Source organism: Camellia sinensis, chromosome 10 (assembly GCF_055761805.1).
Source record: "Camellia sinensis isolate YWXY chromosome 10, ASM5576180v1, whole genome shotgun sequence".
In the NCBI taxonomy this organism is placed as follows: Eukaryota; Viridiplantae; Streptophyta; class Magnoliopsida; order Ericales; family Theaceae; genus Camellia; species Camellia sinensis.
The window spans coordinates 70,954,960-71,027,048 of NC_138970.1; the positions used below are offsets into that span (position 1 = coordinate 70,954,960).

Below are 72,089 nucleotides of genomic sequence, written 5' to 3' on the forward strand. Positions count from 1 at the left end.
ATAAAATTGGCCCTCTCGACGGAGGGTCCAAATAAATAATACAAACCAACTAATTAACTAACTAGCAAGCTAATTAATTATTACACAACCGAATTGAATAACTAGCTACAACTAATTATTACAAAACTTAATTAATCGACAAATTAACTAATTAAATTGCAAAACCAAATGCTAACTAACAAGTAAGCAATTAAACAATGTTGTCTCGGCAAGTTGAAGCAGGTGAACATGCATGCTTGGATTCGGTTTCTTGCCTCGAAACGCTCTCCGATTGCTCTTTAGAGGCTCTGTCTGCAGGGTGTCCTCAAGGAATTCCTGCTGAACCTTGCCAAAAACATGCTGGGGAGTGCATCAGTGGCCTGCCGGCCATGGAGAGCCACTGCCGACCAAAAATGAAGGGGTGCCGGCCAACAACAAGGCACTGCCGGCCATCTGCAAGGCACTGCCGGCCACTGATGTGCTGGGACACCAAGCTGCAGTAGAGCACAAAACAGAGAAAAGAGAGGGTCTCCTAAGGGTATGTACGCACTATGCCATCCCATATCATCTCGAAACATCAAGGGAGAGGCATAATCGGATCCAAGACCATCAACCACGCATCTCGATGCATGATGGCCAAAGATCCAACTTGTGCAAATCAATATGAAATGAATGTACAAATAAACACATAAAGCCTAAAACTCTATCATGAATCATCAAGAGCGTCGACGACCGAGAATTGAGAAACGCTTCATCACTTGAAATATGAAACGCCCCTCATTCCTCATGCTCGGATTAACACTTTAATCCAAACGACAATGCAATGCAAGGATGGCATACACAATGCTAACCTGAACATGCAATCATGCAATATGACTTAAGCATGCAAAATGTGGTGTAATAAACATGCAACAACATGTAATGGAACTAGCATGCGACAACATGCAAAGATGGAGCAAGCATAAAACACTATGCAAGACAAGCATGCAACACCATGCAAGGGTGGACTTAAACCAAAATGGGCAGACCTCAACTATGCCCAAATCAGTGGCCAAAAGTGATGAATTGATAGTATGAAAAACATGAAAAGGCAAGGCAAACATGCATGCCAATTGGCTCAAGGATTAAGGCACAAAGATGCAACTCTTAAGCACACTTAAAGAGTGACAAGCATGGATATGTGACAACAAGGTAAGCTCTGAAATCTCATTTAAATTGATGCCAAATCAACTAAACAATGCAAGCATAGCATGTTAGAAAGCTCAAAGCTCGAAACTAGCAAGGGGACTTAAGCCATGGCCAAACAAAGCGAGCCCCAAAGGGCCAAGGGAACCTAAAACAGTCCCAAGGTAGGTCCAAACAAGACCAAAAACAAGCTCGAGGCTAGCCAACACAAGCTAGAGCACAAGGCCAAAAACATGGAGCATGCAAGGCTACAAAAGAGGCAATGCACTACGCCTATTAAAACCAAACATGGCATGACTTGGATAACATAAAACAGAGTTACACCGTGGTATAACAAGACCAAAAATGCACTGATATGATGAGCCAAAGGCTTAGGCTTAATGGCATGCACAAAAGTTCATTCTCAGAGGCATAAAGAGCCAAGCCTCTAAGGCATTAAAAGCATGTCAAATGCAAGTGTATGACTACATTTCATGGACTAAAATAACATTTAAAATGATGGCAAAGCATGCAAACATCACATGTATGGCATGGTAGGGGCCTCAAAACCCAAGGCTAGCCTAAGCATTTGTACTATAGCTATATAAAGAATGAGTGATATGGCTATGGAAGCCCAAAACAGTCTAAGAATAGCCAAAAATAAGAATAAAATCATGCTGGAGCAAAGCCAAAATATGCTAGGATGATGAGTCAAAGCATCATGCACATAAAGTTAGTAAGCAAGATTTGTTCTACAAGTATATGAAGCATGCAAAATATGACCAAACCAGCTATGGACAGAGTCATGACATGGAAAAACATCACCAAAAATATACTGAAATGGACTCAACATAAGCTAGCCAAACATGCTGCTTTGATGAGCCACAAATGGGATTACACTATACATACAAGATGCATGTAAAAAGTGACCAAACCAGCCATGGATAGACTTAAGACAGGTCCTAAAAGTCACAAAAAAGTGTCTGAGCTAGGCCTTAAAAGCATAGAGATGCAAGCTCCTTTGGAAGGCCAATAATACAAGCAAACAAAAACAAAAAGAGAGGGGGTCAAGCCCTTTGATTTGAGGCTTAAAAACCACATGCCTACCACTAAAAATTCATTGGATTTCAGTGGTTACAAGGCCAAACCAAGGCTAGCTCGGAGGCCTTAAGGCATGGCTCAAAACAAGGCCAAACAAGGCATACAAGAGGGTTGAAGACCCTTAACAGCAAAAAGACCTTAAACAAACTTCAAAAGCACTTAAATACAAGACTTTTTTTTAGTTGAAAGCAAGGCCTAAAACAATATGCAAGGATGGCCAGAATGAGGTACAAAAAAGTGCTAAAAGGGGAAAAATACTCACCTTTGAAGATCAACTTCGAAACCAGCAACTTCAGGGGGTAAAATCTCACATTCAAAGCTCAAGTAACCCTCCCAAGAACCTCAGTCCAATGGTGGTGGTGTATCTCTAAGTGTTATAGTGTAAAAGTGGAAGGAAAATGGATTTCAAGGCACAAATCAACAACAATATATAGAGAGAGAGATATTTCTTCTCAAAAATGCTGAACCTCTGCTAAGGAGAGATGCTCTCTCCTTATATAGAAGGAAAACAATGCAAAGCTTCTTCAAGAAGCTTGGCAAGAGCTTTATCCCACCATATACGTGTATGGAGGGGAGATAAAAGGATTCCAGGTGGCTCAAAAGATCTTGAGTGAAACCTGCTGAGACAGGAATTCTGCCGGCCATTAGTGGCTCATTGATGGCCGGCAGGCTCAATCAATGGCCGGCAGCAACAAAGTGGGGGCTGGCAGGTCCAAAAGGTGGCCGGCAGTGCACCAAGAAACACACTCTGAAAGGACCAAGCCATGGTCCAAGAATGGGGCAGAAAGGATACAGGGTCTGGAAAGCTCGAACCTGTGACATTCCGCCGCAAAAGTCGAATACCTGATGAGCAATCGAACTTGTGGCTGGATGTACCTGCAAGCACAACCGAGTTTGAGGATGGTCAAAAATGGGGTGTCTACAGGGTGTCGATCCCACGGATGAAATATCCATAAAACGGCAATTTGAAGTGTTTGTGTATTGATTGTGAAATTGTAGAACCATTGAGTTACAGTTGGCCTATTAAAAAATAACGAAATTTGCCCCTGTATTGAAATGAATTAAAGAAAAATGAAATGAAATATAAACATGGCATTCTATGACTATGTAATAATGTGAATGTTTTATACCTAACATTGTATATACACATTACACTTATATCATCGTTAAATCTCATATATAGTGTTAGATTATTCCTATTAGACTGTGGCTTAGCTTATTTGGAAAAAATCATTTTCAGGTATTGATGACATGCCTCTGCCAAGACAATAGCTTAGAGGGACTTTTGGGAGCAAGAGCTTCTCTATTTTGATTGTATATTTTATAAAGCCAACGGCTTAATTTGTATGAGCTAGTCTCTTTTGTTGTAACCAAGTCAAGGCTTGGAAAGGTGTAAGCCAATAGGGCATATGTTTATATTAAACTCTTTTCTATCATTAACTTATGTAATGAAAGGGTTATTTACTTTGATTTATGTAGTTATTAACATATGATTTGGGTTGTGTTGATTGTTTTATTTTGGGGGCATGACAATTTCAGTCCATCCCTTCCTTTTCCTTAACCAAGCTATCAACCATGGACGATTGTAAATAAATCTTCTCACACTCGATGCTCTAGAGGCAAGCTCTTTCACATGATTCAACTTGGAAATATCACTTAACACTAAGTTCAAACAATGTGCTGCACAAGGAGACCAATCAATTATTCTTGCAAGTTTAACTAACAAGTCCTCTAGTACCAACATAATTTGCCCCATTATCTATCACCATGTGCGCTATATTGCTCACTCCCACCCACTTAATAATTTCTTCAAACAATTTAAAAAGAAGAGTGTAACAGCGCCCTCGTTGGAGCTCGTGCTACAGTTCGGACTCGATTTGTGTCACGGTTCTTAATCTGAACCAAAGAGTCCAAATCTGGCAAATCGTTTGAGAAAACAGATTTTGTTGAAAAAGTAGTGCCAAACATGGACTGCTTTGCCAGATACAGAGTCGCCACCTAAATATTTTTAAATGGGAGAATTTAGGAAACCCTGACTCGGTGCCGAAGGCCACGTGTCCGTCATCACCGGAGTTGTCTCGGCTCGGGAGCTTGGGTACGATCGGGGAAGGTCAGCTATGAGCACCCCCTTTCGCCCGGTCCGAAGACCGGCCTCTACTAACCGTGATATCCAATTTTGAAAACGTTACGTGTTCTTATTCCAATTATTAGCCTAGAATTACTATGTTATGCGCGCAGCAAACAAGTATAGACTAGATTGCCTAATTTGGAAATAAACATTGCATATCCGTTCGGTTTGAAAATGCTTTGGAATTTGCTACTCGCAAGTAGGCTAAAACACGGATTTCAACGAGTTTTTCCAACTCAAACAACTCAACCTTCACCCACAGGCATTCAAAACAGTTTAACACATAAGCATCTAGCCACATGTTAAGCATGCTGTCATGGTAACATTCACACTCATGCGATATGCTAAAGCGGAAATACTTACATAGTACTCCGTGCCAAAACAAAGAACTTGTTAGCAAACATGCATGATCCAAGTCCATGTGAAGTGCCTAATGCATCGCATACAAAATGTCGCTAAGATAGGCTCGGCTAATCCTAGACATGTCATGTGAAAATGCACAATTATCACATATTCAATTTGGAATTGAAGTACTGATGCAGTTAGCATGATGTTCCGAGCCTAATGCATGTCAACAAATGCATGAATGCACGCATGCATAGCATAAGGTATGCTAAAATAAATGTGCCCTAATCTACCATCATAAGCAGGTAAATAAAAGGGAGGAAAGAAGTGGGGATTGGAAGACATTCACACCACCCACACACGCTTATTACAGATTTTCCCTCGCTCGGAGGGACCAAATAAATATTACAAATTAATTAACTACGCAAGCTAATTAAATATTACAAATTAATTAATTAACAAATTAACTAATTAATTAAAGCAGGAAAACGCCTCGGGAAGCGTGCCACCATGCGCAAGCCGCCTCTGTTTTCCTCCCTTTCCTCCTCTGGAGGTTGTCAAAACCTCAGGACTACATCCTTGGACAGAGGGGATCACCACCGGCTAGATGAAACTTCCACCGGCAGTGTAGTATGGCCATCGGCACAAAATAGGGTCTGTCGGCAGAGAAAATTGTGCCGGTCGGCACATTACACTGCCGGTCGGCAGAGTATTCCTGCAGAACCTGCAACTCACAGCAACAGAGGGCAAAACAAGGCATGACAGCACAATTCAAGGCATGTATGCACCAAACATGTCTCTTATCATTGTAATGACTCAAAGGGACATGTGCCTCGGTTCTCGGGCCACCAATCACGCATTTCCATGCATGATGGCCCAAGGAACCAAGCATGCAACTTTGGTTTCAAATGCATGCAAACCAATCAAACAAATTAGGCCCAATTCCTATCACCAATTCAAGGAACAAGGCATGCATGCAAGATGCAATGCAACCTAGGCATACAAGCTAGGAATGCAACATGACATGGCAAGGCACTTATGCAAGCACACAAGCATGCATATGGCAATACAAATGAGTGCAAAGATGGACTTAAACATGAATTAGGCAACTCTAAAATAGGCCTAAAACAGTAGCCAAAAGTGCTAAAGAGTGAGAGCTAAATGGCATGCACACACACATGCACATAAGGACCAACACTTAAGCATGAATCAAACAACATTCAAGCACACTTGAAAGGAGGGATCATGGACTAATTAGCATGCAACATGAGCCCTAAAATCATGTTATAAAATGATGCCAAATCAAGTTATAAATCAAGCCAAAACATGCAAAGAGTAGTCCAAGTGTTCAAGGCAAATCAATAATGCATTGAACTACACTTATCATGACCAAACATGGCATGCATTAAACAACTAAAAACAGATTTTTAGCATGTTAAAACAAGGCCAAAGGACTCCTTAGATGGCATCTAAGTGGCCCAAATACAAAGGCATACACCATGGCCAAAACATGGAGCATTGCAACACATGCTTTCAAAGTATTAAAGAGACATGCAAGGCAATCCAACAAGCATGGAAATGGGACTAAAATAGCATGTAGGATGATTCCAAATCATCAAAACAATGCAAAGATGGCATGCTACACATGCACATACTCAAGGCCAACAAGCCCAAATACAAAAGAGCTATATAATGCATGCTAAAATCAACCCAAATACTTATGGACAGACCTAGAATATGGCAAAATAAGCACATAATCTTCACAAGACTAAGCCTAAAACATGCTCCAACAAAGGCTAACAACCTAAGGCACATTAAGGCATAAACAAGGCATTACATGGCAACTATGCTAAACATGCATGGAGTTCCAAAACCAACTTGAAATCATGTTATACCATGGATATATAAGCATGAAAAACAAACCAAACATGCTCAACACACACTCAAGCATAGGCTTCCTTAAGAGGCCAAAATATGCCCTTTTCAAGGACAACAAGGAGAGGGGATGGCCCTCTCCTTCTTGGGACTTCAAAGGGTCATCTTCACCACTGAAATCCCCCAAGATTTCAGTGGTGAAGAGACCTCAACACCAAAATCCCGGAGCTAACACAAAATGGCTCAAAATGAGGCCTTTTGAGGCCTAAGGGTGGTCAACACCCCTCAAACAACAAAACACTCTTAATAAACAATAAAGAGGGATTAAAAATAGAACTTTTTTATGTTATATAATAATCACAAAAACAGCTCTAAGACTAGTAGAAAATCAATGCAAAAAAGGGGGAAAAAAGGACTAGTTTCTCACCCTTGATGCCTTCTTCAACAAAGATGCTCCAATGGCCTCCTTGAGCTTGAATCCAAGACCAAAACTTCAAAACACACTCTTTAGAACCTCAGCTCCTAGAGGAAGGTGAAACACTAGGTGTTTGTGTGCAATAGTGAGACACAAAACACCTAGTGTGCAAAATGAGAGGGAAAGAGAGATAGGTGAGTGTATCTAACCCTAACCCTAGAAAACCAGAGCTCTCCTCTGTATTTTCCTCTCTCTAAAATGTCTAAAGCCTCCCCCTTGCCTTAGAGAGAGTTCCTCTCTATATGCCTCTTGTAAAGCTTACAAGACAAGCTTTGCAAGAGGGAGATCCCTCCATACACGTGTATGGAGGGGAGCAAAATCAATACAGCTGTCCTAAAATATCTACAAAAGCAGATGAACAGCAATCGGCCGGCAAAAAATGCCATCTTGGCCAAACAAAGTGCCGACCGGCACAAAAAAGTGCTGACCGGCAACAAATAGTGCCGACCGGCAAACTAAATTGCCGGTGGCAGCAAAAACCAGCCGGTGGCATCTAGCCACTGCCGGTGATGGGTGGGGATGGTCTACAAGCCCCACCCTGCCTCTCAAAGGCAAGATGCAAGTGTTTGGTGCAAAACCAGACACTAAACGGTCGAGTTCGGGGATCCTGAGGCGGGGCGCGCGAGCCGAGACCTCCGGGAACTCCAAACGAACACAAACATGGATAATCACCGAGTGTTCAAACGGCGACGTCCAAGTCTTGAGGATGGTCAAAAATGGGGTGTCTACAGTTGCCCCTCTTTGACAGAACTCGGAAGTCATAACAATGACGGGAGTGAATGTCAAAGCCCAGAGACGACCCATTTTTGACAAGGCCGAAGACTTAGACAAACATGCAAGACAAACAAGGTATGCGCCCGGAGGCAGGGGCAAAATGCAAGACAATGCACAGAGCCGAGCATAACTTATGATCATGCAAAGAAAGCTGTAATGAAGCAAACATGCGACAATTTTAAGCTAGCATACCAAACTACACTACAATGCAGAAAGGATGTAAGAGAATTATGGAATTCTCAATACGTCTCACTCGGGAGATACAATACCTGTGCGGCTCGTCTGGTTGCACCAGCTTCAAATGAACCGTACATACAATATCGTGCCTGAAAAGAAAACAAACTTAACAGGTACAATATGGTTAGCAACATGCATGACAATGCAAAATGGATGCAAGACGATATGCAATATATACAAAACAATGTATAAACAATGCAAATGAAGATGCAATGTATTTGAAACAATGCAAGCTATATGCAAAGCATTTGAATCGTGATCCAATCACGAACGGTTCGAAACCACACCTATGTCAAATAGATTGATGGAGGTAACAAGTCTGTCTACCATAGAACGGTCAACTGAACTATGAGTATTGTAGACAGACGCAAGAACAAGTATTGGGTGGAATTGACATAAGTGGGGAAACAACCCGCTGGAGAAAGGACTACGATCCTAATGCCGGATAAAAAAAATTACACTACAATGTAATGGATGAATATGACACGCAGGCCAAACCAAATCTTGCTTAGGAAAGGCATGCATGCATACAAGCCATGTGTAACACAGAAAAGGTGCCCCAACCCTCAACCAACATATCAACGTGGGATCGGCGCGATACACATACAGAACTGTGTTTTAACATGAAAAGTAAGAGCACATACCGGACCAAGCTCAACCTGGAAAGGCGCAAGCCAAAGGCGGAAGGTGATGCAATGAATGCATGCAATCTACAATGCAATATTTACAAATATGCAATGGAATGGATACAATGGATATGGCATACAAGCCAAACCAAATCTTGCCTAGGAAAGGCATGTATACATACGAGCCATGTGTAACACAGAAAAGGTGCCGCAACCCTCAACCAACATATCAACGTGGAATCGGCGCGATACACATACAGAACTGTGTTTTAACATGAAATGTAAGGACACATACCGGACCAAGCTCAACCTGGAAAGGCGCAAGCCAAAGGCGGAAGGTGATGCAATGAATGCATGCAATCTACAATGTAAGTGCATGACAATGCACTATGATGCAATGACTATGATTGCAACTTTCCCTATCTTACCAACAGGGTGATATACTAGGTTGGTTCAGTATCCAGAACTGAGGCGTAGACATGCCGCCTCAACCTATGGGGCTTCCATACAGATTTCAAGCCGAGGGTAAACCTCTGGGTATTTAAACCAGACTTTAGTCTCGGAACTCCCGAACCTTTGCGTTCTAGGCATAAGCCGTTCGAACTCTAGTTTCCACCGTCCCAGTTGGTCTTCTAGGAACTCATCGCAAGCACAGGCAGGTGGCTTTACCAGACCACCGAAAAGTCGTTCGGGCACGACAAACACCGAAGGAATTGCACCTTCAGAGGATTTAAGGTCTCCTAGACCGGGATGCAAAATGTATGCATGACAATGCATGTTTTTTGTTTGTTTTTTTTGAAATGCAAATGATGCAAGTGATGCATGTTGCATGAAATGCGCGACAACACGCGGCTTTCGAAGTGCACGACAATGCGAACACTAAAGGTCTTACACCTTCCAAGGATTTAAGGTCTCCTAGACCGTACGTGTTTAAGGTCTCGCCAGACCATGCGTGTTTAAGGTCTCGCCAGACCGTGCGTGTTTAAGGTCTCGCCAGACCACGGTGGTATTTACAAGACGCGTGACAATGCGCTGAAGGTTTCGCACCTCCAAAGGATTTAAGGTCTCCTAGACCGTGCGTGTTTAAGGTCTCGCCAGACCGTGCGTGTTTAAGGTCTCGCCAGACCACTAGGGGTATTGCACGACGGCATGATGCGCAAAATAGCGCAATGCGTTAGGCAACGCGAGTGCACAGGACAGTGCGATGGAATGCATGCAAAATGCAATGAGATGCGCAAAACAGCGCGAAATTGAAATGCACAAAACAGTGCAATGCGCAGAACAGCGCGAACAATACAATGCACAAAACAGTGCGATGCGCAGAACAGCGCGAAAATACAATGCACAAAACAGTGCGATGCGCAGAACAGCGCGAACAATTCAATGCACAAAACAGTGCGATGCGCAGAACAGCGCAAAATTTGAAATGCACAAAACAGTGCAATGCGCAGAACAGCGCGAACAATTCAATGCACAAAACAGTGCGATGCGCAGAACAGCGCGAACAATACAATGCACAAAACAGTGCGATGCGCAGAACAGCGCGAACAAAATACAATGCACTAACAAGTGCAAGTAAGGTGCGCAAGATAGCGCGAACAAATGCAATGCACTAACAAGTGCAATTGAGGTGCGCAAGATAGCGCGAACAAATGCAATGCACAAAATAGTGCGATGCGCAAAATAGCGCGAAGAAAATGTGATGCACAAAACAGTGCGATGCCAAGTGTGACGTGCATGCCACACGGAGTGTAAATGGGCTTAAATGCGCGACAACGCAAGTATTCCGAAATGCATGACAATGCATGGAATGGAAATGCAATGATGATGCATGGGAGATGTGCACGACAATGCAAAGGGGTGCGTGTTGTAACGCATGTAACACGTGCATAACAACGCAAATGTGTGACGCACGACAGCGCGATGTAATGCACCGAAGTAGTGTGATGAATTTGTGCAACACACATGGGGTAACTTTTGAATTCAAAAGGATACAAAAAGGATACACCTTGCATGAATTCGAGTGCCACGCACTGGAGACACGGTCTGCGGTCAAAACGGAGGCCGGTTGAATGTCGGAGATGCACTTTCTTGCACTTTCTTCAGCTATGAAGACCAAAAACAACTCAAATGGCCTAAACAAGGCTGTGGGAACCCCACCGGCCGAAAGATGAGGCCACCGGCTGGCCACGAGTTCATTGATGTCCCCGATTTACCCCCGGTATGTATTACTGCATTTTGTACAGTCATTTCATTTCAGTCTGTTTGATATTCCACAGAATATTGATGCATCTGATACTTTTGCAGGCCTCTTCTGAGTACACCCGTCAGTCGTTGGCGATGAATGCCTCGATGATGGGGATGCTTCAGCGGACATTTGACCTCCTAGCCGTCTACAGCATACCGGTATGTCCTTCTGACACTGGCCTCAAACCATTCATACTCTGCTTTACATAATCTGACGCACGGCACAACACCCGATGTACTGATCTCACGGCATCAGACATACTGCATACACTGCATTCTGCACTAAACTCTGTACTGACAAACTGCTCACGGCATTCATACACTATACTCACACACTGCATTCTGCACTGATAAACTGCTCACGGCATACTGATGTATTTCCCTTTCGTGTACTTTTCAGCCTCCTTTTCAGATTCCCATGGCGGGAGGTGCTCCAGCTAGACCTGCTGTCCCTGCTCGGGGGAGAGATGAGGAGGGCAGGATATTTCCCCGTACCAGGGGAGGGCGTACTCACGTCGGGAGTAGCTCACGAGCTCCAGTCCCGGATGATGACGACGACGAGGAGTCAGAGGCGGAGGCAGGGTCATCGGAGGAGGAGACCGGAGGCGATTCTAGCTCGGGCTCTGATGACGACGCTGATGATGCCCCTGGACCTTCGTCCAGGAAGAGGACCAGGACGGACTGATAGCCCTTCGGAGTGCTTGACACAGATGCAGATTTTTGCTATCTTTTCTTTCTTTCTTTGTACTTTTCTTTTTGTTTGGTAGATAGATTACCTTGTACTGCCGCAGGCAGATTTTTGTTTCCAAAACTTGTACACTTGAAAAGATAATGAAATGAAACGGACTTTTTATCTGAAAAAGTGTTTACATTTACACATCTCATGCATTGCATCGCATCTCATCATGTTACACCTCAATGTAAACGGAACTGATTGGTTGTCTGAAAATTGAACACTTGCACTGTAATAATCAGATAACTTGAACAGCCAACAACAAAATTCACCCAAGCAACCCACTGCCTGATTCTTGAACACACAGCCCTTACTCTGTTGGGGATTGATCTGCATACAGCCCAAAACACAGCATTCGGTTCATTCTACACACAGCAAACTCTGAACAAACGGTCCAATCTGACAAGACGGAGCTCAAAGACGGAACCGGTTGGAGTCGAAATACGCTCGAATGTAGAGAATGGCACGGCATCCTGAGCATAAATGATTTTTGAAATCAAATGAGGGTTTTTCAAACCGGGATATCGAGCCTACCACTGAACACAGCGGGGAGGACTTAAACAAAGAGGTACACGACCTAAACACAACGAGACACGCTCGGGAGAGACTCAAAACAAAAGACGAGACCGTCAAATGAAAGAGACACGACACACAGACGCGTAAACGAAGATGGGGGACCTCGGACCACGAGGAGCCAGTTCAATCTGGGTATTGTTTCCCACCCTTTCTCATTTGTGATCCTCACATCATTTAACTCTCAAGCTCGGATTTTCTCTCAAAACCCTTTTCCTCTCTTTTCTCTCAACTCACACCTCTCTATTCTTCATTCTCTCATTTTTCATCCCTCCCCGGGGTGATTGATGGATAAATAGCAAGGTGTGGGTTCACGCCCGATGCCGTTAGCTCACAGCTATTCTTCCGGCAGGCAGAGTGCTCTTCTGGCAAGTACGTTGATGACGGGGGAAAGAGAGCGCCTGACTCAACTGTGCCCCTAGTTCATCATTTTAACCATTTTTTCGTTTTTGTTTTCTACTAAAACGGTTTTGATCAAAACGAGAGTCGGATTAACGTACTTGTTCGATTTTTGATTTGAAAAGCATGCAAGTCAGGCTGCAAGTACTGAAAATTTTCCTTTTGGGGTCCAAGACAATGGTCCAGTTTTTGGAAAATGAGATAGTTTTCGAGAAAATAGTCAACCTCAGTAAAAATTTTCAAAAACTATTTTTCAAACAGCTGATGCTCAACAAGCATGAAACTTACCCTTCGAGATGCGCAACCTCGGATCGGAGGCAATGGAGAATTGCCCCTGGTTTGAAGGAGGGTGGGAGGCAACGGAAAGTTGCCCCTAGTTTGAATGGCGGCTCGCGGCGGGTGGTGGCAACGGAAAGTTGCCCCTTGTTTGGGATGGTGCCGCAGTAATCCGCAGACAGTCTTCATTGGCGGTGGTTGATCTCTTAGACACAGCGATGACGAAGACGGTCACAACAAATATATGGACACAGTCACCTTGGAAGGTGTTGGCAACTGGACCTTGGGATGAAATCGAAACCATTGCATGGACTGAGACGCTATGAAAGCGTTGGGGGCTGGACTTCATGATGAAGTTGCCTACGTATCCCAAACATCGGAATCAAGCCTTACGTAGTTCCGGTTAAGGTCCACTCGGGTATTTTAACCTTCACTTTTTTAGGCTCTCATTTTTGCCAAGGCGCCCAATGCGGGTTTTCGACCTTGCGAGCTTCTTTTCATTTTCTATTTCTTCTTCTCTTTCTTTTTCTTTTTTTTTCTTTTCTTCTTTCCTTTTTTCTCTTTTTTTCTTTTCTTCTTTCCTTTTTTCTCTTTTTTTCTTTTTGTATTTTTCTCTTGCTCTAACTTTTGCCTGGACCGCCCTTCCGGGTTTTCAGCCCAGCGAGCCTCTCAAAGGGTAAAAGTGTAGCAAGTCCATGCCAAATGGTTTTTTGAAATTGAAGCCTCTCTGTGTCTAGGAGAACGGCTGTTGCACTGATTTGCGGAGAATCCATCAGGGTTACTCTACGAGCTTCTCCCGGCGAGATCTACTCCTTCTGATTCGGCCTTGATGCTTCTTGATAGAAGGCTACCTCAAAACTGGCCACACGGGCCTTTCATGGCGTTTGTCCGTTGAGCTTTCTGAACATTCTGAAAGGGTTCAAACTCGGAAAACAAATAGGTTGAATCTTGAGGCTGAGAGCGATCCTAGGCTGCGCAATCTCAAGAGCGATTCCACACAGGTCTTCGCAGGGCCGCGTAAAATATTTGTTTTTGAAAGTTTTTAAGGAAGCGAGAAGTCGCTCGTGCCGAAGATAGTGTGGAACCAATCTGGATCAGGCCAGGGTCCTTCTCAGTACTCATGCCGACAAGCATGGCTTTATTCATAAAAAGACTTAGCACGCCTCTCTTTCTCTCAAAATGATCAAAATTTTACAAAACCCGAGGAATTCCTTCCTCTTCGTTTTCATCACCGCAGTGTTCAAAAAGTTTGTTTTGTTGAAAAACTTAGGTTAATGCAATGAGTTTGGGCACACAGGAGAGCAGGCGAGATGTACTGTCAACCCACTCAAATTTTCTGGTCCTTATGCTGAAAGCAAGCATGAAGGTTGAGATAGCAACAGTTGTTTCAATCGGCTCTGTTGGTGCAACTGGCCCCTCGGCAGAAACAGACTCAAGACAAAAACAGATAGTAATTACAAAACAAGACGGTGTTCGGGACAACAACCCCAGAGTCACTGGGTATTATATACAACGGGGACTGACTCGATACAACAAGACAGACCTTTAAGCAAAAAAAAAGACTAACTCAAGACAAAGAGACAGACTCAAAAACAAAAGACTGACTCGACATCTAAGCCAAGATTTACAAAACTCGGTTTCACCGATGCTCAAAAATGCGTGCCAGACGCTTTATCCAAAATGTACCAAATGTTGCCCGCAGGCGGTTCACTTTACATACTCGCAGTATCTGAGCCCTCGAAATCCAACAACTGAGTGGTGACGGGCTTGCCTGAGGTGGGTGGTAGGATAACCTTGTTATCAATCAAATCCTGCACTTCATGACGAAGGCGGGAACATCCATCGGTACTGTGACCGGACTGTTGATGGTACGCGCAGTACAAGGTAGCATCATGAGTGGCGGGGAGATTCTTCGGGAGTGGCCGGTGCTCCAAAGGCTTAAGATGCCCGTTCTTTGCCAATATTAACAATGCCCTAGACAAAGGCATGTGGAGGTCGTGAAAGACCCTGCGCCCTCGGGGCAGGTACTTTGTATTTTGAGGATTCTTGCCAGATGCGCTGGCGAAAGGATCAGCCGGCGCTGCCTTGGCTTTTTGAACCTTCCCCGGTGCAGGGTTGGGAGCTACTGGAATTGTCTGGGCATGACGGGGCCCATCCCGGTTTTCTGTCTGGCTTGAACTGCCTTTGATTGGAGCGGGGAAAGCATCATCTACAGCTTTGGTCACTATTGCAGACGTTTGTTGCTTGTTCATCCCTCTGGCCTTCAAAGCCTCGACTGCCCACAGCAGTTGCTCAATAGGGTCGGCGTCTACCTTTGCCTTGTCCTTTCCTTTGGCCTCAGCCTGATCGAGGGTCTGGGTTGGTGCTGACATGTCGTAGCTATAGCCGGAAGCCACCTCTGGCTGGCTGAGCTCTATCACAATCCGCCCCAGTAGCGGGGGCTCCTGTGGTACAAAATTCCCGGCGTACGGCGCCGCTGGCGGTGAAGCCGACATTCCATAGGCGAGGTCTGCCACAGACCTTTGGAGATCGCCTATCATCCCCATCAATTCGAAGGTGGTGGGCTCACGAGCCTGGTATAACTGGGGAGCCCAAACCGGGTGCACAACGGGCATCCTGGGCGGGTGTGACATACTGATGCTGGCCTCACTCTGCGGAGTGGTTCCCTGCTCCGGTGCGGCTGTCATAACCACAATTTCTTCTGAACTTTGTGTCGCCATAAATCTTGCCTCAGCAAAGGGGAGACACTGGCTGTTCTGTATCAACTCTGCAACTCTCTGAACTGAAAGAAAAACAGACAGCATTTCAGCCCAAACTGATCAATCACGGGTGTAGCCAAACAACTGTACCCTACTGCTGATCACTGTTCCCAAAAATCACTGTTCCCAAAATACTGAAGCTGATACCCGCGGATAACTGATTCTCACAACTGATACTGATACTGGTGTCCCCAGGTTAGATACTCTGACTTGCAAACTGACACGTGCATTCCTGTGGAGCAGCACTCTAAAAGCACATAGCAAGTAAAGAGAACAAAACACCCCTATGTTGGGGTAAAGTTTCCCTGTCCTATTTTGTCAGGAGCTAGGGTTTCACTACGTACACAGCGGTTTCAAACAACCTATAATCGGGTAAGCAACCTGTCCTAGCTTGGAATGGTCACTATGGGTCCGAATATGCACTAGGTCGAATGGTCAAAAAGGGTGCCCCGGTAAACCGGGGTTTGTGTTCCCATACTGTCAGAGCCCATAGCCGGTCAGCCTTATGGACATGCCTTGACAAGACAAGCCTCCGGCAAACCGTTCAGGAATGGCAGATGGCAAACACTGTGTTCCTAGGCGCACCAATGCACATGCAATGCAAAGAAACACATAAATGATGTCAAAACAGGATATCACGAGTTCGAGTCAAACTCTCTAAAAATCCCCAGCGGAGTCGCCAGAAACTGTAACAGCGCCCTCGTTGGAGCTCGTGCTACAGTTCGGACTCGATTTGTGTCACGGTTCTTAATCTGAACCAAAGAGTCCAAATCTGGCAAATCGTTTGAGAAAACAGATTTTGTTGAAAAAGTAGTGCCAAACATGGACTGCTTTGCCAGATACAGAGTCGCCACCTAAATATTTTTAAATGGGAGAATTTAGGAAACCCTGACTCGGTGCCGAAGGCCACGTGTCCGTCATCACCGGAGTTGTCTCGGCTCGAGAGCTTGGGTACGATCGGGGAAGGTCAGCTATGAGCACCCCCTTTCGCCCGGTCCGAAGACCGGCCTCTACTAACCGTGATATCCAATTTTGAAAATGTTACGTGTTCTTATTCCAATTATTAGCCTAGAATTACTATGTTATGCGCGCAGCAAACAAGTATAGACTAGATTGCCTAATTTGGAAATAAACATTGCATATCCGTTCGGTTTGAAAATGCTTTGGAATTTGCTACTCGCAAGTAGGCTAAAACACGGATTTCAACGAGTTTTTCCAACTCAAACAACCCAACCTTCACCCACAGGCATTCAAAACAGTTTAACACATAAGCATCTAGCCACATGTTAAGCATGCTGTCATGGTAACATTCACACTCATGCGATATGCTAAAGCGGAAATACTTACATAGTACTCCGTGCCAAAACAAAGAACTTGTTAGCAAACATGCATGATCCAAGTCCATGTGAAGTGCCTAATGCATCGCATACAAAATGTCGCTAAGATAGGCTCGGCTAATCCTAGACATGTCATGTGAAAATGCACAATTATCACATATTCAATTTGGAATTGAAGTACTGATGCAGTTAGCATGATGTTCCGAGCCTAATGCATGTCAACAAATGCATGAATGCACGCATGCATAGCATAAGGTATGCTAAAATAAATGTGCCCTAATCTACCATCATAAGCAGGTAAATAAAAGGGAGGAAAGAAGTGGGGATTGGAAGACATTCACACCACCCACACACGCTTATTACAGATTTGCCCTCGCTCGGAGGGACCAAATAAATATTACAAATTAATTAACTACGCAAGCTAATTAAATATTACAAATTAATTAATTAACAATTTAACTAATTAATTAAAGCAGGAAAACGCCTCAGGAAGCGTGCCACCATGCGCAAGCCGCCTCTGTTTTCCTCCATTTCCTCCTCTGGAGGTTGTCAAAACCTCAGGACTACATCCTTGGACAGAGGGGATCACCACCGGCTAGATGAAACTTCCACCGGCAGTGTAGTATGGCCATCGGCACAAAATAGGGTCTGTCGGCAGAGAAAATTGTGCCGGTCGGCACATTACACTGCCGGTCGGCAGAGTATTCCTGCAGAACCTGCAACTCACAGCAACAGAGGGCAAAACAAGGCATGACAGCACAATTCAAGGCATGTATGCACCAAACATGTCTCTTATCATTGTAATGACTCAAAGGGACATGTGCCTCGGTTCTCGGGCCACCAATCACGCATTTCCATGCATGATGGCCCAAGGAACCAAGCATGCAACTTTGGTTTCAAATGCATGCAAACCAATCAAACAAATTAGGCCCAATTCCTATCACCAATTCAAGGAACAAGGCATGCATGCAAGATGCAATGCAACCTAGGCATACAAGCTAGGAATGCAACATGACATGGCAAGGCACTTATGCAAGCACACAAGCATGCATATGGCAATACAAATGAGTGCAAAGATGGACTTAAACATGAATTAGGCAACTCTAAAATAGGCCTAAAACAGTAGCCAAAAGTGCTAAAGAGTGAGAGCTAAATGGCATGCACACACACATGCACATAAGGACCAACACTTAAGCATGAATCAAACAACATTCAAGCACACTTGAAAGGAGGGATCATGGACTAATTAGCATGCAACATGAGCCCTAAAATCATGTTATAAAATGATGCCAAATCAAGTTATAAATCAAGCCAAAACATGCAAAGAGTAGTCCAAGTGTTCAAGGCAAATCAATAATGCATTGAACTACACTTATCATGACCAAACATGGCATGCATTAAACAACTAAAAACAGATTTTTAGCATGTTAAAACAAGGCCAAAGGACTCCTTAGATGGCATCTAAGTGGCCCAAATACAAAGGCATACACCATGGCCAAAACATGGAGCATTGCAACACATGCTTTCAAAGCATTAAAGAGACATGCAAGGCAATCCAACAAGCATGGAAATGGGACTGAAATAGCATGTAGGATGATTCCAAATCATCAAAACAATGCAAAGATGGCATGCTACACATGCACATACTCAAGGCCAACAAGCCCAAATACAAAAGAGCTATATAATGCATGCTAAAATCAACCCAAATACTTATGGACAGACCTAGAACATGGCAAAATAAGCACATAATCTTCACAAGACTAAGCCTAAAACATGCTCCAACAAAGGCTAACAACCTAAGGCACATTAAGGCATAAACAAGGCATTACATGGCAACTATGCTAAACATGCATGGAATTCCAAAACCAACTTGAAATCATGTTATACCATGGATATATAAGCATGAAAAACAAACCAAACATGCTCAACACACACTCAAGCATAGGCTTCCTTAAGAGGCCAAAATATGCCCTTTTCAAGGACAACAAGGAGAGGGGATGGCCCTCTCCTTCTTGGGACTTCAAAGGGTCATCTTCACCACTGAAATCCCCCAAGATTTCAGTGGTGAAGAGACCTCAACACCAAAATCCCGGAGCTAACACAAAATGGCTCAAAATGAGGCCTTTTGAGGCCTAAGGGTGGTCAACACCCCTCAAACAACAAAACACTCTTAATAAACAATAAAGAGGGCTTAAAAATAGAACTTTTTTATGTTATACAATAATCACAAAAACAGCTCTAAGACTAGTAGAAAATCAATGCAAAAAAGGGGGAAAAAAGGACTAGTTTCTCACCCTTGATGCCTTCTTCAACAAAGATGCTCCAATGGCCTCCTTGAGCTTGAATCCAAGACCAAAACTTCAAAACACACTCTTTAGAACCTCAGCTCCTAGAGGAAGGTGAAACACTAGGTGTTTGTGTGCAATAGTGAGACACAAAACACCTAGTGTGCAAAATGAGAGGGAAAGAGAGATAGGTGAGTGTATCTAACCCTAACCCTAGAAAACCAGAGCTCTCCTCTGTATTTTCCTCTCACTAAAATGTCTAAAGCCTCCCCCTTGCCTTAGAGAGAGTTCCTCTCTATATTCCTCTTGTAAAGCTTACAAGACAAGCTTTGCAAGAGGGAGATCCCTCCATACACGTGTATGGAGGGGAGCAAAATCAATACAGCTGTCCTAAAATATCTACAAAAGCAGATGAACAGCAATCGGCCGGCAAAAAATGCCATCTTGGCCAAACAAAGTGCCGACCGGCACAAAAAAGTGCTGACCGGCAACAAATAGTGCCGACCGGCAAACTAAATTGCCGGTGGCAGCAAAAACCAGCCGGTGGCATCTAGCCACTGCCGGTGATAGGTGGGGATGGTCTACAAGCCCCACCCTGCCTCTCAAAGGCAAGATTCAAGTGTTTGGTGCAAAACCAGACACTAAACGGTCGAGTTCGGGGATCTTGAGGCGGGGCGCGCGAGCCGAGACCTCCGGGAACTCCAAACGAACACAAACATGGATAATCACCGAGTGTTCAAACGGTGACGTCCAAGTCTTGAGGACGGTCAAAAATGGGGTGTCTACAAAGAGTAGCATCTTTTACAACATTAGAGGCATCAATAGATTTAACAAAAGTGATTCCTCTAGGGCAATAGACAGGAAAATTAGTGAGAGTTCTATGTCTACCATTAGTCGAACCATCACCCATAATTGTACACCCAGTATCAGCCCAAATATTCTTTATAGAGTCAATAAACAATTGAAACTCTTTCTTTGAATCATTCAATAAAGGAACTCGAATTTCATGGTAGGTAGGAACTTTATATCCTAGACCAATGGCGATTGCAACAACAAACATGGGCTGAAAGTATATGGAATTGACAACATTCATTGGAACACATGTATCATACAAAAATTTTTCCAAAATCATATGTGCCCTATGTTGAGTTTCTTTAGTTGCAAGGGCACTTTTGATAGTTGGTTGAGAGCCCGTAGTGGTCTTTGGTGCAAAAAAATTATCAATTTTTTGCAAGTTCCTTTCCTTTTCCTCTTTGCGTCATTGTTGCTTTACTTTTATTCCTACTACTACCACCTTCGTTAATTAAGATGCTGTTATTGTGTAGTGGAATTATTTCTTCAACTTCAACATCATCCTCAAATTTGAAAACAGCCCGACCAAAGGGATTAGATTCCTCATTTCGTTTATTTTTCTCAGTAATTGCTTTCAAAGCCTCTTCCGTTTGATAGCTAACATCACCTGAAACTTTCTTACATGGCCCAACCTCACCAGACTTTCCTCCAAGATGTTGCTTCATTTTATTAATCTCTTTACCTTTGATAGTTTTCCCACAATACAAACATGTTAAGGTTTTTTTTCCATTAGGAGCTCGCCCCTCAGTTACATGGTCCCATGCTGGATCATATTTACCTCTTGTTGATGATGGGGTATTAGAGTGTGCTATTGAATTATGGCCAGATGAATCCATTTCACCTAAACCAACACTATATAATACATGTAGTAATATTTGAAATCATAAATTTATTATAAAAAATAGCATGAAATTAGAATTTTATTATCATGTATCTAACAGCTATGAAAACAAAAAACAAAAACTTGGAATTGTATAATTAGATGAAAGATTATATATATATATATATATATATATTATTCTTTCAATTTCTCAGCAACCAAACAGAGTAACAATTAGGATGATAAAGGTCACTAGCTCTGATGAATAATATTCGAAATACAATAATTAAGTCAAGAATCACATAAACCAATTACAGAAGTCATTTCCAATATTATTCAATTGTTTGTGAATTTCTGTTCTAACATTTTGTTTTGGCCCATTATAGAGACTCATTTGAGAAGCCTAACCAGAATAAACTAGGCAGAACCAAATCTGTTGAAGAATTCAAGCATAATTTTTAAATTTTTTTTTTTTAAATTTTTTTTGTTTCAACTACAATTGAGCCCACGGTGGTGGCCTTATCATCACAAGGAACAAATCAACAACCACTGTCCAGACAGAGAGATAAATTTATATCAAACAAGCTCAACAAGCATTTACAGATAGATAAATTTATATTAAACAAGCTCAACAAGCATTTAAATCAAATAAGATAGTTACCTAGAAAATAAAATTTCATCATAAACAAACAAACAAGAAGAGAAAGCTCTACTCACACCAAAAATTAATGGACTCTCTTCGATAGAAAAAAGAAAAGAAAAGAAAAAGCAAAGAGGAAGAGAGGGTGAAAGAAACAGAGACCATATTCGCCACCGCAGTAGAAGAGGAAGAGAAGGAGGAGAGAAAGAGAAGCATCACAGGTCATCGAATCGAAGTGCTCACCGGATTTGTGTCCTTCGTTCACTAGAAATCTACAGAGAGAAAGGCCAAAACCAGCGACACCATTTTGAGTTGAAAGAGAGATGAGCCGAATCTGTTGTAGCCCAAGAAATTGGGATTTTTTCAGTGCTATATACAAGTGCAACAAACCCGGCCAGTTCCCCATAACCCATTCGGGTCGCCGGTTTTGCCGGTTCACCCATGCGGGCCATCCGATTCTCTCAATTAACAACGGTTTTGAGGTAACTCTAGGTTTACAGGGTTTGCCGGACCGAAACCAGGCTCGGTTCCGGTTCGACCAGTTTGGCCGGCCTATCCGGTCTGGGTTTGTTAACATTGGTTGGGACACGGTCATATGATATGTGTTCATTCATGTAACGCCCTCAAAATATGATATAATAATTCATTCACAAGATCTATAGACATAATAGAAATGTTATATTTTCATTCATCAGAGTTAATATTACAAAAGATATCACATGCATTACACTTTCATAAATGTTCATCTTGAAACTATAGCATGTAACTCTAATTGAGAACAACAAAATAAATACCCTAAGGGCTTATATCATTCCAAGACTTCGCTTGGTTACAACAAAAGAAGAGTCTAGTCTCTATACAAGTAAAGCCCTCGGCTTGAATAAACATTCAACACAAAACGAAATCACAAAATCGGAGCCTTCAGCCCCTAAGCCTCCCAAGCTATGTCCTTGAAGGTGGCATGTCACCTGTACTTGAAAATGATTTCCCTAGTAGGGTGAGCCAAAGCCCAGTAGAGATATGCTAAACAATATATGAGAATTAACTAAGCTATCAATATCTGATAAATGTTCAATACTAGTAACCAACTTACACCTTTTTCATGACCAATCAATATCGACATCCGTATTTCAGTCCATTTCTATTCATTTAACCAAATCAATTCATTGACATAGTTCATTGTTATCTAAAAAATTCAAAACGAGACTATAACTCATTTATCAACACGTCAATAACAAACATTATTCAACGCTTCCATTTTCTTGCCATTTTATGGAATCACATCCGAGGGAACCGGTACCCATATATGTGTAATTTAGGGACTTTCACCTTGGACACTCCGACCAACTTAATTATCAACGGAGTCCATCCCCTATCTCCTCCCAAACAATGGAGTACACCCCCTATCTCCTCCTAAACAACGATACATATACAATGTATTTAAAAAGCATGTCATATACAAGTACTACCAAAATTCACATATTTAACAATTTAATCAATTCGTCATATTCAATGACAATATTCATATGACTAGTTCAAATTTACCTAGTCCTCAGGCAGTTTCTACAACAATCACAGCTATCCTCCACCGATAATCCAAAATAGATATTTTCTAAATAGATAAACAATTCTATCAACAGATAAATTATCAACTATTTCATAGGTGTGTGATTTATCAAACCAAACTACACCATTCAATCACATATTCTCCCAATTTCATAATTCCCAAACTAATTTCATTATTTACACAAATAGTTATTTCAACTCAACTTAGGGCAATGTTCCTCCTATTTCAAAACATCAACCCATAGGTCCAAATCTCACCATTTCAACAATGAAGAACCTCATACACAAACCCCCCAGGTTACTTTCTAAATCAACATGAAAACCTCTCTTTAGTTTAAAGCCCAAACCCTAACTTTTACCCAAATCTTCCCAAATCCCACCATTTATACAAAATGACAAACATCAAGGTTAAAACCCATATCAAAGAGTAGAATATCCCTACCTCAAGTGTAGAACCTCAAAGGAGAAAAAGGGAGAAACTTTGAAGATGGCGAAACTCCACCTTTTTCGGATTAAATGGAAACCCACGCAAAACTCTATCTTTTTAACAAAGGAAGCAGGGTAGAAAGACCCTAGATCATGTAGTATTTGTAGAGAGATAGAGAGAGTTTTAGAAAGAGGAGTTGCCGGATTAGGGTTTTGGGATGAAAAGAAATCAAAAAGCGAAGTAAAATCACTCTGCTGCGAACTGATATATGCAGTCCTCGCTCGAGCGAATGAGTCTTCGCTCTAGCGACAAGATATAATAGTGACCTCGCTTGAGCGTAGAAAGCGTTGCTCGAGCATAGAATGGAAAGCTTCAGGTCTACCATAAATGCAAACGCACGCTCAAGTGCAAGAAGCCTCGCTTGAGCGTAGGAACAACTAACACAAAGCTCGCTTGAGGGGAAGAAATCTCGCTTGAGCGAAGAACTTCTCCCTCCCCAGAAAAGCTGCGTGTGGCAGGAAACCTGAGAACTGTCAATTCTCGCTCGTGAGCAAGAATCCTCACTCGAGCGAAGAAGCAGATTACATAAGGCTCGCTCGAGCGCAAGAAGCCTCGCTCAAGCGAAGAAGCCAAAATCTGGGCAACAACATTCTAGACCAACTAACAACCAACCTGTTCGAAACACACCCAACATAATCCAAAACTCAAATACAAAGAGTCAAAAGAGAATAACAAGACAAGGATACGATATTCAACCACGGAACCCAAGTCTGGGACACAAAGAAGGTCGGGGCAAAACCAAGATCGCTATAACCTCCTTCTCTCAAATAATTTTGTCCTTGAAATTTTAGTGCAAGTTTCAAGACCATGATTATCCAACTCTCAAAATGATTACCATTCAACTCTCATCACCATGACCCACTCACTGGTCATTCCATCTCTTCACAAGAGAACAAATCCACTACATATACATAGCCCAACACATTTTACCAATATGAAAATTTTGAAAATTTAACTAATTTCAATACATCTTTCACATCTCCAAAACATATTCAATGTTCATAATAACTTGTACTTTCAAAATTAGATAACATATACAATGTCTAAGTTAAGCTTGCATTTCTGAAACATTTTTAACATTCACAATGCTTCATAATCCAAAACATATACAATGTTTTTATAGTCCATCAATAAAAACTAAAATTTCAACATATAATCAAACATTAACAAATAGGTCTGGATACTTCTCTCAGACCTCCAATTCACGCTCCCAAGTTGCTTCCTCAACCCTGTGATGTTTCCATAGTACTTTGACCAAGGAAATTGTCTTGCCTCGCAAGACTTGGTCCCACCTATCGAAGACTCGCATCGGTCTCTCCTCATACGAGGCATCTTCATTTACCTCTAAGTCGGTCCAATCCAACACATGTGATGGATTCGGCTCATATTTCCGAAGCATACTAATATGAAACACGTCATGCACTACAGAAAGTTGCGGAGGCAACGCCAAACGGTATGCAACCTCCCAAATATGCTCAAGGTTCTGAAAAGGGCCAATAATCCGAGGGGATAACTTCCCACTCTTCCCAAACATCATCAAACCCTGCCTAGGTGATATTTTAAAAAAGACATGATCACCCACCTCAAATGATAAAGGTCTCCTCCTACGGTCGGCATAACTCTTTTGGCGACTTTGGGCTGTAACCAACCTTTTACGGATAAGTGCCATTTTTCCTGTCGTTTCCCGAACCAACTTTGGACCTAACAAAGGTGCATCACCCATCTCGGTGTAACACACTGGGTATTTACACGGTCGGCCATACAAGGACTCAAACGGTGCCATGCCAATACTCGATTGGAAACTGTTATTGTAGGCAAACTCCACTAAGGGTAGGTGTCTCTCGCATGAACCTTTAAAATCAAGGACACAGCCTCTAAGCATATCCTCAAGGATTTGAATGGTACGCTCGGACCGTCTGTTGGTCTAAGGATGGTAAGCAGTACTAAAAGTCAATCTAGTGCCCAAGGCACTCTGCAAACTTTGCCACAACTGAGTAGTGAAACGTGGGTCTCTATCTGAGACAATCGTCACTGGGACCCCGTGCAACCTCACTATGTCCCGAATATACAGGTCAACAAGGTAATCTACCGAATCTCTTACGCGCATAGGGATAAAATGCGCTGACTTGGTCAGTCAATCAACTACCACCCAAATGGCTTCACTACCCCGTTGAGTCCTCAGAAGGCCCATAACAAAATCCATCGTGACATGCTCCCACTTCCACTCAGTTATAGGTAAGGGTTGCAATAAACTCGCTGGCCTCTGATGTTTGGCCTTCACTTGCTAGCAAGTAAGGTACTTCGATACAAACACTGCCACATCCTTCTTCATAATCCTCTACGAAAACTGGCAATTCAAATCATGATACATCTTCGTGCCTCCCGGATGCACCGCAAGGCGTGAATGGTGGAACTCTCGGAGTACTTCCTCTCTGCAAGACTCCAGTACAAACAAGCGATCACACGGTATCTCACACTAAAGTCGGGATACACAGTCAAACCCTTCTCTACCTTCCCACTGGAGATCTTCTCCCGGAGGAATTCTACTTCAAAGTCGCCCTTCTGTGCTTCTAACACTCGGTTCACAAGTGTAGGTTGTGCAACCACAGAGAACAAGGCTACAGACTCAACAGACTCACCCAGATGCAAGTCAAATTCCCCAAGTGCACCCAACATCTCCCACTCTCGAATAGCTATACAAGCCACACTACTGATGGAGTTCCTACTTAGGGTATCTGCTACAACATTGGCCTTGCCCGGATGATAATGTAACTCGAAGTCATAATCCTCTATGAACTCCATCCAACCTTTTCTGCCTCAAATTTTAGTCCTGTGTAAACAGATACTTCAGACTCTTATTATCAGAAAGCATCTCAAGCCTCTCACCATACAGTTAGTGTCCCTAAATTTTCAAGGCAAAAATCACAGCTGCTAACTCTAAATCATGAGTAGGGTAGTTTCGCTCATGTGTTTTCATCTGCCATGAGCCATAGGCTGCTATTTTCCCCTCTCGCATTAGCACACAACCCAAACCCTCTCGTGAGGCATCACAATACATAGAATAGCCCAAACCCCTCTCCAGAATAATCAAGACTAGAGCGGAGGTAAGTTTAACTTTAAGCTCTTGGAACGACTTTTCACAAGTCTCACTCCACACAAATTTGACCCCTTTCCACTTCAATCTAGTCAAAGGCGAAGCTAGTCTGGAGAAATCTTTCACAAACCGACGGTAATACCCGGCCAATCCCAGAAAACTACGGATCTCTAAGGCATTCTTAGGTTGTGCCCAATCTTGCACTGTCTCAATTTTGGATGAATCTACAGTCACTCCTTCCCCAGATACCACATGGCCTAAAAACTTAACCTCTTTTAGCCAGAACTCACACTTCTCAAACTTAGCATATAGTTTATGGGATCTAAGAAACTTAAGCACCACTCACAAGTGTTCCTCGCGCTCCTCCTCAAAGGGTGAGTAAATCAAAATGTCATCCACAAAGTCGACCACAAAATGATCTAAGAACTCCTGGAAGATCCGGTTCATCAAGTCCATAAACACAGCTGGGGCATTGGTTAGCCCAAAGGCATTACCATAAACTTATAATGGCCATACCGCATACAGAATGCTGTCTTCGGGAGATCCTCCTCCCTTACCCTCAACTGGTGGTAACCCGATCTCAAGTCTATCTTAGAGAAATAGCGAGACCCTTTCAACTGATCAAATAGGTCATCTATACGAGGCATATGATACTTGTTCTTAACCGTAATCCGGTTCAACTTTCGGTAATCGATACAAAGTCTCAAGGCTCTATCTTTCTTTTTAAAGCCCTTATCTAGTAATTCTTGGAGTTGAATCTTCAACTCGCTTAACTCAGCTGGTGCAAAATGATATGGTGCCATGGATATCGGTGCCGTGCCAGGCACTAGATCAATAGAGAACTCGATCTCTCGGTGGGGTGGTAAACTAATAAGATCCTCAAGAAAGACGTCCGAGTACTCACAAACCACTCTTGGTAACACAACCCGGTCCTTATCACACTCACTACTCATAAAGCTAGCGAGAAGACAACTAAGCTCACTCCGCCCACGTGGATCATACACTAGTGATAAGACTCTACCAACCTGATCTCTCAAGAAATGAAAACAATCACCACTCAAAGTACATACAGTAACCCTCTGACGGTAGCAATCTATAACAACCTGATATGACGATAGCTAGTCCATACCCAAAATAACATCAAAATCAGTCATATCCATCAATATAAAAGAAATCAAAAGCCGGCAATCGGCGACCTCTATATCACTGTCCCGATATCCCTGTTTCAGAACCATCTTACCCCCAACAGGTGACACAACACAAATAGGAGATGCTAACTGCGCCAACTCCAACCCCAAAATAGATGCAAATGCAGAAGAAATAAATAAATGGGATGCACCCGTATCAATCAACATATTAGCAACCGAGTTGCAAAACAAAAAGTTACCTCTCATAAGAGATGGAGCCGGTACAAGATTTGGCTCTGTAACAGCATACACGTGTTCTGTAGGTCTCTGATCAACTTGCTCACCTCTCGGAGCATAAGACTGCTGCATTGACTGAGCTGAAGAGGCTCCCTCATTGATCCTTGAGGCTTGTACTGACTAAGTTGGCTGGTGACTCTGTGTCTACCTCGAACCAGACGCACTAGGTGTGCCACCCAACTGTGGGCAAAACCTCTTCAAGTGCCCCACTTGCCCACACTGATAACAAGTGAGCAGCTGGCCTCTGCCCTGATTCTGGCCTTAGGAACGAGCTGAAGATGAAGCCGCTCGCTGCCCTCCTCCCCTTTGTGGCCAAGCTGGAGACTTGTGGCCAAGGTTTTGAAACCTGGACTGGACTGGCCCGTTCAACCAATGATTGGGTGAGGTTCCGGTCCAGTTGGCCCTCTTAAACCGGTCAAATATAAAAACCGGTGTATTTATATAGAACCAGTGAAATCGGTGGTTTAACCGGTGAATCGGTCGAACCGGTACCGAGTTAATTGAACCGGGGCGGTTTGCTTATATATATATATAAAATCAGATCTATTTTTCTTTTTCGTTGCTTATCTTCAGAGCAGCCATCTAGGGCTTCTTCACACAGGTCTCTTCCCTCTGTCAGAGCATCCGATCTATCTCTCTCTATTTTTTTTTCGCCATTAACGAATCAAATCAAGTTCTCAACTCAACTTACACACTGATTCACCACCACTGCTGCCAAAAATCTCAGCTACCAGCAGCCTCCAGGTATTATTTTGATGAATCTTTGATGATCTCCTTCTTTGTTTTTCAAAAAAATTGGGTTTACTTTCAATGGCTCTGTTTTCAATTTTCCTTTTTCTCTATTTTTTTTTACAAAATGAAAACTATATAGAGATTCTCACAAAACAATTTTAGAATGAAAAATATATAGAGATTTTTTATTCTTCTATTTTTTGTTTTTTTCTTTAGAAATTCCCCCCCTTTATAGATAGATATATAGAAAACATATTTTGAATTGAAATGATGCACTAATTTCCCAATGTCAAACGACTACTGCTTCAATACTAGTTTTGTTTATGGCAATACCTGTTCACCTTTGGATTTGAATGTCAAAAAGAAATAAAATAAAATATATACTGTATTTGGCTTGTCCAAAATTAGTAAGCTATTTTTGTTAGTGAAGGAGGAAAATTTTACCTAGATCCCAATATGAAGTAGAGCCTGGAGGATCATCATTGGATTCTCACAGAAAATTACAAAGAAAAAAAAAATTCCTCTACTGAGTTGGCTTTATTTGATCTCCTTGTTTAGCATTATATGAAAAAAATCATCTATTGTCACTTGATATGCTAAATTAATTGTTGCTGTAGATAGAATGCAAAATTATTTGTCCTGTTACTGCTGTTGTTGCTATAGATAGAATAGAATGAAAAATTTTGTCACATGATATACTAAATTAATTGTTTGATTTCCTTTTTCTTGCTTTGGATACCCATGAATAATTGTGATTATTTTCCTTTTCTTATGACGTATTTTACTGCATGCATCTAATAGTTAGAAGAAAATTAACTTTCAAATTTTGAACTACACTTAATTTAATTATTGTATTGAATCTGTCTTTTTTTTTTCTTTTCTTTTTTTATTTTAATTGAGTCTTTGCCCAGAATAGGAGTACTTTTTTATTATGATTGTTGTATTGTATTGTAATGAATCCTACTTTCTAGAATATTAATTTGAATAGGAGTACTTTTTTTCTTTTTTCTTTTTTTCATTTGTTCTTATTCTACCTTATAGTTATGAGAGATGTTATCTGGCCATAATTCAACAGCTAATTCCACTCAAGCCACAAGGGAAAAATCTGATATTTCATGGGCACATGTTATCGAGGGACGAGATGCCAATGGGAAGAAGACTTACTCATGTATGTATTGTGGGAAAACTATTAAAGGTGGAGGGATTAATAGAATGAAGCAACATATTGCAAAGAAGTCAGGTGAGGTTGGGCTATGTAAAGAAGTTCCCCCAGATATTCAATATCAAATGCATGAGTCTTTGAAAGCATTTGATGAAAAGAAGAAGCAAAGTGAAGAAAATTATGATCAATTAAATCCTTATGGTCCAAGTGGCTTTCAATTTGAGGGTGATGATGTTTATGTTAATGTTGATGATGAGGCAGATGAGGGTGTAGGAACAATTCCTCGGAACAATAAGGGCATTTCAATCAATGAAGAAGCTGGAAGTGGGAATAAGAGTAGAGCACCAATGACATAGAAAGGGAAGGGGAAGAGACATGAACCAACAAAAATCGGTGATTATTTTGCACCGATGACCACTCTGGGTTCTCAACCAACTATCAAAAGTGCCCTCCAAACTAAAGAAGCCACACATAGAGCACATATGATTGTTGGCAAATTCTTTTATGATACTTGTATTCCAATCAATGTTGTGAACTCCATTTATTTTCAGTCCATGTTTGATGTCGCAATTGCCATTGGTCCAGGATATAAGGTCCCTACGTACCATCAACTTCGAGTTCCTTTATTGAGAGACTAAAAAAAAGAGCATCAATTGTATATTGACACTTTGAAGAGTTCGTGGGCTGCTTGTGGATGTACTATTATGGGTGATGGTTGGACTGATGGTAGACAAAGAAATCTAATAAATTTTCTTGTCTATAGCCCTATGGAAATTGCTTTTGTGAAATCAATTGATGCCTCTGATGCTGTCAAAGATGCTATTCTTCTTTCTAAATTGTTTCTAGAGGTTATTGAGTGGGTAAGCGTGTCGAATGTTGTTTATATGGTGACAGATAATGGAGCAAATTATAAAGTTGCTAGAGGACTTGTAAATGCTACTTACAAATCTATAAATTGGTCTCCACGTGCAGCTCATTGCTTGAACTTAATCTTAAGTGAAATTTCCAAGATGAATCATGTGCATGAGCTTGCTATTAAGGCATCAACGGTGACAAGGTGCATATACAACCGTTCATAGTTGTTAGCTCGATTGAGAAAGAAGAAGAGTTGGATTGAAATTGTACGCCCAGGAGCAACGTGCTTTGCCACTACTCTCCTTGCATTGTATAGTATTCATAAGCATATTCATGATTTGCAAGCTTTGGTAACAAGTAAGGAGTTTGCAAGTTCAAGATTTGCCAAAGAGAAAAAAGGAAAGGATGCCATTGATATCATTTAGATAAACAATTTTGAAAGGATTGCTTTATCACTGTTAAGATTGTTGAGCCAATTATGCGTCTCTTGCGTATTGTTGATGGAGATGAGAAACCGTCCATGGGATATGTTTATGAAGGCATGCATAGGGCAATCAAAGGTATTAAAGATATTTTCAAGAGAAATAAGAGGTTGTATAGGCCTTACACAATAATCATTAAAACTCGTTGGGATAATCAATTGCGGAAGAATATACATGTGGCTACTTATTGGTTGAACCCAGCTTTTCAATATGATCAAGCTTCATTTTGCAAAAAGCCAGAGGTTATGAATAGTGTACTTGATGTGATTGAAACTAAAGTCACATCAAGTAAAACGAAGCTCATGAATGAACTTAGATTGTTTCGAGATTGACAAGACAATTTTGGAAGAGAGCTTGCCATTACTACATCAAAGAAAACACAACCTGGTAATCTCTCTCTCTTTTTTTAATGGTAATTATCATTATTATATGCTTTTGATTGGAATATTTTATCTCATTTATCTATTTCTTGTTTCTTTTTATTTTTTATAATATATTTCTTTCTTTCTTGATAATAAGATGAACGGTGGAAGATGTTTGGACACAGTGCTCCAAATTTGCAAAAGTTAGCCATTCGAATTCTTAGTCAAACTAGCAGCTCTTCTAGGTGTGAAAGGAATTAAATTAATCTTTCTCATATAGTAACTAATGGATTCTTTATTTTATTCATTTATTTAGTCTTACAATTGAATCAATATAGGAAGTATTACAAAACAAGGAATTATGATCCCATTGACATTGAAAGCATTGACAAAACTGAGTTTTGGATTATTGAAGAAGAAATACTAGAACAAGAGGAGCCTCCATTGCTTGATTATGATGAGCTCGAAAAAATGCTTTAAGAAGAAGATGAGCCTCCACGATATAAGAAGCAATGTCATGGTCTATGAGATGGTTAGAAAATAATGTTTCATCATTATTCAACAAATTTTTTTTTTTATTTTTTTTTTATTTTTTTTTATCTATCTTTCTCATGATAGCTTAATGATTTTATTTTAACTATTGTAGATGATGTTGAGGATGATGCGGAGGTAGAATTTCTTGGAGATGATATCGACTTGGAATCTTTTGGTGATGTGAACATTGATAATAGATCAAACAATCCGAGCTGTAGTGCAAATGCGAATGAAAATGATGATGATGATTGGCTAAATTATCATCCCTAGGCGATATAGGCAAAAATCAAAGATTGTTTGTGATGTTATGTTGTGTTGCGTTGAATTTTGTTCTTTTCTATATTTTTTTTTATTTTTAAGAATGATGTCATGTAGTAAACATCTTTTCACATTTGTTGCTTGAGATTTATGTTTTTTGTCTGTGAACTTTGGACTTAGTTTTGTCTTTTTTGTGACTTATGTTTTATGGATTGCTTTAGTTGGATGCTTTCATAATTTTTATTACTATGATTGTTGTTTTAATGGCTAAATTTTCATCTTTAATTTTATTTGTTATTAGTATGTGAAGTGTTATGGCTTATATTTAGGATTTTTTTTTTTAAGTATAGAAAACATCACTAAAAATGTTTAAGAATTTTTTTAAAAAAAATTGGAAATTTAATATTTAAATTATTAATTTATATTTTTTTAAAAATTATTTATGACATAATTATGACGTCACGATTCGATCCAGTTCAACCAACCGGTTGAACAGATGACGCGTCCACCTGATCATTTTTCCGGTTCGTTCACCGGTCCAGTTTTTAAAACCTTGCTTGTGGCCCAACTGACCACATTTGAAACAAATAACGTCTCCCTGACCGCCTCTCCCAGAACTCAAACTCGGCACTGGAAAGGTGAATCTCGAATGTGCTCCTTGGGACTGCTGAGGGTTAGAGCCCCTCTGCCTCTTACTGTCCCCCTGACCATCCTGACTCCTCTTGGAGTCGCTCATCCTCTCCTCCTCTGCATGCATAATAGTCTCAAGTTGGGCTGCAGCCTCCACATGGCGCCTATAATCTCTAATCATGGACCCGACAACTCTAAACATGAGCCCGGTCCTCAGTCTCTTCTCAAACTCCAGACAACGGCGTTCCTCAGTCGCCACTAACTCCGGTGCAAACCTAGACAAGCTAGTAAAGGTGGCCTTAAACTTAGCCACTGGTGTATTCAACTGTACCAAGTTGGAGAACTGATCCCTCAACTTTTGCCTCACTGTAGCAGGCAAGTACTTATCCTGGAAGGCTTCAACAAAGGCTTCCTAGGTTCTTTTAATGCATCCCCGCACATACTTCCACCACTGACCCGCATCTCCCTTCAGCTGGAAAGACGCCAAGGTCACTCTCAAACCTCCATCTTCGATGCCAAGCATCTCAAACGCCATCGTCATCTGTTCAAGCCACTCATCAGCCTTCAGTGGCTCTTTGGGGTCACCTAAAAACTCGTCCGGATTCGACCAGAAGAACTCCCTCTTTAGAAAAGATGACCTTGCCTCAGCTACTTAGGCTTGGACTTGATTCTCAGCCCTGAGAATGTCCATTGATTCCCTCAATGCTCCAGCCATCTCACAGGCCAAGGCGCCCATGGCTTGCTGACCAACCGGTTCGACCACATTGGCCTAACCAACTCCTTCCTCCTACGCTAGAATCTTATCTGGTATAGGCATCTCATGCCTCCTAGGCCTACCATGCCTACCGCCACGACCTTGTCTTAACATCCTAATGAAGGTAACAAAGAGATTAGCACATTTACAAATGTGTCGAAGCTATCTCACTCGCGTCTTAATATGATGGATGGACAATAGTAATTCACTCCACTTAAGTACATAACCACATACAAATTTTATTTTCGGATAATGACTGTCCCGAGGCGTCGCTAGAGTTCCAGTTAGAAACAACAGTGATCAAGTGCCTTCCAACAGGACTCCCAGAAACCCATAGACCCGATCAATATCCTAGAAATGAAACCCCATACCCATATAACCACATAAGCATGTTATCATATAAGCACATAACATCATACTTAAGTCTATAACAAGCGAGACAAACCCATTGTGGTACTAACCACTTCCCACGTACCCAAAGTATTCAAACCCGGTATGCTCTAATACCAAGTTGAAGCGCCCTCAAAATATGATATAATCAATCATTCACAAGATTTATAGACATAATAGAAATGTTATGTTTTTATTCATCAGAGTTAATATTACAAAAGATATCACATGCATTACACTTTCATAAATGTTCATTTTGAAACTATAGCATGAACTCTAATCGAGAACAACAAAATAGATGCCCTAAGGGCTTACATCTTTCCAAGACTTTGCTTGGTTACAACAAAAGAAGAGTGTAGTCTCTATACAAGTAAAGCCCTCGGTTTGAATAAACATTCAACACAAAACGAAATCACAAAACTGGAGCCTTCATCCCCTAATCCTCCCAAACTATGTCCTTGGAGATGGCATGTCACCTGTACCTGAAAATGATTTCCCAAGTAGGGTGAGCCAAAGCCCAGTAGAGATATGCTAAACAATATATGAGAATTAACTAAGCTATTAGCATTTGATAAATGTTCAATACTAGTAACCAACTTACACCTTTTTCATGACCAATCAATATCGACATCCGTATTTCAGTCCATTTCTATTCATTTATCCAAATCAATTCATTGACATAGTTCATTGTTATCTAAATAATTCAAAATGAGACTACAACTCATTTATCAACACGTCAATAACAAACATTATTCAGCACTTCAATTTTCTTGCCATTTTACGGAATCACATCCGAGGGAACCGGTACCCATATATGTGTAATTTCGGGACTTTCACCCTGGACACTCCAACCAACTTAATTATCAAGGGAGTCCATCCCCTATCTCCTCCCAAACAATGGAGTACATCCCCTATCTCCTTCCAAACAACGATACATATACAATGTATTTAAAAAGCATGTCATATACAATTACTACCAAAATTCACATATTCAACAATTTAATCAATTCGTGATATTTAATGACAATATTCATATGACTAGTTCCAATTTACTTAGTCCATAAGCAGTTTCTACAACAATCACAGCTATTCTCCACTGATAGCTGTAGACGCGCTCGAATCAGGCTTGCTACTACAGTTCGGACTCAAATGTCACGGTTCTAAATCTAATCTCACAATGTGCGATGTGAGACCGATAAATCATCAAAGAGTCCAAATCTGGCAAATTGTTTTGGAAAAAACAAGTGCCAAACATGAACTGCTTTGCCAGATATAGAGTCGCCACCTAAATATTTTATTTTGAAAAAATTTAGGAAACCCTGACTCGTGCCTAAGGCCACGTGTCTGTCATCACCAAAGTTGCATTGCTCGGGAATTTGGGTATGATTAGGAAAGGTCATTTAATGAGCACCCCCGCTCGCCCGATCAAAGATCGGCCTGTACTAAGCATGATTTCAAGTTTTTAAAAACACATGCGTTCTTATTCCGGTTAATTAGCTAGAATTACTATGTGATGCGCACAACAAAACAAGTGGACTAGATCGCCTAATTTGGAATAAAGCATTTCATATTCGTGTGCTTGGAAAATGGTTTGAAGTTTGCTGCTCGCAAGTAGGCTAAAATGCAGATTTCAATTAATTGTCCCAATTCAAGTAATCCAACCTTCACCCACAGACATTTAGGCAGTTAATCACGTAAGCAAATAGCCTCATGGCAAGCATGCTTTCATGGCAACATTAACACACATGCAGTATGCCAAAGCGTAAACACTCACAGTGTACTCCAAGCCAAAACAAGGAACTAGTTAGAAATCATGCATGATCCTAGTTCATGTTAGAATGGCTAATGCAACACATGCGAAAATGCATTTAAGATAGGCTCGGCTATTCTAGAATGTCATGTGAAAATCCAACTTTATACATGTATTCAAATAGGAATTGAAATACAATGCAGTCAGTATGATGCGCCAAGCCCGGTGCATGTAGTGCAGATGAATGATGCACGCATGCAAGCATAAGGTATGCTAAATGAAATATGTCCTAAAACTAACCATCATAAGAGGTTAAGTAAAAGGGAGAAAGAAATGGGGATTGGAAGACATGCATCACACACACGCACGCTTATTACAACAATTGGCTCTCTCGAGGGAGAGATCGAATAAAGAGCTAACTAGCTAATCTAAGCTAATTAAACTAATTATTACACAACAAATTAATTAACTAATCCTAGTTAACTAATTATTACAAAACGAATTGAAAAGTTAACGCATTAACTAATTAAAGGTACAAACCAAAGCAAAAGCAAGCTATCTAAGCATGGCAGCCTAGGAAAGCAATAAAGCATGGCCCTTGGAGGGAGAAGATTGCATGCATGCCCGGTCGCCTTGTTCGGAAATCCAATGCGATGCCCCGATTTGCCTCTGTTTTCATTTGTTCTCAGAAACTTGCACCAAGCTCTAGAAAGCTGAAACTTCACCTTGGGAGTCCTGTGGGAGGGTGGCCGACCACTTTTCGTCTCTCCAGACACCTGCCGACCACTTTTGATTGCTGAAAACCAAAAAAAGTGGTCGGCCAGCTACTTTTTTTGGCTGGCCGACCAGTTGTTGCTGCTGAACTGCAATTTGCTGTTACAGAGAGCAAGAAAGGGCATGGCAATGTATTTGTAAGATATGTATGCACAACCACCCTCCCTATCATGTCATGAACTCAAGGGAGTGTAGGTTCTCGACCCTCGGGCCACCAATCGCGCATTTCAATGCATGATGGCCGAGAGGCAAAGTTGCACAATTCAATGTAAAATGAATGCACAAGTAAACACATAAAGCCTAGAACTCTATCATGTATGATCAAGAGCGTCGGCGACCGGGAATTAAGGCACGTTTTATCACTTTAAGTATGAAACGTCCCTCGTTTCCCGTGTTTGGACTAACACCTATTCCAAACACAATGCAAGCAAGCATGGCGTACACAATGCGAATGAACTACATGGCATACTCAATGCAATGTAACATGATTAACTTAAGAAAGCTAATAGCATGCGAACAATGCTAATGCATGCATGCACAATGCAATGCTACAAGGACAAATTAGCAATTTTAGGGACATGCACACACAATGCAAGTATCAGTTAGCATGCACAATGCAATGATGTAAACAAAGCATGCACAATGCAAAGTACAAGGCATACATAATGCGATGAACAATATGGCATACTCAATGCAATATACATGGCATGTTCAATGGACTTAAACTGAAAGGGGTAAACCTCAGTCATGCCCAAATCAGTGGCCATAAATGATGAAATGAAGGCACATAAAGCAAGGCATGCATGCACAATGCATTGACCATCAAAGAGGCCAAAGAGCATAACTCTCAAGAGTGCTCAATGAGTGACAAAAGTGGAACTGTAACAACACTAAGTACACTGAAATAACGCAAGAAATGATGTCAAATCATTCAAACAACATAAGTAAAACATGCTAGGGTCCTAAGGCATGAAAGCTAGCAAAGAGCAACACAAAGGAGGCATGCAATACATGGCACAAATGCATGAACTAAACATGGACAGAGCTTAAGTAGGTCCAGTCATGGACCAAAACATGCTGAGATAAGGGCCCAAGTACCTAGGCATGCAAGCATACAAGCTAAGCCATAAGCTAGGCAAACATGGACAATACTCAAAGGCATTCAAAACATGAATAAAGTAGGAACATAAGCATGCTATAAGCTTTGAAATCTCATGTTAGATGATGCCAAATCATGTACACGACACAAATGAAGCATGCAATGGTGCTCAAAGCTTGAAACAAGCAAGAGCACTTGTACTACAAGTATACAAAACATGAAGCATATGGCTAGGGCAACCCAAAACAGTCCTAGAACATGTTAAAATGAGTCTAAAACATGCATGAAAGAAAGCCAAAACAAGCTAGCATGAGGGGCATAAGGCATGATTCATACAAGGCAAATAAGGTGGATTACACTACACCTATTAAGACCAAACATGGAATGACTTAAGCAACAAAAATCAGAGTTATGTCATGATAAAATAACCCCAAATAAACACTGAAATAATGGCTCGCAAGCTAAGGCATGAAGGCATACACAATAGTTCATATTAAGACATAAAGGGGGAAACCTTCCAACGCATTGAATGAGTGATAAATGTGACTACATGGACATGAAACATGTACTGAAATCACATTATGAGTGATGCCAAATCATTGAAATAGGCCAAGTAAAGCATGCTAGTGGACTTGGGTGTACAAAGCTAACAAGCTAGATTGAACTATAGCTATACAAAGCAAGTCATGCATGGCCAAAACAACCAAAATCAGAGCTAAAGCATGTTAAAACATGGACAAAAGCTTCATGAAGTTAAGCCAAAAGTATGCTAGAATGACATGTTACAACATGATGCATGTTAGGCTATTTCATGGAAATGCACTACAAGTGCATGGAGCATGCAAAGGCTAACCAAACCAAACCTAAACAGAGGTTTGACATGGTAAAACAAGCCCAAGAACATGCTAAAATGGACACAACATAGGCTATAAATACATGCTACTTCATGAAGCATACAAAGCTAGTGTGTGTCATTTATACTACAAGTGTATTAACCATGCATGGAATGACCAAGACAAGTAAAAAAAGTGGTATGCCTCAGCAAAATAACCACAAATACAAACTAAGACATGGCTAACACAAGCTTAGTAAAGATGCTCAAACATGAGGCATATTAAGGCATGTAAAGAAGATTCCTCTGGATTTCAGTGGTGAGAAGGCCAAAACAAGGTGGTCCCGAAGCTCACAAAAGAGGCTAAAAAACAAGTCCAAACAAGGCCTAAGAGGGGGTAAACAATCCCAAACACAAAAGTGATCTTAAACAAAGATCAAAAGCATGCAAAAATAGAACTTTTATCAGTTATAAGTTAAGCTTAAAACAACATGCAAGATAGGCTAAAAGCTTAAGCAAGAATGGGGGATTTAAAGGTCAAAAGCTCATCCATGAAGACCTTCTTTATAACTGCAACCCCAGCAAGTTTTTCAAGCTCAAGGTAACCCAAGAACACCAAAATCAACCCCTAAGCACCTCAGTAGCAAAAAGATGGTGTTTGAGTGTGTGTTTGTGTGTTAAAGTAAGACAAATAAGGCACAAAAATGAAGCAAACAAGGCAATATAGATACAACACTATATCTATCCTCTTCCCTCAGATTTTCTGAACCTGGAGGAGGGAGGAGGAGCCTCCCTCTTATAGAGAAGGAAAGGAAAAGCTTCTTGGAGAAGCTAAGCACCAAGGCAATCCCTCCATACACGTGTGTGGAGGATGGGTCTAATGTCCTCCAGCTGTGCCAACTGGAGAAAAATATGTCCAAAAAGGTGCCAAAAAGCAGCCGACCACTTGAAGTGGTCGGCTTGCTAGTTTAAGTGGTCGGCCAACCACTTTAGGTAGTCAACCAGAGCAAAACCTGGTCAGCCATAGGTGGGAGAGGTCAACACACTAAATGCAAGGTGGTGGTGTGGTGGTCGACTAGAAAAGATGGTCCAAAGACCAAGAAAGCCAGTTATCTGACAAGAAAACTAGCTGGAAAAAGGAAAAGTGATCTTCAAGGAGAAATACTGGTCTCCCATCCTTGTACCACCTTCCAAACAATTAAAACAAGATTTGTACCAAAAACAAACCAAAGCAGATGCAAGACGAGAAATCGGGAGGCAAAGCACACGGCCAAAAGCCCCGAAAACTAGCTGACAAGCATCAAAAGTGGTATGCAACCACAAAAGTGGTCTCCCGGACACAGTGTTCCTCTAGGCAGAGGCAACAAGGTGTGGTTCAAAAACCACGCCAAACGGAGAATGTTAAGTGGTCCCAAGACAAGGCGCGCTGCCAAAGGCTCCAAAAATCAGAAACTAGTCTCCAAACGGGAAAAGTGGCCTACGACCACGAAAAGTAGTCTACGACCACAGATAGATGGTCTATAAGACCACTCCCTCCCTCCAGGAAGGGAAAACAAGACTTGGTCCACAAACCGAGCCAAAGCACAAAGAGTTCCGAGGCCTGGAGGCAAGGCTCTCAGCCAAAACGCCGAAACCTCAGAACGAGCACAACATGCACCATCACCGAGCGCTCAATCGATGACGTCTGAGTCTTAAGGTCGGTCAAAAATAGGGTGTCTACAATAGCCCAAAATAGATATTTTCTAAACTGATAAACAATTCTATTAACAGATAAATTATTAACTTTTTCATAGGTGTGTGATTTATCAAACCAAACTACACCATTCAATCACATATTCTCCCAATTTCATAATTCCCAAACCAATTTCATTATTTACACAAATAGTTATTTCAACTCAACTTAGGGAAATTTTCCTCCTATTTCAAAACATCAACCCATAGGTCCAAATCTCACCATTTCAACAATGAAGAACCTCATACACAAACCCCCTAGGTTACTTTGTAAATCAACACGAAAACCTCCCTTTAGTTTAGAGCCCAAACCCTAACTTTACCCAAATCTTCCCAAATCCCGCCATTTATACAAAATGACAAACATCAAGGTTAAAACCTATATCAAAAAGTAGAATATCCCTACCTCAAGTGTAGAACCTCAAAGGAGAAGAAGGGAGAAACTTTGAAGATGGCGAAACTCCACTTTTTCCGGATTAAATGGAAGCCCACGCAAAACTCTATCTTTTTAACAAAGGAAGTAAGGTAGAAAGACCCTAGATCATGAATTATTTGTAGAGAGAGAGAGAGAGTTTCAGAGAGAGGAGTTGCCGAATTAGGGTTTTGGGATGAAAAGAAATAAAAAAGTGAAGTAAAATCACTCTGCTGTGAACTGATATACGCAGTCCTTGCTCTAGCGAAGGAGTCTTCGCTCAAGCTACTAGACACAACAGTGACCTTGCTCGAGCGAAGAACTTCCCCCTCCCCAGAAAAGCTGCGTCTGGAAAGAAACCTGAGAACTCTTAATTCTTGCTCGAGCGCAAGAATCCTCGCTCAAGCGAAGAAGCAGATTACACAAGGTTCGCTCGAGCGAAGAAGCCAAAATCTGGGCAACAACATTCTAGACCAACTAACAACCAACCTGTTCCAAACACGCCCAACATAATCCAAAACTCAAATACAAAGAGTCAAAATAGAATAAAAAGACAAGGATACGATATTAAACCACAGAACCCAAGTCTGGGACACAAAGAAGATCGAGGCAAAACTGGGATGGCTATAATTCATGATCCACACTACCTCCAACTAGGGGTGTTTGTGGTTTGGTTGTAGTCGGAGAACCTTCAATCCGTCATTCGTCTGCCAAATTGGTGGATTGGAAAAAATCAGTTTGCATCCGTTCGTCGGATTGACGGATGTAGATTGATGGTGTCACATCGCGAAAATAATACAATAATTAAACAGTAAAGATTAATACAAAGTGACATAAACAGAGTATTAGGCTTATATTAATCAGAGTCAATTTACAAAAAAGACACATGCATTACACATTCATAAGCTCTATCTTGAATCTAAAGCATGTGACACCAAACTAAATGTTCAATGAAATAAATTCCCTTCGGGCTTACACCTTTCCAAGACAATTTTTTGTTACAAAAAAAAATGAGTTAGAAAATCAATACAAATAAAGCCTCAGGCTTGTACAAAAGTTAAACACAAAACAAATAAAATGAGCCTTCAGCCCCATATTTCTCCCAAGCTACGTCCTTGGCGGAGGCATATCACCAGCACCTAAAAATGGTTTTTGCCAAGTAAGATGAGCCAAAGCCCAGTAAAAATAGTCTAACACAATATATGAACTTTAACAAAGTTATAAATATGATGTACATGTTCAATGCTCGAAATAAAATTATTTGCAACTCCTTTTCCAAAACCATATTATTCCAAGTGTCATAACCCAATCCATTTCATAACATTTCATATTTTCCCAATCCATGAGTCATATCTATTGTTATCTAGATAATCCAACTGAGACTACAACTCAGTGATTTTCTTACCACACAATCGTACACACAAACACTTCCATTGCCATTTTACAGAAATTTCGTCCGCGGGATCGGCATCCATGTATATACAACATTTTCGGGACTTTCACCATGGATACATGGGCCAACTTAATTCAATGGAGTCCATCATCTTTCTCCTCCCAAACAATGGAGTACATCCCTTTTTTCCTTCGAATATCATACATGTACAATGTATTAAAACACCGTCACGTTCAATGACAACCGATAAGGAATTATTTTCAATTTACCTAATCCTCATGCAATTTCTACAACAATCATAGCTATCCTCCACTAATAGCCCAAAACAAATATTTCTAAATAGATATACAATCTCCTCAACATATAAATTATTCAAATTTCCATAGGTGAGAGATAACATGTATCTAACTACACCATTTATATAAATGTCTATCTCATTCCATATTTCTTGTACAATTTTCATTATTTATACAAAATAATTATTTAAGACATTTTAGGGAAAAACTCCCCTTTATCCCAATCTCATTCCTGACACCAAAAATCAACCATATTAACATAACCCAAGATCCTATTCATTCCCATGACCATTTCCAACACATTAATTCACAACCCCTATTTTGATTTTAATCTAAAACCCTAGGTTTATTCAAAATCACCTCCATATCCAATGTTTCTCACACATCAAGAAATAACCAAGCTAAAACTCATAGAGAGTATAGAAAATCCTTACCTCAAAGTGAGAAGACGAGCAAAGCAAATGGGAGTCATCAAAGACAAGAAACCCACTTTTGTTCGGATGAAAAGAGAGCCCATGACGTGCTCTACCTTTTTAACAAAGGCACACGGGTAGAGAGATCCCTAGATCTAGGTGAAAATGTAGAGAGAACAGGAGTTTTAGAGACAGAGAAAGAGAGAGTCCCGATCTAGGGTTTTTGAGAGAAAAGAGATGAAAAAGTGATAAAAAAAAAGTAGGCTGCTACGAACTGATATACGCATAGTCCGCTCGAGTGGAAGAGTTGACGCTCGAGCGGTAGACACAATAAGTCGTTCTGCTTGAGCGCAAGAAATGACGCTCGAGCGCAAAATGCACACTTCCAGTAGTTTTATAGATAATAGACCAATGCTCAAGTGCAATAAAGGCCGCTCAAGCGCCCATCCGCTGGAGCGTAAAAAACACTCTCCTAGTAGCTTTGCAGACCTGCAAAAGTATTGAGAGTTCACAAAGTCCGCTCAAATGCAAGAAGTGCTGCTCGAGTGGAGGACCAAAAATCTGGGCAACAATAGTTTGAAAATTAATCAACCAACCTATCCCAAATGCAACCACAACAATTCAAAAGCCATACTTAAAGAGATACAAGGAAAACAAGATGTAAACAACAATATGAAACCATCAAACCCGAGCCCGGGATACAACAAGGGTCGGGTCAAAATCGGAATCGTTATAGACGGATTGGCGGATGGATGTAAATTGGTTTAGTGGTTTAAACTTTTACAAATTTTGAACATAATACAACTTATCAACAATTTTTTTGGATAACAATCCAACTCAACATAACCAAAAGATTATCAAGTAAATTGTCAAATACTATTGATAAATACATATAAGAAAATCATACATTATTAAAACTATTTCATTATTTTTTTTATTCAAAAATTATTTAATTTGATTTTTATTAAAAAAAAAAAGACAAAATTAAGCCTTATATTTTTCACACAAAAATACCAAATATCAACACTTGTTATTTGATAAAAAAGATTTTCAAATTGAAAATGAATTGAAAACACAACAGAATATTTAAACTCTTTTTTAATTGAAAATACAAATAGAATATCTAAACAAATTAAAAACACCAAGTCTTACCAATTATTAGCGGTCCTCGCGGTTTAGCGGTTCAGTTGTGACCAAAGGAATCTCAAATCTGCTATCCATCCAAAACTAGGTGGATTGAAAAAAATCAATCCGTAACCGTTCGCTCGTTTTCACGCATTCATTCAAAATACGATGGATTAGTTCATTCAATTTAAATAGATCAAAATATACATTGTTCACCCCTATCTCCAACACCTACCTGTCCTTTTTAGGGATGTGACCAACCATGCTTAAAATTGACTTTCTTTCTATATGGCACCATGAGTGGTTATGGGTCTCGTTTTCGCAACCTGTGGTGTTGATTCATCAATAATATATACTCACAAACTTGGTGATGGTCCCAAGAGGTATCGGATCTTCTGTTCTTAAGTTTTCTAGAAAATTATAAAATCACTTTAGACTTTAGCTTTCCTAATAAAATAAATTCTCATTTCATCAATTTAAATTTTAAGTTTTTTATTTATTTTTAATTTAAATTATTTATTTATTTTTATTAAGTAAAATTAATAATAAAAATAATATGTTAATCATTAAACTTAATAAAAAAAAACGTTATTTTAGAAATTTTATATACATTTATATTAAATTTAATGACTAGAATATATTTTTTTAATTATATGGGAAACTTATTGATAAGTCCCATATACAAAGTTCAAGACCCAGCTAATCCTCAAACAAAACACTTGCACCAATTAGTCCTATACATTTTTAATTGTTACCAAAAAATTCTATTTTTTTAAAAAAAATTTACAGACACTGTTACATTTTACTACCGTTGAACTTTCGTCAAACGGTCGTCGGAGACTCGTCGGAATGTTCAACATCACTAGGAAGTCGCCGGAGTATCGCCGGGAAGTCGCCGGAGTATCGCCGGGAAGTCGCCGAAGTTTCGCCGGAAGTTCACCGGAGTGTTAAGAACGTTAATGAAAGTCGCCGGAATGTTCAGAACGTTCACTGGACGTTAAGAACATCACTAGAGACTTACCAGAATGTCTAGAATATTGCCTGAAAAAAAAAAGACTAAATGGAAAAATTAGAGCAAAAAAACATAGTAAAAAGTGCTAAATATTGATAAATTAAAAGGAAAAAAAATAAAACGACAAAAAACAGCAACAATAGAAAAAACATAAGCTATTTTTCAATTTTTGTAAAGTTTAAGCAAATAATCTCCAATATTAATCAAACTGAAAAATAAGTTTTGAAACTGTAAAATGTTACAGTTTCATAGAAAAAATTTATTAAGCATTTATCCTTATTAATCAAACTAAAAAACATGTTATGAAACTGTAAAATTTTAAAGTTCTAAAGAATGTTATGAAACTATAAAATTTTACAGTTTTATACCATGATTCATTCCAACACCAAAAAAATTTGAAACTGCAAAATTTTATTTTAAACCATGATTCATTCCAGCACCAAAAAAATTTTGAAACTGCAAAATTTTACGATTTTCACCGCCTGTAACTAAAACTCGAAAACTACTTGTTCAGAATTTAAAAATTTTCTACATTAGAACAGAAAAAGAGAAGTGTATTGCAGAGAAAATAAAAAAAAAATAAGAGATCGAAGGAGAAAGGCGAATATAGAGAGAGGATTGTACTCCGGCAATTATTTTTTATTTAAATCTAGCCAAATCTAATGTAGATCTACTCAAATCTGATATAGATCTACATCAGATCTAAGTAGATCTACTCATCTTCTTCGTCGGAAATATATCTTATTTGCTGTCGGTGAGGGTGAAGTCATGAGTTGATTTCGATGGTTGGTGGTTACCGGTGAATCTCGATCAATGGTGATCGTCGATCACTCGTAATTATATATTAGAAAGAGAAAAAGAATAAGAATGACGTGATCACCAGTCGTTGTCCATGACAAAGAAGATGAAAGAAAAATGCAGAAAAAAAGAGAGAGAGGAAAACATAAAGAGTGAGGCAAAAAGCAGAGAGAGAGAGAGAGAGAGAGGAAAAGTAGGACTTTTGGGTCTACTCAAAAAGTTGCTGGATTAAATAGTGTATACATATTTCAAATAGGACCTGTGGGTAATTTTTCCTAATTTTAATTACTTTTACTTAATTGAAATAAAATAATGATTAGATTGAAAACAAATTAAAATATTAGAATTTAAATTGACAGAATTAAATTTTTAAAATTTATTTATTTACGAAGGTCAAACTTCGGAGATTCTTTTTTTTTTGGTGTAATTTCTCCTAATTTTTTAATGCACGTTCAATCATAAGATTAATATCTTAGAATTTTCATATTTAGAGATTCTAACATGATCTATGACTGGAGTGAATTTTCATATGAGTGCCAATGTTTGAAAATGGTCTTTTTTTTGGATAAGTAAGTCATATTATAACCAAAAAAGATAGATATACAATGAAGTTCAATACACATCCTTTGTAGGGAGAAGAAAAATAAACAAAGAAATAAACTACTCCCTCAAAAGAAACAAACTAAGCCTATGGACGACAAACACACCAAACACAACAAAGGATTCAAAATTTCCCTCTAGCACCCTTCAAGTAATGAAGTTTCGCTTTGAGTTTTTTTCTGTTATCCTCTTTTGTAGTCTCCTTATTAATGGGATCACTTGGAGGTGGACCCCCTCTACTTTGTATGCTCTTTGTTTGACACGACAACTCTTGATTTAATTCTCCATTTCCCAACTCTCCCATATCACATGATTCAAGGACATCAAAAGCATTACATGTTGATGGGGTGAAACGCTGCATCTCTCTCTGTTTGTTTATCATTGTCGTTGAACCTTGCTCACCATCTCTCCCTTTTTTCTTCACCACTTCCCATTTAGTTGGAACTTGTATATTAGTCTCCTTGACTATCCACTCTTGTTTGGAAGATGGAGGGTTCAAGGTCTTTGGCTTTTGAGGACACAAATTAGTGGTATGACCAAAAGTCTTACAACCATCACACCTTTGAGGCTTCCATGGAACCTCAACTTGAATCTCATATGGGTCACCATAACCAAGATTTATTTTGAAAGACTCAGGGATCTCTTTATTTGCTGGCACTTCAATACATATTCTCGCAAATGTAAGTCTGCTTTTCTTGAATGTAGGCTCATCCAAATAAAGAGGTATAGCGATCTCGGTTCCTCTTCCTTTGATTGTTGTATTCCAGACTTAGGTTTCGTGGAGTTGGCGGTTGTACATCTTGTTGTTATCCTTTAATTCCGTGTGTTTGAGTTTTAGGATGTATTGGGCGTGTTTCGAACAGGTTGGTTGAGCTTTAGTCCTATTCCTTGTTGTCCAGAATTTTGGTGTTATGCTCGAGCGGGTCTTCTTGTGCTCGAGCAGAGTTTACACACTCTCAGTATTTCGTTCCTCTACAAAACTTCTGCAGGTGTGTTTTTCACGCTCGAGTGGATTTTCTTACGCTCGAGCGGGTCGCGCTCGAGCGGGAATCTTGGCGCTCGAGCGGATAGTTCATTTTCTGTGAAAATACTGGAAGAGGAGAATCTACGCTCGAGCGGACTGGTTTTCGCGCTCGAGCGGATGTATTTTATTCCTATGTCTTTGCGCTCGAGCGGATGTATTTTATTCCTGGGCGGGTCCAGTTTTTGTGCTTGATGCTCGAGCGTCCTATTCTCCGCTCGAGCGGATCATGCGTATATCAGTTGGCAGCTGGGCATTTTTTAATCACTTTTCAACTTCCATTCTCTCTCTTACTTTCCCAAAACCGATTTTGAGAGCTCCTCTCTCTAGAACCTCCCTTCTCTCTAGGGTTTGATCTAGCTAGAGTGATTCACTTCCTTGCTGTCTTTGTAAAAAGTGTGTTGATCGTTGAGGGCTACATTTTGATCCGAAAAGTTTGGAGTTTGGAGCACTTTGAGTTTGGTTTTCTTCTCCGTTTGAGCTCTAACTTCAAGGTAGGGATATCCTACTCCATCTTATGAGCTTTGTCTTTAAATTTTGGCATTTTGATATGTTGGGGGTTGTCGGGTAACTTTGAGAAAGTTTGGGGTCCTTGAGTAATTTTCAAAAGAGGGGTTTTCAAGCTTAAAACCCATATGTATGTAATGTGTTGGAAAATGGAATTATATGTTGGATCATTGATGGAAATAGAGTCTTGGGGTTGATGTTGAGAATATGGGGAAAAGCCCTAATTGTTATGATAAATTAATTTGTATAATTAATTTAGAGAAATGAGAAATTGAATAGAAAATATTCAAATTGGAAAGGTATGGGATTAAAGGGTGTAGTGGATTAATTTATCGCTCACCTAGACTAAATGTTGATATTTTATCCATTTGGTGTATTTATTTTCTGTTTAGAAATAACTGCTTTGGGCTATCGGTGGAGGATAGTCTTGATTGTTGTAGACAATGCATGATGATTAGGCGAATTAAAACTAATCGATTGAGTATGCCATAGAATATGGTGATTGGTATAATACGTCGAAATTGTGTATCGATTGAGTGAACATGTATATGATAATTGCTTATATACATTGTGTTATGTGGGAGGAGATAGGGGATGTACTCCACGGTTTAGGGGAAGATAGGGGATGAACCTCTAAACCAGATTTTGTTTGACATTGATACAGCATTAAAATGTGTATTATTTGTGAAGTATGGAAGTGTTTTTACATGTTATTGATACAGCACTAAAATGTGTATCACTTGTGAAGTATGGAAGTGATTTTGGCTGAGATTGGTACAGCACCAAAATGTGTACCTATTATGATGTAAGAAATGTTTAACGTGAGCTATTATCCCAATTGAATTGGAAATATTGTTAATAAGAGATATAATCTCTGTCGGATTATCTGGCTAGGTTCTGAGCCACGTTTTTGAAATGAAATATAACATGGACATGATTGTCATGGAATTGTAATGTGATGTAAGTGGATGTATAAGTGTTGACCATCTATTAACTGCTAATATTTTAGTCATTGTTTATAATTGGTTTAGTATATTTCTATTGGGCTGTGGTTCACCCTATATGGGATATCATTTTCAGGATCAGTTACTATGCTGCCTCCGAGATCTTAGCATGGATTATTGTGGGAGTTAAAGACTCTTTTTGTTAATTTTTGTTGTATTACATGTATATCAAGCCAAGGGCTTCCTTTGTGTAGAGTTAGTACTCTCTTCTTTTATAACCAAGTGTTGACTTGGAAAGTTGTAAGCCTATAGGGCATTTACTTTTGTTGTCAACATGTAATACTTTTGTAAGGAATACTTTGATCAATAGAAATATGCTTTATCCTTCTATATCTATGCATGTCAAGAATGTGGATTTATATGTATTATTTTGAGGGCGTTACGACTTGGTATCAGAGCATATCGGGTTTGAATACTTTGGGTACGTGGGAAGTGATTAGTATCACAATGGGTTTGTCTCGCTTGTTAGATGCTTAGATGTAATGTTATGTGCTTATGTGATAACATGTTTATGTGACTACTTGGGTATGAGATTTAGTTTCTAGGATGTTGATTGGATCCTTGGGTTTCTGTGAGTCTTGTTGGAAAAGCACTTGATCAATGCTGTTTCTAACTGGAACTCTAGTAACGCCTCGGGACAATTATTATCCAAAAATGAAATTCGTAGGTGCTTATGTGATTATGTGCTTACGTGGAATGAATTATTGTTGTCCATGTATTAGGACGCGGGTGTTATAGCTTCGGTACATTTGTGAATGTGCTAACGTCTTCATTACCTTTATTAGGATGTTAGGACGAGGATGAGGTGGTAGGCGTGGTAGGCCTAGAAGGTAGGAAGTGCCTGTGTCTAATGAGGTTCCGGCAATGCAGGAGGGAGTCGGCTAGGCCAATGTGGCCGAGCCAGTAGGTCAGCAGGCTATGGGCCCTTTAGCCCGTGGGATAGCCGATGCTTTGAGGGAATCTATGTGCATTCTTAGAGTTGAGAATCTAGTTCTGGCCCAGGTAGTTGATGCAGGGCCTTCCGTCTTGAAGAGGGAGTTTTCCGGTCTAATCTGAATGTGTTTGTTGGGGATCCGAAGGAGCCACTTAAGGCGAATGAGTGGTTGGAACAAATGACAAAGACGTTTGAGATGCTAGGCATCGAAGACGGGGCTTTGAAAGTGACCTTGGCATCTTTCCAGCTTAAGGGGGATGCGGGCCAGTGGTGGAAATTCGTGAAGGGTCGTATTGGTGGCACTTGGGAGGCTTTTGTAGGTGCTTTCCAGGAGAAGTTCTTATCTCTAGCTGTCAGGGAGAAGCTGAGAGACCAGTTCTGCCAGCTTTTGCAGCTGAGTTCTTCAGTGGCCGAGGTTGAGGCTGCATTTACTAGTTTGTCCAGGTTTGCACCTGAACTTGTGGTGTTCGAGGAACGCTGTTGTATCGAGTTTGAGAAGAAATTGAGGCGCGGCCTCAAGATGAGAGTTGGCGAGTCTATGACTCGAGACTATAGGCGTCTGGTTGATGTTACAGCCCATATGGAGATCATGATGCAGGAGGAGGAGGGGCAGAAAGGCTCCAAGAGGAGTCAGGATGGTCAGGGTGATGGCAGGAGATAGAGGGGTTCACACCCTCAGCAGTCTCAGGGAGGTTTTGCTAGATCTACCTTTCTAGTGCCGAGTGTAGGCTCTAGAAAAGGCAATCAGGGAGACGTGACTTGTTTTAAATGTGGCCAGCTGGGTCACAAGTCTCCAGCTTGCCCATAGAGGGGAGGAGGTCAAAGAGCTGCTTCATCTTCAGCTAGACCGCAGAGCCAGAGTCAGGGCAGGAGTCAGCCACTGTCTTGCTATCAGTGTGGTCAGGCGGGGCACCTGAAGAGGTTTTGCCCACAATTGAGTTGCACATTTGGTGCATCTGGGCAGGGGTAGAGTTTTCAGCTAGTTCAGGCCTCGAGGGCCAATCAGGGGGCTTCATCGTCCCATTCTGTGCAGCAGTCATTTGCTCCTAGAGGTGAGTAGGTTAATCAGGGGCCTACAGGGCGCGTGTATGCTGTTACCGCGTGGGATCTTGTACCGGCTCCATCAATTGTGAGAGGTACCTTCTTGTTTTACAATTCGGTTGTCAGTGTGTTGATTGATACGAGTGCATCCTATTCTTTTATATCTGCTGCATTTGCATTTGTTTTGGGGTTGGAGTTGGGACAGTTAGCATCTTCTATTTGTGTTGTATCACCTGTTGGGGGTGAGTTGATTTTGAAACAAGGGTGTAGAGGCTGTGATATAGAGGTAGCAGATCGTCGGCTTCCGTTTCCTTTTGTAGTTATGCCCATGTCGGGATTTGATGTTATTTTGGGTATGGACTGGTTATCATCATACCGAGCAATTATTGATTGTTACCGCCAGAGGGTCACAGTATGTACCTTGAGCGGGGATTGTTTCCATTTCTTGGGAGATCAGGTTGGTAGTGTGTTGCCACCGGCATGTGATCCGCGAGGGCAGAGTGAGCTTAGTGGTCTTCTTACTAGCCTTTCGAGTAGTGAGTGTGATGAGACCCAGATTGTATTGCCGAGAGTGGTTTGTGAGTATTCAGATGTTTTTCCCGAGGATCTCGTTAGTTTTCTACCTCACCGAGAGATCGAGTTCTCTATTGATTTAGTGCCCGGCACGGTGCCGATTTCTATGGCACCTTATCGTTTTGCCCCAGCCGAGTTGAGTAAGTTGAAGATTCAACTCCAGGAATTACTAGATAAGAGCTTTATTCGCCCTAGTGTTTCGCCGTGGGGAGCACCGACCCCCTTTTCTAAAAAGAAAGATGGTGCCTTGAGACTTTGTATCGATTATCGGAAGTTGAATCGGGCTACGGTTAAGAATAAGTACCCTATGCCCCGTATAGATGATCTGTTTGACCAGTTGAAGGGTTCCTGTTGTTTCTCTAATATAGACTTGAGATCGGGTTACCACTAGTTGAGGGTCAGGAAGGAGGATATTCCGAAGACGACATTCCATACGCGGTATGGCCATTATGAGTTTCTAGTAATGCCTTTTGGGCTCACCAATGCACCGACAGTTTTTATGGACTTGATGAACTGGATATTCCGGGAATTCTTGGATCGTTTTGTAGTCGTTTTCGTGGACGACATTCTGATTTATTCGCCTTCTGAGGAGGAGCATGAAGAACACTTGAGAGTGGTGCTTGAGTTGCTTAGAGCCCATAGGCTATATGTCAAGTTTGGGATGTGTGAGTTATGGCTAGGAGGAGTCAAGTTCCTAGGCCATGTGGTCTCCGGGAAAGTGGTGTCTGTTGATACATCCAAGATTGAGGTAGTGCAAGATTGGGCACAGCCTAAGAGTGTTTTTAAAATCCGCAGTTTTCTGGGATTAGCTGGGTATTATCGCCGGTTTGTGAAAGATTTTTCCGGCCTAGCTTCACCGTTGACTAGATTGACATGGAAATGGGTCAAATTTGTATGGAGTGAGACTTGTGAAAAGTTGTTCCAAGAGTTGAAGGTTAGATTGACCACCGCTCCAGTCTTGATTAATCCAGAGAGAGGTTTGGGTTATGCGATTTATTGTGATGCCTCACAAGAGGGTTTGGGTTGTGTGTTGATGCAAGAGGGAAAAATTGTAGCTTATGACTCACGTCAGTTGAAAATACACGAGAGGAATTACCCTACCCATGACCTAGAGTTAGCAGCAGTGATCTTCGCTCTAAAGATTTGGAGGCATTACCTTTGTGGTGAGAGATTCGAGGTATACTCGGATCATAAGAGTTTGAAGTATCTGTTGACACAGAGAGATTTGAATCTAAGGCAGAGAAGGTGGATGGAGTTCATTGAGGACTACGACTTCGAGTTGCACTATCACCTGTGAAAGGCCAATGTTGTGGCCGATGCCCTTAGTGGGAAATCCATTAGTGATGTAGCTTGTATAGCCATCTAGGAGTGGAAGATGTTGGGTGCACTAGGCGAGTTTGATTTGCTTCTGGGCGAATCCGTTGAGGCTGCGGCCTTGTTTTCCGTTGTTACGCAGCTTACACTTGTGAATTGAGTGTTAGAGGCACAGAGAGGTGACCTTGAGATAGAATCCCTCCGAGAAAAGATCTCCAGTGGAAAGGTTGAGAAGGGTTTGGCTGTGTATCCCGACCAGAGTGTGAGATACCGAGACCGTTTGTTTGTGCCAGAGTCTTGTCGAGAGGACGTACTCCGAGAGTTTCACCATTCGCGCCTTGCGGTACATTCGGGAGGTACTAAGATGTATCATGATTTGGGTCTTCAGTTTTGGTGGCGGGATATGAAGAAGGATGTGGCGGTTTTCGTGTCTAAGTGCCTTACTTGTTAGCAAGTGAAAGCCGAGCATCAGAGGCCAGCGGGTTTGTTGCAACCCTTGTCTATTGCCGAGTGGAAGTGGGAGCATGTCACTATGGACTTCGTTGTAGGTCTTCCGAGGACTCAGCGGGGCAGTGATGCTATTTGGGTGGTTGTAGACCGGTTGACTAAGTCAGCATACTTTATCCCTATACGCGTGAGAGATTCGGTAGATCATCTTGTCGATTTGTATATTCGGGACATAGTGAGGTTGCACGGGGTCCCAGTGACAATCGTCTCAGATAGAGATCCTTGTTTTACTGCTAGCTTATGGCAAAGTTTGCAGAGTGCCTTGGACACTAAGTTGACCTTTAGCACGGCTTATCATCATCAGACTGACGAGCAGTCTGAGTGTACTATTTAGATCCTTGAGGATATGCTTTGAGGTTGTGTCCTTGACTTTAGTGGGACGTGGGGGAGGCACTTGCCCTTGGTGGAGTTTGCCTACAACAATAGTTTTCAGTTTAGTATCGGTATGGCACCGTTTGAGGCCTTGTATGGCCGTCCATGTAGGTCTCCAGTTTGTTGGGCCGATGTGGGTGATGCACCTTTGTTGGGCCCGGAGTTGGTGAGGGAAACGACTGAGAAAGTTGAGCTTATCCGTAGGAGGCTTGTTACAGCCCAGAGTCGCCAAAAGAGTTATGCCGACCGTAGGAGGAGGCCTTTGGCATTTGAGACGGGTGATCATGTTTTTCTAAAAATATCACCTAGGCGGGTTTGATGAGGTTTGGGAAGAGTGGGAAGTTATCCCCTCAGTTTATCGGTCTCTTTGAGATCCTTGAGAGGATTGGGGAGGTTGCTTATCGTTTGGCCTTGCCGCCGCAGTTATCCGGAGTACATGACGTGTTTCATGTTAGTATGCTTCGGAAGTACGAGCCGGATCCATCGCACGTGTTGGATTGGACCGACTTAGAGGTAGATGTGGATGCCTCATATGAGGAGAGACCGGTTTGGGTCTTGGATAAGCGGGAGCAAGTCTTGCGAGGCAAGACCATTCCCTTGGTAAAGGTTTTGTGGAAACATCACGGAGTGGAGGAAGCCACTTGGGAACGTGAGTTGGAGGTCCGTGAGAAATATCCGGATTTATTTGTTCATGTGTAATCATGTTTTGAAAATCTTGTAATATTGATAAACTTTAAGAGCATTGATTGTGTCTTAAGTTGTAAAACATGGTGTATGTTTTGAGTTTATGGAAATATAGTTTGGAACTTGCCTTATAATGGAAGTTGATTTTAACATTGTATATGTTGATGATATTTCAGAAATGCAAATGTATTGTTGGCATTGAATATATTTTGAGATACATGTTGATGATGCATGTTGGAGATTATATGGAAGTTTGCCTCTTAAATAGAGATGGAATGACCGGTAATGGGTCAAGTTATTGAATTTTGTACTGTGGTAATGTTGAAAATTGAGAAAACATGTTTTTGAAAAACTTGTACTTAATTTCGGGGACGAAATTCTTTAAGGGGGGGAGGTTATAGCGATCTCGGTTCCTCTTCCTTTGACTGTTGTGTTTCGGACTTAGGTTCCGTGGAGTTGGTGGTTGTACATCTTGTTGTTATCCTTTAATTCCATGTAGGCTGTGGCTCACCCTATATGGGACATCATTTTCAGGTTCAGGTACTATGCCGCCTTCGAGATCTTAGCATGGATTATTGTGGGAGTTAAAGACTCTTTTTGTTAATTTTTGTTGTATTACATGTATATCAAGCCAAGGGCTTCCTTTGTGTAGAGTTAGTACTCTCTTCTTTTGTAACCAAGTGTTGACTTGGAAATTTGTAAGCCTATAGAGCATTTACTTTTGTCGTCAACATGTAATACTTTTGTAAGGAATACTCTGATCAATAGAAATATGCTTTATCCTTCTATATCTATGCATGTCAAGAATGTGGATTTATATGTATTATTTTAAGGGCGTTACAAGAGGAGTTCCCATGATGCTAGCAATGTAACCCAAACCTTCTTCAGTCCAAGGCTCCAAAGGAACATTATACAACTTCACCCACAATGGCACACTCGAAAATTCACACTTTGTTAGTTTTAGTCTAGGTTGCCATTTTTTAACAACAATCAATCTAGCTCCAACATAATATGGTCAATTAAGTTAGTTCAGTTAATCACTCTTATACACTTTCAACTACGATATTAGGAGGTCAATCATCGTCAAAGACAAATACTCAAGTAAAGGGTGATAAACGAATCAAATAACTTCAACTCGAGTAGTATTAAGCTCGTTCAAAGCTGGTTTGAGCTCAGTTTATTAATTAAATAAATCAATCTTAAACACATTTTGAAACGTATTAAAGTTTTTGATTCAAACTTAAATAATTAATTGTTTGTTCGGTTAAGTTCGATAAGTCTAAAACTAGACAGAAATACTAAATTACTTAAACTTGACTAGACAAAAATTATTTGAGATCAACTAAAAAATTTACAAATCAAACTTAAATAAATTTTAAAACTCATTTAAATTTTTCTAAACTAAACTTAAATAGTAACTATTCCACTCGTTGAACTTGTTCATCACCCTTAAATAGATGAATTGTACTGTCAGCAATATCCCGCGGGAGTTACATAAAGAAGATAAAATATATATATATATATATATATTTATAAAAAATAAAAAATATTATAAATATTAATAATTATAATTACATTTTTTTTTATTTTTTTTTAAAAGTATTTGAAAAGTATTTTTTTATCTTCTGACTGATGTATTATTCCTCCAATTAGAATGCGATGGAAGGACACATTTATTTGAACCCTACTATTCAGTTGTCACCAATGTTATAAGAATCGGACTGGTGAGCGAATTGAAAAAGTGATCGAGTGAATTGATCATCGGTTCAACTATCGGATTGAACCAGAATCGAATTGTGACGTCATAAATATATTAAAATTATATTTAAATAAAGATATAAGCAATAAAATTATATTTTAAAAAATTAAAAATATTAAATTATCTTAAATATTTCTCCTAATATTTTTTCCTAAAAAATATAATAATATATTTTAAAATATTATTAATTTTAATTTTGGAAGAGGAAACCAAATTTTTAATATTTCCTCCATATGATTTTAATTCAAATAATTTGATTGAAAGAAGAGAAAAAATTTTAGAGTGATATCAAAATTTCAAATCTCCTTCTAATAAATTTGATTGAATTCCACATAGATTTTTTGAGTTTTTTTGGAAGAATTTTTTTTCTTATAAATAGGTAAAGACTTCCAAATAATTTCAAGTTCTCAATAGGATTCCTCACAAGAGGAGATCCTCGAAAGAGAGTTCATAATTAAAATTTTCTTATATATATATATATATAATCAGAAAGAAGGAAAGAATAAAAAAATATCAAAAAAATTCAAAACTTTTAGTTTTTTGAACTCAGCCAGTTAGCTTGACTCGTTCGTGGGTCAACCGGTTCAACGGTTCAACCGCTGATTTTTAATTTGGAACGATTAGGGTGTATATCCGGATCAAAATCCTGATCGGTCAACGGTTCAACCGGTCGAACCGGCTTGTCCAATCCGATTTTTAAAACCATGGTTGTCACTATGACTTCAAAAATTATATTATATCTCATTATTTTATTTTTATTTTTTTGTGTAAAATACAATAAGGTTTGAAAAAAATATATTAACTTTGTTGTTAGTTGTATGATTAAAAAAAATATTATTATTATCATTTTTACATTAATATATACGTATTGTGAGACCCAGAAAAATCCTTTCACATGGATTATAGAGATCCAACAAAGAGATGGGCTTTGCCTCCTGTAGATCTGCAAAGATGAGCATGATCAGCACCACCCAATCGGGGTTGCTGGCCGGAGACTCTAATGATGAAGTTAGTCACTGATTCAAGGAAAGAAGAAATAGAAATGAAGGGGTGTGTGTGTGTGTTCTGTAGAGAGATCAGACATACCTTACTCTTGGGATGCCCCCCTTTATATAGATGGAGATGGGTGTGGTATTTGTTTGGGTTGGACCCATTGTAGGCCTTGTTTGGGTTAGGCCCAATAAGCTAGTATCTATTTTTTTTCTGGCTCTCGCAATTGCCTCAAAACTTTCATTGTTTGCGGTACAAGAAATGACAGTTTTTATTGCTGAGTTGCACTGTTCAAATAAATGTTAAGTTTCTTGATAAAGAACACTTTGAATAAATAAATAAAAATGAATGAATGACTGTATGAGTGCATGTATGCTTACTATATATATATATAGAAGAGGGGTGAGCTAAAGTCCAACGAGTAATACTAGTATAGAGAGGTTAAATGAATGATGGGCCACGATATTGTTATCACCGGGCAATGGCCTTAGGCCGTGATATTATTACCCCTAAACGATGGTGTAGGCCGCGATATTATAACCCCTGGGCTTGGGTGTAGGTCACGGTATTCTAACCCCTGGGCGTGGGTATAGGCCTTTGCTAATGGCACTCTGTGCCGAGTGCGAAGATTGCGCTGTATTCGGAGACTTTTGTTGATTTTAAGTGGCGATCAAGTGCCAATATTGCAAGGATTTTGAATAATGCATCCCGTGTCAGTGATGACCTGTACCGAATGAGGTAGACTTGCTAATCACAAATAAGTGGAGAGTGGAAAAAAGTACACCAATGGTAGAGCATTAAAAAAATATATCATTGCGGTGTTAGAAGGAATTGCCGAGTAGAGTTTGGAAGCATATTGAAGTAGATTGCCGACTTATTGAAGTTGAATTTCTTTGCCAAAAGTGCCGAGAGTTAAACCGAGAAAGTCGAGAATGAATTGTGGAAGTGGATTCCTTGCTAATTCGGGAGGAATTCATAATGATTTTGGAGGTTGCATAGTTGGGAAGTTGCCAAATATGTTTTAGTTGTTAAAGTCAACGGCGATCAAACTTCGGGCTTGGCGGCAAAAATATTGTTTGAGTTGCGATATATGGTATTACATAGAAAATCTACAAGTTTTTGGTATGGAATTTACAAATCAAACCGTACGGATGTGTTCAGAAGGCTCCAAATAGTTGGAAACGACTATCGAATTGTTAGAATCGGACTCTTGAGGGCGTAATTGTAGCCAAAAATGGAGTGGACAACTTAGATCGGTGAAGAATTGAGCTCCATGTAGCACTAGATAATTTCTCAGCGTGGCTTGGTGGCTTTTGCAAAAAAATAAAAAATAAGGAAAGATGGTGCCAACAAGACTTGAACACTTGCCTTTGAAAGGAAGAAAGAGCATTGAACAATTGTGCTAAGACAAAGCCTTGTGTTATATTCAGCAAGATATATATTTGAATGTGATTGTTCGGCTATTATGGGATGTAACTTAGCCACGATGCACCGAATGATTTCTTTTGTTTTCCATGCCAACACTGGTCATCTTCTCCGGCAAAATGGGTGAATTTCTAGGCAAACTTTGATTGGGTTGTATGGTTTCGTTTGAGCTTCGATTTTAGTTTGTTGCATTGGACTCGTCTCAATGAGTACTTCACACTGGTATAATCAAAACTTGAGTTTGATAGCTTCAGAAATTTTAGTTGTCGACAAATGTGGTCTGTATCATAACTTTCGGCGAACTTTGGTACTTTTTGGCTCTTTGGGTTGGTGGGTTTGGAATCCTTGAGTCGATGCGAATCTTGTGGTATTGTCAGATGTGGATTTCGACAAGTTGGGATGCTAGTTCTGTGCTGATGCCAAGATAGTTGCGCTGGGCAATATTGTGTAGTTGGTTGCTGAGAATGTCCAATGCTGTGGAGTATGATGAATGTGTGGCCGAGTAGTCTTGCCGAGTAAGCAATGAGCTGAATAATGTTGCTGAAATTTTTTTCCAAATAATGTTCGCCGAATAATGTTGCTCTACTGCCAAGTAATGCGGAACAATGTTAGCCGGTTAAAAATCTTTTGGGTGTGTGTAGTGGGTAGCTTGGGTGAGCATAACCCACTATGCTGAGAAGGGTGGAAGAGCTGCCAAACAGCCTTGTTGGATTGCCGAACAACTCCGTTGTTTTTAAACTCATGAACTTGATAGCGTATGAACTTCGACTACACATGGCAATGGTGTTGTCAATCTGCTTTGCAATTGGTTAATCTAATCACATATGTTGGCAATACTTCAATTTCCATGACCATCCTCTTGGTGCTTGCTGAGCTTGACCCAACTGTTGGTGCCGATCGACACTCCTCTTGGCTTGCCAAAACACTAGTTGGTGTCTTTTAGCTTGCCGAAACACTAGCTGGCATCTCTTATCTTGACGAAACACTTGGTCGGCGGTTCTTGAATTTTGCTCTTTAATATCACTTGGTCAGCCAATAGAGAAATGGTGGAGTACTGAACTCTATATCTGTAAACATCTTCTAGCAAGGCATAAAATTTTTGATTAAATTGAAGGTTATAAGCTTATATGTATATAGAAATCATACTGAAGACAATAGTTATTCAAAGAGAAAAGAATAGAGGTTCCATTTTAGAAGCGGATTTCCCTTAGATCACGCTTGTGTAGAGTGTCGTCATTCGTGCATGTGCTTATTAAAAAATGCAATATGGATGTTTAAGCATTCTTTTTGGCAACAAAAAATGGTTATTGTTTTTCAAACTTCATATTGATTTCGGCAGTAGTTTGCCAAGGAATAGCTTGGCTTGGCTAAGATGGCTAATTTTGATGTCGAACTAAACTGCCGAGCAATGAAGCCGAGGTGCTGGTGCTATACTAAGGAGCAGTGCTGAGCTTTGTGGTGTCGGTCTCTATGAAATGCTGAACTTTTTGTGTATGAGGCCGATGATAGAGCTTTCAAACCTCTTTTATATACAACTCCAAAAATTATTTGGGCAAAAAGTCATGTCGAAGAGAGTGAATTAGTCAAATGCAACATGTGTTAGCATAATCTCAAGAAGTAAACTATTTAAAAGTAAATTGAACCAAAGAGAAAGAAAGAAATTACTAGGCCAATACATTAGTCGAATAGTCTAAATGTATGTGTAACAGCATATGCACCACTAAACTTGGTCTCCTAACCATGGAAATATCAAGAGCTTTGCAAACTTAATCAAGAACATATCTTAAATGTGGAGTTCCTAATTAGCTTCATATATAGCCGATCAAAACATTACCATAAATTACTGTAATAACTCATAGTCTAATTTTGTCAATATCTCTTGGTGAGAATTTTTCTAGAGAGAGAGAGAATAAAGACCCAGCCATGGGCTTAACGATGATATCCTGTTCTAGAGCCAAACAAGTCTGCCAAGCTATTTATGACATCTTGTACATAAACATATAAATGCAAGTCAATATTAATATTTACACAAATATTTATTATCTTCCAACAAATATTATTTTTCATGCTCATGATCAACAAGTTCTGAACAGTGTGCTGCCGAGGGCGATGAATGAGCTTCAATGAACTGGCAAGTCGATGGGCCAATTGCGACGCCGAGTAAGGAATATTGTTGAGGAATGGTGCTACGTAATGATGCCGAAAAGAACTAGGATGTACTTGCTAACCAACAAGACTCATCGAGAAAATGCAATGTTGAGGCGAGAATGTTTTGTCATACTTGGTTTGCAGGTGTATGTCAGCATGATTGTGATAATAATAGCTTGTCTGTGTATTTATTCCTCTTTACGCATGTATTTGTTCCTCCGAAGAGAGGACGATATGCTAGAGCAACTCTTGTGACGATCGGAATGTAGATGAAACTGGCGAAGGTTGCTTAATCGTATGATTGCCGAGTGATATAAACGACCATGTATGGGTATATTGAGCATCCAACAAAGGAAAATTTGATGCTTCTACTATTGCCAAGGTATTGCCGAGGAAGACAGAAGATCATTATCTAATTTCTTGCTTTCTTTGGGTTTTTGTTGTTTATAGGTCATGTTGAAATCTTTTGTATAGAATAGCACTTGCTTTTTCTAATATTGATCAATTTGGATTTCATTTTTGTATCTATTGAGTTGTTATTTTGTGTTTGTTTTTTGGATTTCCAAGAACACTTATAGAGAGAGAAAATCAAGCCTCAATTGTGGATTCACTACCTTCGTTATTTTACAAAATCTGTTGTGAGCATACATATATAGACATATACATACATACATATACATTGATATCAAAGTTGAACTTGAATAGGAAATATAATCAAAAAGCAAGAAGACAAAGACCCAATTATGGGTCTGTTTTTCCTAGAAAGAGATTTGTTAAAACTTGATTTTGTATATAGTGAGATTACTAATCTTGATGTTTAGATCATATTTACTTACAGTACACTGGTCCGAGCACCTTAAAGATGATGTTTGCTCTTCTCTTCATTGAAAGTTTTAGCTCTTTCCCACAGAAGGCGCCAATTGTGAGACCTAGAAAAATCCTCTCACATGGAATATAGAGATCCAATGAAGAGATGAGTTTTGCCCCCTGTAGATCTGCAAAGATAAGCATGATTGACGCCACCCAACTGGGGTTGCCGGCCGGAGACACTCTAATGATGAAGTTAGTCAATGAATCAATGAAAGAAGAAGTAGAAATGAAGGGGTGTCATGTGTTCAGCAGAGAAATCAGACATACCTTACTCTTGGAATGCCTCCCCCCCCTTTATATAGATGGGGAAGGGTGTGATATTTGTTTGGGTTGGACCCATTGTAGGCATTTTTTGTGATAGTTTTCATATTGTTGGTTAAAATTAACAATTAGTGACTTTTTTATTTAGTTATTAGTATTTGATAAAAAAAAAGTCATTAATTATTACATGACCTATTGGACAATAAGTTCACCTATTAGGACCTAAATGTAAGTCTTCATTTTTATATTCTAATATATTATATTATTTGGACATTTGACCTACCAAATCTTAATTCTCATATTTAAAGCATTTTATAAACAATTTTACCTTTACAAATATTTTTTAAACGCTTAGCAATTTAGTGATGTGAACATTCATATTGTAACGCCCTGAAATAAATATAATAATCCATCCACAATATCAATAAATGACAACACGATAAAATAATTATCTTCCATTAAATCCAATTGAGTTTACAAAAGGGAAACATATGTGGTACACATTCATAATGCTTGGCCCTTAATCTATAGCATATGTTGCGAACAAAAGAAACAAAAAAATGGACGTTAAACAGATATGAAATGCCTTAAGGGCTTATAGCTTTTCAAGGTGATCCTTGGTTACAACAAAAGTGGACTTAAGTCCAATACAGTTAAAGCCCATGGCTTGTACAAAAATAAATACAATAAATACACAAAAAGAAGTTCTCGCTTCAAGTCCTCCCAAGCTATTGCTTTGGCGGAGGTATATCATCAGCACCATAAATGTTTTTCCCACGTAGGGTGAGCCAAAACCTGGTATAAATAATCCAACACAGTATATAATTTTTAACAAAGCTAGAAGGTGGATGCATCTGCAATGCTCGTACCAAAACATTTTTATCTACTTCTTTCCAAAATGATGCAATGCCAAGTTAATGTCTGGATTCATAAAATCATTTCCATTACAATAGAAAATAGGGCAATGAATCAGACTCTGGGAATTTCAAAACAAATACAACCTTTCCCATAAATTTCGTCCAGAGGAAACCGTAAGTCAGGACCCAAGTAAACATAGGTTACAAAAGCACTACTATTTCCATTTCACGGAAATTTCGTCCGCGGGATCGGCACTCATGTATACGCATGGTTTTCAGGACTTTCACCTTGGACACTAAGGTCACCTTAGTTCAACAATACAATTTATGTTTCCCGATTTCACCTTTTTTCTCAAAATGATAAACATTTTCAATGTATAAATATGAGATAATGCTCAATGCAAATGATTGAGAAAATAGTTTCAATTCTCCTAATTCACATACGTATTCTACAACACTTATGGCTATCCTCCACCAATAGCCCAAAATAGATATTTCTAAATAGATAATTTATATTCCATAAAAATACACTTTCCAAATTCTCAAGAGGTGAGTGATAATACATATCTAACTCTATCATCCTCATTAATATGAATCCAATTTCATTATTTATACAAAACCAACATTTGAGGCATTTAGGACAAAATTCTTATTCTTTTTAAAATCAACCCCAAGTATTAAAATCAACTATTTCCACCTAACTCAACATTATTTCCAACATCAAAATCATTTCCAAGAACCTATTTGAGAAACCTCTCTTTTGAATTTTTTGTTTTTAATTATCCAAAACCCTAGATTTGTTCCAAATCTTCTAAATTCACAATATGGTTTAGAAATGACAAATAACTAAGTTAAAACTCATAAAAAGTGTGAAAAGTATCCCTACCTCAAACCTAGAAAACGAGATAGAGAACGTAGGAACTTCAAAAACACCGAAAATGGACTTTGCTCCAATCAAATGGAAGCTTTAAGTGAGCTATACCCTTTTAACAAAGGGACTAGGGTGTAAAGATCAATGGATGATAGTGTATTTGAGGATTGAAGATGAGTTTTAGAGAGAGAGAGTGAGAGAGATATTAGGATTTTGAATTGTTGAGAGAGAGAGAGAGAGAGAGAGAGAGAGAGAGAGAGAGAGAGAGAGAGAAGTGACTTAAAATGGGTTGTTTGCGAACTAATATATGCATAGTCAAGCGCAAGATATGTTTCTCGAGCGACCAGACACAGTAAGTTTTATCGCTCGAGCACAAGAAACTTCGCTTGAGTGCAGAATACAAACTCCTCATAGTTTTGCAGACAGAGGTCCTCGCTCGAGTGAAGAATACAAACTCTCAGTACTTTTGCAGACCTACAAAAGTACTGGAGGTTCACGAAGACTGCTTGAGTGCAAAAAGCTTCGCTCGAGCAAAGGGACTAAAATCTGGGTAACAAAAGTTTAAAAAAACAAGCTACCAACCTGTTCTAAACGCAATCAACACATCCCAAAGCCAAACTCAAAGAGATATAAGGGAAATAAGACATGAATAGCTATATATGACAATGAAACCCGGATCCAAAATATCAAATGGGTCGAGTCTAAACCAGAAACGCTATAACCTCCCTCCTTAAGGAATTTCATCCCCGGAATTTAAACCAAACATTAAAACCAAGGTTTAAACCTATTAAAACAATGATAGCAAATTATAGACAACACCATAACCCATCCACCGGTCATCTTCTCCCTTCAACCTACTAAATGAATTTCCAATACTGAATATACAATTCATATTTCCAAAACATATACAATGTTTATATTTCATTAACATAACAAGGTTTTCAATACATGCTTAAACATAAACAAATAGGTCCGGGCATTCTCATGGATTTCCGCCTCACGCTCCTAAGTGGCCTCCTCAACCCCGTGGTGTGGCCAAAACACTTTTATCAAAGGAATTGTTTTGCCTTGCAAGACTTGGTCTCGAGTATCTAAAACTCTAATCGGTCTCTCCTCATACGAGGCATCGTCGTCAACCTCTAACTCAGTCTAATCCAACACGTGTGATGGATCCGGCTCATACTTTTAAAGCATATAGATGTGGAACATGTCATGTACCCCGGAAAGCTGTGGCGGCAAGGCCAAATGATAAACTACCTCCCCAATCCACTGTAGGATCTCTAAAGGCCCAATAAACCTAGGAAACAGCTTTCCGCTCTTTCCAAACCTCATCAAACCCTGTCTATGTGATATCTTCAGGCAGGTGTGATCTCCCACCTCAAACGACAACGGTTGTCTCCTACCGTCGGCTTAGTCGTCGGCATAGCTCTTCTAACGACACTGAGCCGTAACTAACCTCTTGTGGATAAGTGCAACTTTCTCTTTCATTTTTTGAACCAACGCTGGACCCAACATAGTGCATCACACACCTCGGCCCAACGCACAAGGGACCTACACGGTCGGCCATACAAGGCCTCAAACGGTGCCATACTAATACTCGATTGAACTCTGTTATTATAGACAAACTCTACTAAGGGTAAGTGTCTCTCCTACGACCCCTTAAAGTCAAGGACACAACATCGAAGCATATCCTCAAGGATCTGAATAGTACACTCGGATTGCCCCTTAGTCTGAGGATGATAGGCAGTACTAAAAGTCAACCTAGTACACAAGGCACTCTGTAGGCCCTGCGACAATTGAGCCGTAAAATACAGATCTCTATCTGAAACAATAGTCACAGGGACCCCATGAAGTCGAGCAATGTCCCTAATTTAAAGTCGACTAGTTAATCTACCGAGTCACTCGTGCGCATAAGTACAAAGTGCGCTGACTTGGTCAATCGGTTCATTGCCACCAAAATGGCATCATTACCCTGTTGAGCCCTCGAAAGACCCATAACAAAATGCATTATTACATGCTCCCACTTCCACTTAGCTATAGGCAAAGATTGCAACAAACATGTTGGCCTCTGATGCTCGGCCTTCACTTATTGACAAGTAAGTCACTTCGACACAAACATGGCTACATCCTTTTTCATCTCCTTTCACTAGAACTGGTGACTGAGATCGTGATACATCTTTGTGCTTCTCAGATGCACCGTAAGGCGTGAATGGTGAAACTCTCAGAGTACTTCCTCTCGGCAAGACTCTGGCACGAAAAGATGGTCAAGATATCTAACACCCGAGTCAGAATACACATTCAAGTCCTTCTCTACCTTTCTGCTAGAGATTTTCTCCTAGAGAGATTCTACCTCAAGGTAACCCCTCTGTGCTTCTATAACTCGACACACAAGTGTAGGTTGTGTAACTATCGAAAACAAATTTGCCGACTCAATGGACTTGCCAAGACGCAAGTCAAACTCACCAATAGCACCCAACATCCCCCATTCTAGGATGGCAATACTCACTACACTACTAAAGGACTTCTTACTCAAGGCATTGGCCACCACATTGGCCTTTCCCGTATGATAGTGCAATTCAAAATCGTAATCCTCTATAAACTCTATCCACTTCTTTTGCCTTAAATTTAGGTCCTTCTGTGAAAATAGATATTTCAAACTCTTATGATCAGAAAACACCTCAAACTTTTCACCATAAAGATAATGCCTCTAAATTTTTAATGCAAAGATCACGGATGCTAGTTCTAGGTCATGAGCGGGGTAGTTCTTCTCGTGTGTTTTTAACTGACATGAGCCTTATGCTACTGCCTTCTCTTCTTGCATCAAGACGCAACCCAAACCTTCCTGTGATGCATCACAATATACCGAATAGCCCAAACGCCTCCTCGGAATAATTAACACTGGAGTAGTGGTAAGCCTAACCTTAAACTCTTGAAATGATTTCTCACAAGTCTCACTCCACACAAATCCGATTCCCTTCCTCGTTAGTCTAGTCAACGATGAGGCTAACCTAGAGAAATCTTTCACAAACCGACGATAATACCCGACTAACCTCAAGAAATTGCAGATCTCAAAAGCATTCTTAGGTTATTCCTAATCTCATATTGCTTTTATCTTGGATGAATCTACAGTCACCTCTTCCTCGGATATCACATGGCCTAAGAACTTTACTTCCCTCAACTAGAATTCACACTTCCCGAATTTAGTGTACAACTTGCGGGCTCTAAGAAACTCAAGCACAATTCGCAAATGTTCCTCGTGTTCCACTTCGGAGGGTGAGTAAATCAAAATGTCATCAACAAAGACAACTACAAAGCGGTCTAAAAACTCACGGAAGATTTAGTTCATCAAATCCATAAACACAGCTGGTGTATTAGTTAAGCCAAAAGGCATCAGTAGGAACTCATAATAGCCATACCGCATACGAAATACTGTCTTCTAGATATCTTCCTCCCTTACCCTCAATTGGTGATAACTCGATCTCAAATCTATTTTAGAGAAACAACAAGATCTTTTCAACTAGTCAAACAAATCATCTATGCAAGGCATTGGGTACTTGTTCTTAATAGTTACCCTGTTCAACTTCTGGTAATCAATACAAAGTCACAATACACCGTCTTTCTTCTTGTCAAAGAGAGTTAGTGCTCCCCAAGGAAAAGTACTAGGGTGGATGAAACCCTTATCTAGCAATTCTTGGAATTGAATTTTCAACTCACTCAACTCAGCAGGTGCAAATCTATACGGTGCCATAGAGATCGATATCGTGCCAGGCACTAAATCAATGGAGAACTCAATCTCACGGTGAGGTAGCAAACTAGTGAGATCCTTAGGGAAAATGTCTAGGTCTTCACAAACTACCCTTGGTATTTCTTTTCAGACTTCGTAACACTCACTACCCAAGAAGGTTGCCAGAAGACCACTAAGCTCATTCCGACCACGTGGATCAAACACCGACAATAAAATTCTATCAGCTCTGTCTCTCATGAAATAAAAATAGTCACCACTCAAAGTATATACAGTAACCCTCTAACGGTAATAATCTATGACAGCTGTAGACGCGCCTGTGGGTCTCATGCTACATTCGGACTCAGATTGTCACAGTTCTTAATCTGATCTCACAATGTGCGATATGAGATTGATAAATCACCAAAGAGTCCAAATCTGACAAATCGTTTTGAAAAACAGATTTTTAGAAAGAAGTGCCAAACATGGACTGCTTTGCTAGATACAGAGTCGCCACCTAAATGTTTTATTTTTGGAAAATTTAGGAAACCCTGACTCGTTGCCTAAGGCCACATGTCCGTCATCACCAAAGTTGCCTCGGCTCGGGAACTTGGGTACGATTGGGGAAGGTCAGCTATGAGCACCCTCGCTCGCCCGATCAAAGATCGGCCTCTACTAACCATGATATCTAGTTTTGAAAACATTATGCGTGCTTATTTCGATTAATTAGCTAATCTTACTATGTGATGCACACAACACTAAAGTATAGACTAGATCGCCTAATTTGAAACAAAGCATTGCATATCCGTTTGTTCGGAAAAATGGTTCGAAATTTGCTACTCGCAAGTAGGTTAAAATACGGATTTCAACGAGTTGTTCCAACTCAAGCAATCCAACCTTCACCCACAGGCATTCAAGCAGTAATATCACATAAGCACATAGCCACATGGAAAGCATGCTGTCATGTTAACATTCACACTCATGCGAGATGCTAAAGCATAAATACTTACAGCATACTCCGAGCCAAAACAAAGAACATGTTAGCAATCAAACATATGATCCAAGTCTATGTTAAATGGCTAATACATCACTGGCAAAATGCAATCTAGAATAGGCTCGGCTAATCCTAAGATGGCATGTGAAATGCAACAAGTAACATATATTCAAGTTAGATTTGAAATACTATGCAGTTAGCATGATGCGCCGAGCTCGGTGCATGCAATACTGATGAATGAATGCACGCATGCATAGCATAAGGTATGCTAAATTAAATATGCCCTAGTACTAGCCATCAAAAGCAGGTAAGTAAAAGGGAGAAAGAAATGGGGGTTGGAAGACATGCACACACATACCCACACTTATTACACATTCGCTCTTGCTCGGAGGGGCCAAAAGAATAATACAAATTAATTAACCTTCAAGCTAATTAATTATTACAGACCACTTAACTAGTTAAGCAAATTAACTAAGCTAAGAAAGCAATAAAACAGCCTCGGAAAGGAGGTCCAATGCATGCGTGCTTGGGTTTGCTCAGAAATCCGTCACCATGAACAAACTGCCTCTGTTTACCCTGCTCTGCTCTTCTAAAAATTGCACAAGTCCCAAGAAACACTCTCTGAACACTGTGGAGCATCACCGACCAAGGGGTGACATCACCGACCATGGTAGAATGGTCATCGACCATTGATATGGCTCTCGGCCTCAAATGTTTGGTCGGTCGGCAATAGAGATGGTCGGCCGACCATGTATGCCTGCAGAATCTTGTTTTGACCGCAGCAGAGGGCAAACATGGCATGGCAATGCATTTCAAGCAAATGTATGCGCCACCACACTCCTTATCATGTTTATGACTCAAACGAGTTTGGGACTCGACCCTCGGGCCACCAATCACGAATTTCAATGCGTGATGGCCTAAGAGGCCAAGGTGTGCATTTTAATGTCAAATGTAATGCACACAAAACAAACAAGGGACCCAACCTCTATCTTGGCGATTAAAGAGACAAGGCATGCATGCAAAATGCAACCTAGGCATGTGACCTAAGTATGCAACATGAACATGTGGACAAACATGCAATAGGCACACAACCTAAGCAAACAAGCATGCAAGGCATGGAACAACTATGCTAATGACAAGCATACAAGATGCAATGTGGACATGTAAGTATGCAAGACATGTGACAACATGTTAAGCAACTTAACCAAGAGAATGCATGCCAAATGCAAAGTGTTTCAAGCATGCAACAACATGCGATAGGCCAAGCATGCAACAACACATAAGGCGAGCATGCAACAACATGCAAAGGATGGTCTTAAACTAGTTTGGGCAGCTCTCATGTAACGCCCTCAAAATTAACCCATTAAATATCATTGACAGACATTATTTAAAGAAGACAATATATTAATTCATTCATCAGAATATTACTAAATAAAGCATTACATGTAACATCGAATAAAATGCCCTACAGGCTTACATCTTTCCAAGCCAACACTTGGATACAAAAATATGAGTTCTAACTCAATACAAGAAAAGCCCTACGCTTGAATGTTTACATGTACTAATAATTAAAGACAATTAACTATAAGTAGTCTTCTCCAATCCATAAGCCAAACCCTCCCAAGCTAAGTCCTTGGAAGTAATTTATCACCTGAACCTGAAAATGATGTTCCCATAAAGGGTGAGCCACAGCCCAATAGAAACATACTAAACCACGTATAAGCAATGAATAAAGCAATAGCATTCAACAGATGGTTAACCAAAATAATCAATTACTTCATTTAACAGTCTCATGACACTATTGCCAAAGATACGTTTTTTTCTTTCCAATTTTATCAACATGGCTCAGAACCTGGCCAAACTTACAACAGTAAATCACATATATCATATTCACATCCTTCCAATATCAACAAACAAATGAGACTCAAGCTCAAATCAAACACTTCATACTTCCAGATTGATACACATTTTAGTGTTGTATCAATAAAACACTTCTATATAAATAAGCATACACAAAAGTGATGCTAATGGAGTCCATCCCCTATCTCCTCCCAAACAAAATCCGGTTTAGAGGTCCATCCCCTATCTTCCCCTAAACCGTGGAGTACATCCCCTATCTCCTCCCACACACAAAACAATGTATGCAAATGCAATGCTCAATCAATACACGTATTTTCTGTATCAATGCCATAGTCAAAATTAATGACTTAACCAATATGATTAGTTTCAGTTATTCCTAATCCACATGCAATGTCTACAACAATCACGACTATCCTCCACCGATAGCCCAAAACAGTTATTTCTAAACTGGAAATAACTATATCAACAATTAAATAGACAAATGATTCCAATTACCCAATTACGCTATTTAATCAATAAATTCCCAATTCCATGAATTACTTATACAAATTAATTCAATAACACAACTAGGGTTTTTCCCAAAATTTACCAAAGTAACCCCAACATATCAAAATACCAAAACTTAGAACAAAACCTATAAAATGGAGTAGGAAATCCCTACATTGAAGAAAATAACCCGAATGGAGAAGATAGAGATGAATGCCCAAATTCCAATGTGCTCCAAATCACCAAATGTTCAGATTAGAATGAAGCCCAAGCCGCCCTCTATCTTTCTTACAAAGAACTCAAGATGAATTCACACTAGAAGTAGATGAACACCTAAAGAGAAGATGAGTTTTGAGGGAGAGAAGTCGGACCTAGGGTTTAGAACCAAAAAGAATAAGAAAAGACTGATCAAAACCCGCTGCTGCGTATATAAACTGGACAGGCTCGCTCGAGCGAAGACTTTGTCGCTCGAGTGACCAGACACAAAGAAACTACGCTCGAGCCAAGGAAGCCTTGCTCGAGCCAACAACTCAAAAGCTCGCTCGAGCGAAAGAAAGCTCGATCGAGCGAAGAACTTAAACCCTCAGGTCTGCAACAAGACACACGCTCGAGCGAAGGAACTATAGCTCGAGCGAAGGATGAACTAACTCGCTCGAGCGAAGAAAAGCTCGCTCGAGCCAAGAATGCAAAGCTACAGGTCCATACTGGACGCCATCTCTCGCTCGAGCGACCAAACCCCAGCTCGAGCGAAGAACCAAACGACATCTCGCTCGAGCGACCAACTCCTCGCTCGAGCGAAAAACCAAAAACCTGGACAGCAACACTTGGTTTCTAAACCCAACCAACCTGAAACAAACCTGCCCAACACATCCTATAATTCCAAATGAGACAATAAAGGATAACAACTACAATTATTCAATGCCAGAATCTACGGAACCTAAGTCCGGATACAATAATCAAATGGGAAAAGACCGGGGTCGCTATAACCTCCCCCCCTTCAAAGAATTTCGTCCCCGAAATTAAGCTTAAATTTTTTTGAAAACAGTTTTTTTTTTTTAGACAGTACATTAGTAAACATCTTGACCCAAAACTGGTCATCTCATCTCTTTATCAAGAGGCATCTCACATTATACATATAACACAACACATATCTCAACCTGTATCATTATTATGTATTATTCCTTTCAATGTTAACAATTCCCATATCATATTCAATCGCATGATATATACAACCCATTCAACAATGTACTCAACAGATGCAATATTACACTAAACTTCTATAATGAAGCAAGTTTCAAGA

At 40.1% G+C, this 72,089-nt stretch overlaps 1 protein-coding gene across 1 annotated transcript; it reads left to right on the plus strand.

Moving 5' to 3' along the window:
* Nucleotides 1-30,500: 30,500 nt before the first annotated feature.
* On the plus strand, nucleotides 30,501-32,269 carry LOC145800474 (uncharacterized). The gene is made up of 5 exons (XM_082890155.1): nucleotides 30,501-30,683; nucleotides 30,765-31,139; nucleotides 31,388-31,715; nucleotides 31,947-32,034; nucleotides 32,128-32,269. The coding sequence occupies exons 1-5, from the start codon at nucleotides 30,501-30,503 to the stop codon at nucleotides 32,267-32,269; spliced, it is 1,116 nt and encodes a 371-aa protein (XP_082746281.1).
* The last annotated feature ends 39,820 nt before the right edge of the window (nucleotides 32,270-72,089 follow it).

Excerpts from the sequence above, each read along its gene's own strand:
- LOC145800474 (XM_082890155.1), top strand. The coding sequence starts at position 30,501 with ATGACCACTCTGGGTTCTCAACCAACTATCAAAAGTGCCCTCCAAACT. Across the intron at positions 31,140-31,387 it reads TTGCTATTAAGGCATCAACG|GATTGCTTTATCACTGTTAA; the intron begins GTGACAAGGTGC and ends CAATTTTGAAAG. Across the intron at positions 32,035-32,127 it reads CAAACTAGCAGCTCTTCTAG|GAAGTATTACAAAACAAGGA; the intron begins GTGTGAAAGGAA and ends GAATCAATATAG.